At 37.3% G+C, this 72,089-nt stretch overlaps 1 protein-coding gene across 1 annotated transcript; it reads right to left on the minus strand.

Moving 5' to 3' along the window:
- Positions 1–9,972: 9,972 nt before the first annotated feature.
- GABRA6 (gamma-aminobutyric acid type A receptor subunit alpha6) lies at positions 9,973–26,919 on the minus strand. Its single transcript, XM_055429877.2, has 9 exons — positions 26,882–26,919; positions 26,566–26,684; positions 25,918–25,985; positions 23,535–23,755; positions 23,367–23,449; positions 22,919–23,062; positions 22,029–22,181; positions 20,285–20,544; positions 9,973–10,248 (listed from the first exon to the last, which is right to left on the minus strand). The coding sequence occupies exons 1-9, from the start codon at positions 26,917–26,919 to the stop codon at positions 9,973–9,975; spliced, it is 1,362 nt and encodes a 453-aa protein (XP_055285852.1).
- Between the last annotated feature and the right edge of the window lie 45,170 nt (positions 26,920–72,089).

Consider the following 72,089-nt stretch of genomic DNA (forward strand, 5'->3'; position numbering starts at 1 on the left):
AATTTTGTTCAGGATTTTTGCATCTATGGTCATCAGTGATATTGGCCTGTAGTTCTCTTTTTTTGTGGCATCTTTACCAGGTTTGGGGATTAGAGTGATGGTGGCCTCATAGAATGAGTTTGGAAGTTTCCCTTCCTCAGCTATTTTCTGGAAGAGTTTGGGTAGAATAGGTGTTTGCTCCTCTCTAAATTTTTGGTAGAATTCAGCTGTGAAGCCATCTGGACCTGGGCTTTTGTTTGCTGGAAGATTTCTGATTACAGTTTCAATTTCCATGCTTGTGATGGGTCTGTTAAGATTTTCTATTTCTTCCTGGTTCAGTTTTAGAAAGTTGTACTTTTCTAAGAATTTGTCCATTTCTTCCAAGTTGTCCATTTTATTGGCATATAATTGCTGATAGTAGTCTCTTATGATCCTTTGTATTTCTGTGTTGTCTGTTGTGATCTCTCCATTTTCATTTCTAATTTTATTGATTTGGTTTTTCTCCCTTTGTTTCTTGATGAGTTTGGCTAGTGGTTTGTCAATTTTATTTACCCTCTCAAAGAACCAGCTTTTGGCTTTGTTGATTTTTGCTATGGTCTCTTTTGTTTCTTTTGCTTTTATTTCTGCCCTAATTTTTACGATTTCTTTCCTTCTACTGATCCTGGGGTTCTTCATTTCATCCTTTTCTAGTTGCTTTAGGTATAGAGTTAGATTATTAAGTTGACTTTTTTCTTGTTTCTTGAGGTATGCCTGTATTGCTATGAACCTTCCCCTTAGCACCACTTTTACAGTGTCCCAGAGGTTTGGGATTGTTGTGCTTTCATTTTCACACGTTTCTATGCATATTTTGATTTCTTTTTTTGATTTCTTCTGTGATTTGTTGGTTATTCACCAGCGTGTTGTTCAGCCTCCATATGTTGGAATTTTTAATAGTTTTTCTCCCATAATTGAGATCTAATCTTACTGCATTGTGGTCAGAAAATATGCTTGGAATGATTTCAATTTTTTTGAATTTACCAAGGCTAGATTTATGGCCCAGGATGTGATCTATCCTGGAGAAGGTTCCATGTGCACTTGAGAAGAAAGTGAAATTCATTGTTTTGGGGTGAAATGTTTATAGATATCTATGAGGTCTAACTGGTGTATGAGGTCTAACTGTTGTATTGTGTCATTTAATGTTTGTGTTTCCTTGTTAATTTTCTGTTTAGTTGATCTATCCATAGGTGTGAGTGGGGTATTAAAGCCTCCGACTATTATTGTGTTATTGTTAATTTCCCCTTTCATACTTGTTAGCATTTTCTTACATATTGCGGTGCTCCTATGTTGGGTACATATATATTTATAATTGTTATATCTTCTTCTTGGATTGATCCTTTGATCATTAGTAGTGTCCTTCTTTGTCTCTTTTCACAGCCTTTGTCTTAAAGTCTATTTTATCTGATATGAGTATTGCTACTCCTGCTTTCTTTTGGGATCTATTTGCATGGAATATCTTTTTCCAGCCCTTCACTTTCAATCTGTATGTGTCCCTCGTTTTGAGGTGGGTCCCTTGTAAACAACATATATGTGGGTCTTGTTTTTGTATCCATTCAGCCAGCCTTTGTCTTTTGGTTGGGGCGTTCAACCCATTTATGTTTAACGTAATTATTCATAAGTATGATCCCATTGTCATTTCGTTTATTGTTTTGTGTTTGAGTTTATACACTCTTTCTGTGTTTCCTGTATAGAGAAAGTCCTTTAGCATTTGTTGGAGAGCTGGTTTGGTGATGCTGAATTCTCTCAGCTTTTGCTTGTCTGTAAAGCTTTTGATTTCTCCTTCATATTTGAATGAGATCCTTGCTGGGTACAGTAATCTGGGCTGTATGCTATTTTCTTTCATCACTTTAAGTATGCCCTGCCATTCCCTCCTGGCCTGAAGAGTTTCTATTGAAAGGTCGGCTGTTATCCTTATGGGGATCCCCTTGTGTGTTATTTGTTGCTTTTCCCTTGCTGCTTTTAATATTTGCTCTTTGTGTTTGATCTTTGTTAATTTGATTAATATGTGTCTTGGAGTATTTCACCTTGGGTTTATCCTGTTTGGGACTCTCTGGGATTCTTGGACTTGGGTGATTATTTCCTTCCCCATTTTAGGGAAAATTTCAACTATTATCTCCTCAAGTATTTTCTCATGGTCTTTCTTCTTGTCTTCTTCTTCTGGGACTCATATGATTCAGATGTTGGGGCATTTAACATTGTCCTTCCCTGGTGGCTCAGAGGTTAAAGCATCTGCCTCCAATGCGGGAGACCCGGGTTCGATCCCTGGGTCAGGAAGATCCCCTGGAGAAGGAAATGGTAACCCACTCCAGGATTCTTGCCTGGAGAATCCCATGGACGGAGAAGCCTGGTAGGCTACAGTCCACTGGGTCGCAAAGAGTCGGACACGACTGAGCGACTGAACGGAACGGAACGGAGAGGTCTCTGAGATTTCCTCATTTCTTTTAATTTTTTTTTCTTTTTTCCTCCCTGTTTCATTTATTTCTATCTTCTAACTCACTTATTCTATCTTCTGCCTCTGTTATTCTACTGTTGTTTCCCTCCAGAGTGTTTTTTATCTTATCTATTGCATTATTCATTGTATATTGACTCCTTTTTATTTCTTCTAGATCCTTATTAAACCTTTCTTGCATCTTCTCAATCCTTTTCTCCAGGTTATTTATCTGTAACTCCAATTTGTTTTCAAGATTTTGGATCATTTTCACTATCATTGTGTGGAGTTCTTTATCAGGTAGGTTCCCTATCTCTTCCTCTTTTGTTTTGGTTGGTGGGCATTTGTCCTATTCCTTTATTTGCTGGGTATTTCTCTGCCTCTTCATCTTGCTTATATTGCTTTGTTTGGGGTGGCCTTTCCGTCTTCTGGCAGTTTGTGGAGTTCTCTTTATTGTGGAGTTTCCTCACTGTGGGTGAGGTTGGACGGGTAGCTTGTCAAGGTTCTCTGGTTAGGGAAGCTTGTGTCGGTGTTTTGGTGGTTGGAGCTGGATTTCTTCTCTCTGGAGTGCAATGAAGTGTCCAGTAATGAGTTATGAGGTGTCGGTGGGTTTGGAGTCACTTTGGGCAGCCTGTATATTGAAGCTCAGGTTTATTTTCCTGTGTTGCTGGAGAATTTGCGTGGTATGTCTTGCTCTGGAACTTGTTGACCCTTGGCTGGTGCTTGGTTTCAGTGTAGGTATGGAGGCATTTGATGAGCTCCTATTGAGTAATGTTCCCTGGAGTCAGGAGTTCTCTGGTGTTCTCAGGATTTGGACTTAAGCCTCCTGCCTCTGGTTTTCAGTCTTATTCTTGAAGTAGCCTCAAGACTTCTCCATCTGTCACTTCCAAGGTGGTTCCCTCTGTTTTAGCTTCTTCTGCTTGCTGGTCTCTTCAGTGTCTAATTTCCGCCCTGACACTAGGGAGCGGTGGTGGACACCTGGGGTAGATTCATGTCAATGTATGGCAAAACCAATACAATAATGTAAAGTAATTAGCCTCCAATTAAAATTAAAAATTTTTTTAAATAAATAAATATGCCAGTCACTGTTCTGAGCAATTTACAGATAAAAATTCATTTGATTTTAACATGGAACTGAGTTTTTATCAGTAAGGGTTTCTAATATGTCTCCTTGTTCCTATATGGTTCCGCCACCAGTTCATTGTGGCTTTTGTAATTCAATCATTAAAGAAGAATTTTCAAGAGCTTACACTGGACACCAAAATAATTTACATCTCAGACTCTGTTTGTGTGTAAGCTATTGTCTCTTAATTGCAAATCCACCCTTCTGTACTTGTGAACACTGGCATTAAACTGCGCAAATTTCATTTCTCCTTTTAAGGTGCTTCCCACTGAATTCTGAGAATAGGAGGCACTATAGGGAGATGTGAAGACAAAAGGAAAAGTAAGAAGTGTCTTTCTTATTCCATCCAAGTCTCTTGTATAAGGAGTGTCCTCATGTTGGCCCTCTACTTTGGCAGACCTCAACTCGGTTCTTACTGCATTCTGAGGAACAGCTTCATCATGCCCCGGGCATTGACCCCTTCTTAGAGGTCTGAGCCCCAGCCCTTGGGAATATTCCCCTAAGATGTCACCATGCAAATTGCAGCCTCACTTTCCCTGTTAATATCCTCACTTTTTCCTGTGATAGACATAGCAAGTGTAAGACTTTGACTTACATTGTAATTCTGAAGGCAGTATAATTAAAATATTTACCTACTCATGGTGACATCTGAGTGGACTTGAACAACTCTGAGAATCTTAGAACTCCAAGGCTCTCTAAGAGTTCTCAGTAGTGGAAGCAATCTGTCTGCCTGGATGTAAAAAAAACTGTCCTGCTCTGGGATTAAGACCCTTCAGTAATTCTGTGAGATAAAGAACTCCAGATCAACCATCTGGGATGCCAAAGACAGAAAAGGATAGTATCAATAAATAAAAAAGAAGTTATTTATATCAACTCCAGTAATGAATAACTAATTACAGAAATGGGGACTCCAGGAGTTGTATATAGCTTAACCCTTGCCTGGTATTATTTGGAGAGAGATAGATATATCTCTGTCTATCTGTGAATACCACATATACATTTAGATATATTAATATTTGTATATATTATGTACTTTCTTTTGACCTCCTCTATCCTATCCTCTTACTATTTTGTATAAAGGTGGTTTCACCATAGATAGATTTACAATTGAGTCTTTAGGAAACAGAATATTCAGATAGGACTGCAACTGTAATAGAAGATTAAATATCATCATAAATGGATGCTGTGATTGTTACTTAGAAATGAACATGATGGATGTTTGGATTTTGCGTATCTCCTTTTTGGACAAATGAAGAGAGCACTTTTTGTTTGTATAAAGAGTCATTGAATCTTATTGTGAAATTTTATGAATATGTACAGAAGTGTGTATATGGTACCAAATAACCACAGGAGTGAATTGTTTCAGTTATTAAGCACTTTTCTGTCAGTTCAAAATCTAACTTTCTATACTCTAAAATCACTGCAGATGCTGATTGCAGCCATGAAGTTAAAAGACACTTACTCCTTGGAAGGAAAATTATGACTAACCTAGATAGCATATTAAAAAGCAGAGACATTACTTTGCCAACAAAGGTCCATCTAGTCAAGGCTATGGTTTTTCCCGTGGTCATGTATGGATGTGAGAGTTGGACAGTGAAGAAAGCTGAACGTCGAAGAATTGATGCTTTTGAACTGTGGTGCTGGAGAAGACTCTTGAGAGTCCCTTGGACTGCAAGGAGATCCAGCCAGTCCATCCTAAAGGAGATCAATCCTGGGTGTTCATTGGAAGGACTGATGCTAAAGCTGAAACTGCAATACTTTGGCCACCTCATGCGAAGAGTTGACTCACTGGAAAAGACTCTGATGCTGGGAGGGATTGGGGTCGGGAGGAGAAGGGGACGACAGAGAATGAGATGGCTGGATGGCATCACCGACTCGATGGACATGAGTTTGAGTGAACTCCAGGAGTTGGTGATGGACAGAGAGGCCTGGCGTGCTGTGATTCATGGGGTCGCAAAGAGTCGGACATGACTGAGCGACTGAACTGAACTGATACTCTAAAAAGTTTGTGATGCTTCAGCTAAGCTGCTTAGTTTTCATTTTTCCTCTGCCAATAGGATTTCTATCAGCTTCTTTCAATAGGAGGAACTCAAGAGAGACTAGAAACCAGATGAAATGGGAAAGGAATAGTCTCCCTGTTACAGTCTTACTTTGCCTTTTAATGTCACCCTTCACCTTGAGACAGCAGTTGATTCCAGTCTCCAGTTTGGGTTCTCCGAGAACAAGGTCCGTTTTGCTCTCCCAAAGGTAGCAGCTTCAGTCTCTCCTCCGTGTGACTCTGCTCTCAAATGTGTAAGTGTCCTCTCACAAGCTCCTGAGATGCTATTAATAGCAGCAAGTAAGAAGGCCTCAGAGGTCTGAGACCTCGTTCTGAGCAACCTCTTCCCTGATTACCCATGATAATCACATAGTTGGGTGGTGACCTGTTCTTAGAGGTCTGATTCCCAGGTTTGGGGTTCTCTTCTTTGAGCTGCTGAACCCTACCATCCCCATTCAGGGGATGTCCTCTGTACAGATGATTTAGTCCAGCTCTTAAAGGCCTCTTGTGTAAGTTTTTACGTTCTCTTAACACTATCTTGTTAAGTTGTGATATGAGATGTGAGAGTTGAATGTGAGATATGGATGTGAGAGTTGGAGTATAAAGAAAGCTGATCGCTGAAGAATTGATGCTTTTGAACTGTGGTGCTGGAGAAGACTCTTGAGAGTCCCTTGGACTGCAAGGAGATCCAACCAGTCCATCCTAAAGGAGATCAATCCTGGGTGTTCATTGGTAAGGCTGATGTTGAAGCTGAAACTCCAATACTTTGGTCACCTGATGCGAAGAGCTGACTCATTTAAAAAGACCCTGATGCTGGGAAAGATTGAGGGCAGGAGGAGAAGGGGACGACAGAGGATGAGATGGTTGGATGGCATCACTGACTCAATGGAAATGAGTTTGTGTAAACTCCAGGAGTTGGTGATGGACAGGGAGGCCTGGCGTGCTGTGGTTCACAGGGTCGCAGAGTCAGTCACGACTGAGCTACTGAACTGAACTAACACTGTCTTCCTCCCTTTGGTGTCTGACTCCTTTAGTTACTATCTCTGTTACTTTAACAGCTTTTTCTGTATTAAATTCTCTCTATTGACATATCTTGTCTGATTTTTATTTTATGCAGTCTTAATTTGATCTCTAAGAATTGTATGAACCAGGATAAGTCATCTTCCCATTCAAATACTCAATCCCTTGTCTGTTTAACTATGGGGTGGGATTGTGGTTATAGAAGGAGGAGTATAAATAATACCTGGTCTTTCACAACTTTTTTTCTGAGAAATGCCAGTCAAGCATTTCCTTCTTGCAAAATAATACTTATGGCCATGTGGACTTGGGAAATGTTAACTACTCTAGAAAACTATGAGAGAATCACAATGTACATAAGCATAATCAAAGCTCTGAGAAGCCCAGCAGAAAAGAAAGCTATTTTGCTTTGATTCAACATCTCCCTCAAATTCTTTAACTCAGGAAACTTTTCTCTTTTCTGTTAACCTCTCTTACCGCTCTACGATATAGACTGAGAAATTCTTAGCAGTTCAAAAGTTTTGCACATTTTTTTTTCAAGATAGTTTCATTGAGGAGACATCTAATGCCTATAATATATAATAGTTTTAATGGGTTTTATTTATCTTTTTCAGCTCTAAGCATAGATGTTGACTGATAGTAATGTGCTTTGCAGTGAAATGTATAGTAAATGCTGAGGCAGGGCAGGAAGCATGTTAGAACACCAGGAAAATTATTTCAGGAAATGGAAGACAAAGTGAAAGAATTTTGTAGAGGATTATAGGACAGACTCACATATGGTTAAGAGAACAAGCTATGGATTCAACTGCTCAGGTATGACTCTCAGCTCTAGAACATGAGTACCACTTGATTCTGAACAAAATCATTCATCTTCACTGTCCCTGGGTTTCTTATCTTTAAATGGAGCTAACAGTAGTATATATTTCACAGGTTTGTAAAGAAATTAAGTATAACATAATATATAATGTGATTAACACCAACTTGCACTTAATTATTTCATGTATTCTCAAAAACAGGAAAAGGCCTTGTATAATGACTTAATTTAGATAATAAAAAATTAGTAATGAAGTGAATATTAGTTGCTCAAAATGGAAGGAAATTCAGAGGATGTCGATTCCATCCCCCTCATCCTAGAGAACTACATCTCCCAGAGTCTAAGAGATTTGGTCATAAAGCTAATTAATAGGGAAGTTAGATGGAGATTAGTTTCCTCACCCTTCAGTTCAGTTCAGTTCAGTCGCTCAGTCGTGTCTGACTCTTTGCGACCCCATGAATCACAGCACGCCAGGCCTCTCTGTCCATCACCAAGTCCCGGAGTTCACTCAAACTCATGTCCATTGAGTCAGTGATGCCATCCAGCCATCTCACTCTCTGTCGTCCCCTTCTCCTCCCACCCCCAATCTTTCCCAGCATCAGAGTCTATTTCAGTGAGTCAACTCTTCACATGAGGTGGCCAAAGTATTGGAGTTTCAGCCTTAGCATCAGTCCTTCCAATGAACACGCAGGATTGATCTTTAGAATGGACTGGTTGGATCTCCTTGCAGTCCAAGGGACTCTCAAGAGTCTTCTCCAGCACCACAGTTCAAAAGCATCAATTCTTCGGCGCTCAGCATTCTTCACTGTCCAACTCTCACATCCATACATGACCACGGGAAAAACCATAGCCTTGACTAGAAGGACCTTTGTTGGCAAAGTAATGTCTCTGCTTTTTAATATGCTATCTAGGTTGGTCATAACTTTCCTTCCAAGGAGTAAGCGTCTTTTAATTTCATGGCTGCAATCAGCATCTGCAGTGATTTTGGAGCCCAAAAAAATAAAGTCTGACACTGCTTCCACTGTTTCCCCATCTATTTCCCGTGAAGTGATGGGATCAGATGCCATGATCTTTGTTTTCTGAATGTTGAGCTTCAAGCCAACATTTTCACTCTCCTCTTTCACTTTCATCAAGAGGCTTTTGAGTTCCTCTTCACTTTCTGCCATAAGGGTGGTGTCATCTGCATATCTGAGGTTATTGATATTTCTCCTGGCAATCTGGATTTCAGCTTGTGCTTGTTCCAGCCCAGCGTTCCTCATGATGTACTCTGCATATAAGTTAAATAAGCAGGGTGACAATATACAACCTTGACACACTCCTTTTCCTATTTGGAACGAGTCTGTTGTTCCATGTCCAGTTCTAACTGTAGCTTCCTGACCTGCATACAAGTTTCTCAAAAGGCAGGTCAGGTGGTCTGGTATTCCCATCTCTTTCAGAATTTTCCACAGTTTATTGTGATCTCTTAGCAAATTTTAATTATACTATACAATGTTATCAACTATAGTCACCATTCATGCCCTATTTATCTTATAGCAGAAAGCATGTTGAGTGAGCAGAAAGGAGATGAAGGATTGGCTACTCAAATACAAACTCACATTATTTTTTTAGAACTGGATGACCAAGTCTGCTACTCATATTTTCTACCTCTCAGAATCCCGAGGGACACTAACACTGAGGAGGTAACCACTTCATTTCCCCATACTTGAGGAAACTCTTCTGAGCTTTATTAAACAGATCCAGAAAACTATGTTTATTATTGTTTTGTTTAGTGGTACACTTAGAAAGATAAAGAATATGAGATGTACGAACAGTCAGTCACAATATACAAGCCTTCTACCACTTCATGGAATTATGATGAACAAATTATTTTAATAGAAGAGCTTAATGAGATAAAGCAACACTGTACTTCAGTCCAACTGAAGCTAAATACAATGCATATATAGTTTATGATCTATGTATAATTCATGTGTATAAAAACAACATACTTTATTGACGTAAAATAGCACAGCAAGGTTTAAAACGAACGGCTAAGCTCAATGCAGGCTTTACAATGCCCTGAAAGCCATTTTACTAGCATAAAGGCCTCCAACATGCTGGTATTAATCTACTGATAAATATTTAGACTATTTATATTTTGTTCTCTTCAGAACTAAGCCAAAATAAATGTATTTTAAGGCAACCTTTAGAAGTGTCAGCATTTCATCTTTTATCTGCTTTGTGACAAATGTTATTCACAGTGACAATTAAAATATTGAACAATGAAGGACAAAGATTGGCAAATTCATCCTGAATCCATTGTATCCTTTTATAAAATTTTCTCTAATGTACAGAAAAGTCATATTCTTTAGCAACCTTCACCTTCCAATTGTGAACAGTAACATTATTGCTTTTCTGCCCATACAGGTTTACTCAAAGTTATATGTTAGAGATTTCAATTTTGATTTCATGTTCAGAAAAGCACCTATACAAGTCTCATTGCTATTTTTAAAAATTCAGAAAATGAGAAATTACAGAATACAGGTTATTATGGCTGCAAGCTATTCCACACTGTTGCTCACTTCCATTGTATCTTTGGAAAGATAAACTATCCAATATACAAGGTTGAATCCTGCAAATGCAACTGGGAAGAGAATCCGAGAATACTGGTCTATTTTACTGGTACTTCCAAAGCTTAGAGAGAGGGGTGGGGGGGTTACAGGTGTTGACTGTAAGATGGGAGTTCTTGTGAGGACTTTGCTGTCCTCAGGGGATGGAACTATTGGCAATGTCAGAGATGTGATTCTTTTCTTCAGATGGTACTTGGAATCAGGATGCTGTAGAGGAAAATATACATATATATTCTGCTTAGGTAAAGGAACAGACATTACTCATTCATTTTATCATCATTGACAGATGTTTGCTGACACTAATTATATAAGTTGAGCTTCCCTGTGACTCAGATGGTAAAGAGTCTGCCTGCAATGTGGGAGACCGGGGTTCAATCCCTGGGTCAGGAAGATCCCCTGGAGAAGGAAATGGCAACCCACTCCAGTACTCTTGCCTGGAAAATCCCATGGACGGAGGAACCTGGACAGCTACAGTCCATGGGGTCACAAAGAGTCAGACACAACTGAGCAACTTCACGTTCTTTCTTTTTCTTTCTATCATATAAGTTAAAGTACCAGCAAATTTTTATTCATTTTTTAAGTAGACCATTTTTAAAGTCTTTATTGAATTTGTTACACTATTGCTTCTGTTTTATGTTTAGATTTTATGGCCATGAGGCATGTGGGATCTTAGTTTCCTGATTAGAGATTGAACCTGTACCCCCCTGCACCTGCAATTAATTGGAAGGCAGAGTCCCAAACACTGGATCACCAGGGCAGTGTCATCAAATTCTTAATAATATTTGATAGTGCTACTTTTCCAAGAAGGTGGTAAAACAAATTCTAAAAACATTGATTTACTAACAGCCACTGATAGCTCAGTTGGTAAAGAACCTGCCTGCAATTCAGGAGACCCTGGTTGGATTCCTGGGTCAGGAAGTTCCCCTGGAGAAGGGATAGGCTATCCACTCCAGTATTCTTGCCTGGAGAATTCCATGGACTATATAGTTCATGAGGTCTCAAAGAGTCATACATGACTGAGCAAATTTCACTTAATATCCTATAATTTAATACATTAGCAATTGATGCCAAGCATGATCCATGTCCCAGGAACTGTGTTGAATATTGTACTATTAGGAAGAAATAAGCCAGATTATAAGGGTCTATCTACCCACTACCCCAGTTATGCATAAACCTATATGGCAATATGTATAGGCAATAAGAGGGAATGTCACGATGACAGGGAATTTCATTTTGGAATATGTGGGCAATTAGTTAATACCATAAAATAACAGCTCATTTAAATGATAGCATTCTAGGCACATTCCCAGCCTACAGCCTAATCATCACACGTTCATAAATCTGAACCAACTGAGGTATGAACAATAGCAAAAAATTTTAAAGTGCTCATGTACATTGAAAGCCAGGCACAAAGTAGAAATACCCTTACTATTCTTCCCTTGAAATATGACTGCCTCTTGGCCCAGAGTTCTGTATTGTGAGCTTTCTGCTTCCTATTCAGAACTTCTCTACTGTCTCCTTCCATCTTAAGTTACCAAAAATGATACATTTACTAACCTCAGAATTATTGTATGTTCTTTTCTATCATTAGCTTTTCTGTTCCACTGAAATCAGAGGACAACCAATTCTAGTCTTGAAAGGGATATTCAGTGCATTAAGTAACAGATGAGAAGCTGAGATCTAGATGTGGGAACTGCTTCACCCACGCTTTCACAGCCAGTAATAAACCACCCTGGTTAATCTCAGTGCTTGCTTTATTCCAGCATCTTCTCTTCTTTACTCTATAGTATTGATCCTGCTTCAGAGACTCTAATTCTGTTTACTTTAGACACCTTTCAGAATGGTGGAGACTAGGGAGGCTTCTTCTGATCATTACTTTTTCTTGTCTACAGCCTGTAATAATCACTCTCCTTGTGGCTGGGTTGTCCTTGCTGAGTCCCTGCCTTCACGTGCACGCTGTACATTATCCCTGCTCTTGTAAAACTGCCTTGTTTCCTCTCTGGCAGCAAAATCACCACTTTGCTGCCTGGCAGGGTGTGTTATTCACGTGGACAGACTCCCATGGCTTTAGACAGCAGCCCCATGGCAACAGCGTGAGGCGGCCGCCTCCCCGGAGCTGGTGGAACCACAGGACAGGAATGGCCCGCCGATGCAGTGACGCTTGGACTCTGGGAAAACAACAACCCTAAGAACTTCTCTCTCTACTCCTGAATTTTGCTTTTGATTTGTCGTGGATTTTGCTGAACATCTAAATAGTAATAGTCATCATAGAGAATTCCAGCCCACTGTGCTTTTGAGGGCCATAGTAAACCCTGTTTCTTTGCCAAAAGCAAGAATAAATCACTATAAAGTCTGATTTGACTTGACCATGGCGAATTTGAAGCAAAGAATATCTTTACCTGTTATCTGTTGACCAGATATTGGGCTAGGCACTGTGGACAGAAATAAATAAATCAAAGGTGTTGGAGGTAGAAGAGCGTTTCAAGTAGAAGATTGCCCAGTCTACTTATCTTAAATAGGAAATAAGTGACATTTTCTGCTCAAAATATGTGACAACCTACTTTGATTCTTTGCTTTATAAACCATTGTCACTCTCCTTTCATAAATTCTATTCATCCTCAAAGTCAATTTTAAGCTTCACTTTCTTACTGGAGCCTCCTTTCATTTCTCATGCCCTCATTGATCATCCTTTCTTTTCAGTGCCTACATCTGTAATATACAATTTTCAATCTAGATATTGATATAAGGGTATAATATCTGGCATTGTACACAGCTGTCTTGTGTGTTAGTCTGTTTTACAAATAAATTGTTAAACAACTGAAAAAACTGTGACAACTGAGGACAACTGTGCCTAGGGTCACCAATAGTGTGTGGATAGGGCCAGTGTAGTGGTATTTCAGTCTCAATATGTGCTGCCTGTCTTAGAAGATAAACATAACATTGTCAGCCAAAGCTTTCTATCATGTTTCCCAAATTCTAATTTGAATTTTCAACTATTATATGTGTTATCAAAATGTTCACCTGAAAGAAAAATGTGACACTGTTTAATCCTTTAAAGAGTTCTCCTCCTTCCAGATATACAGAACATTAAAATATTTTACTCTAATAAATTTTCTAAGTATCTTAATGGAGAATAAAGAGGGCAAGGCTTTAGAGAAGATCTTCTTTCTAAAGCTGTCTTGATTTTAAATAGCATGCATTGTCTGCCTGTCACCTATGTTTCTTTCATTTTAAGGGAGAAAGAGGGCAGACGTGAACAAGTTCATTGAGATGGAAAAGTGTAAATTATAATCTAGCATAAAAATATAATGTATTATTTATCTCCCTCTCTCTTTTGGAGATGTGGAGAGAAGTTATTTGTCAATCTCTTGGCATGTCACAGTGTCACAAATGACTTAATGAGAATTGCCAAATAGCCCTTGTTCAGAGTTAAGCAAGATCATTCAAGACCTAATGCATGAAAAATTTATGCATAATAGCATTAGTTTGGAATTAAACATCTCCTATGATAGGATCCTTCTTTTCCTCATCTGCTTCCCTAGGCAGTCTCTGTGGAGGGTTGCTTGGGAGTTAGAGGGCAACAGAGTCAGAAAGCCCTAGTCTGCAGTTCCACATTCACTACTTATCTGCATGGCAAAGGAGTCATAGATTCCTTTGCTAGAAACCTCCCTAAGCTTAAAGGGTCATAGATTTTCCCTAAGCTTAAAGTTTCCATCTTTAAAGTTAGAGACAATAATTATTTCATCTGTAAGGATTTTTTCCCTTCCTGTAAGAACTTGAGAAAGAAAATGTCTCTTCATTATATGCTTCCTGCCTACTTAGCTGTTACAACTCTCCTTGCTATCATATCTTCCCTGTAAACATTACTTCTGTTGTGCTTTATCCCCCGTCCTGACTTGAAATCTCCTTAATGCAGAAATTTCTCTTAATGATAGAGGGCATATTATTTTCATGTATAAGTACTCCAAACTGCCTAGCCAGTGCATGGAACACAGTGAATGCTTCATAAGCATATGTTAAATCAATAAATGAATGAAAATCTAAACATTTTCTGACTTTTCAGGCAAAGAGAAGGGAACATAATACTTCATGATTATTTTATATTTTAGCATATTGTTTATATTACATTATATTATACGCATTATATGCTTCCCAGGGGGCACTGGCGGTAAAGAACTTTCCTGCAAATGTAGGAGACATAGGAGACATGGGTTTGATCCCTGCGTCAGGAAGATCCCCTGGAGGAGGGCATAGCAACTCACTCCAATATTCTTGCCTGAGAATCCCCATGGACAGAGGATCCTGGTGGGCTACAGTCCAAAGGGTCACAAAGAGTTGGACACAACTGAAGCAACTTAGCACATAGGCACGCACATAGGTACCACATCTAAACACTTACCATTTACAAGCACTACCCGACACTCTGCCTGCATTATTTTGCTTATTTCTAGAAACAATCTCTAATGTAATAATATTTTGTTTTAGAGATGAGCTAATGAAGGTATAAGCAGGAAGCTCACACAAGTGATAAGTGGTAGCACCTAAATTCAATCTCTCTTAGAAGCCTAAGAGCAGCGGTCCCCAAGCTCTGGGTCACAGAGAGCTTGGGGACCCCTGTCAGATGAGAAGAGAAGCAGCAATAGATTAGAAATAAAGTGCACATTGAATGTAATGTGCTTGAATCTTCCCCAAACCATCCCCCATTCCCGGTTCATGGAAAAATTATCTTCCATGAAATCGTTTCCTTGGGACCACTGCTGAGAGCATAATCTTAATAAATACTGTTTTTCCTTCCCATCAGCTTTAGGGTTTAGGGCACGGTTGTTTCTCAGTCACAATGTTACTGACATATTGATACTTCTTAGTTGTGGGGACTGTCCTGTACATTATGGGGTGTTGAGTAGCATCCTTGTCCTCTACCCATAAGATACCTGTAGCACCCACATCCTCAAAGTTTTGACAACCAAAAATGTTCTGTATCATGACATATGTCCTCTGGGGACACCCACCATTGAGAATCACTGGTTTAGAATTACACTGTCTCATTATACAGCAATGGTTGGGGGGTTTCTGTGCTAAGTCACTTCAGTCGTGTCCAACTCTTTGTGACCCTATGAACTGTAGCTTGCCAGCCTTCTCTGTCCATGGGGATCTCCAGACAAGAACACTGGGGTGGGTTTTTGTGCCCTCCTCCAGGGGATCTTCCTGATTCAGGGATTGAACCCACATCTCTTATGTCTCCTGCATTGGCAGGCAGGTTTTTTACCACTAGTGCCACCTGGGAGGTTTCTAGCAGGCAACAAATACAAGGTTCTCAAGGAAATGCCAGAGAGCTGAATAACCCACACGCTGGATAATCAGTTCCTTGATAATTAGAAATCGGCAGTAAAGAGACTGGACATCTAAAATTTAGAAGGATCACAATGAGTTTCTAAAATGAAAAGAAAGCCACTTTTGCAAGCCATTCAAGCTACAGGTTTGCATCAGATTCTGCCTGCCCTATTGTAAGCTCAGCAGCTTCAGTTGATGGTAAAATAGGCTTTTGTCAGAGTACAGATGAGGGCTCAGCTTGGGGCTGTCACTGTTTTGAGTGGAACACCTGTGGTTTTGAATTTTTCCAGGGCTCCCCTGCTGCTCAGTGCCATCCTGCTTTTGGTATTTTTAGAGCATTGCTTTGTTTTAGGGAACGCCATATTGCAAAGGTACTTGGAGTCAAACTGGACATTGTGACAGTCAGTTATTTGATATAGGGATAAGGCATTTGGGAAGTACTAAGAGCAAGTTCAATACAATATTCAGTGAGTCTAATATATTAAAGAGGAGGGAGCAATGGGTTACCTCCGCGGGGAGATATTCCAACCAGGGCTGTGTTACTCTAGGGCAAACAAAGCATCTGCTTTTAACCGGGGCACCAAAAGCAAGAGAACGTATTTTTGAAAACATTTAATATTTGACAATTTTTAAAATAATAGTATTAATAATTATGGAGAAAACAAACTCTGTCAAATGTCCTTACACTTATAGCTGGTAGAACTGGGAGCAGAGACAATTCCAAAATATCTACGGAGAAGCAGCTTATTGGTAGCAATCTGGTAGGTCAGTGGTGCTAGAGACATGTCTGAAAACCAACTGAAATGTTTGGAGGGTCCTGATGGGGTTTTGATGGAAGGTATAGGAAAAGAGCTAATTGCCTACACTTCTCATCTGACCCACCACACCCTCTCTATAAGTTATATGATGATGGTGCTACCATGGGGAAGGGGCATCATGGTCTTTCTGGTGCTCAGAGTCTCTGCTGGTCTTAATTCAGCTGCTAATTCTTTGGAGTAATGATAGTACTCAAAGAAATCTCAGCAATATTAGGAACAGGGGAGGTAAATCTATGCTTCATATTTCTCTACACAGGTGAAGGGCAACATGGTTATGGCCCAGCAGATGTTTCAACCTTGAAAAGAGTACAGAAAGGACAATATGTCTTACTTCCCTCTCTGTGCCCAAGTTGCTCATAACTGACTTAGTGTCTCTAGATCAGGGCCAGGCTCATCTTTCTGTTCTCAACATAGGCACCACTTCCTCCAGAATCACCCCCTCCAGACTGAGCGAATATTCTTGCATGGTCCTTCTTCAGCCTACTATACATCTGTAACCACAACCTTTATCATAGTGCATTGTCATGGCTCTTTGATTTCCCTCTCTTCCTGCTTGATGGGTAGATCCATGACAGAAGAGACTCTATCGATGTTGCTTACTAATGAATTCTCAATGTTCTTCAAAGGATCTGCATATAAAGGCACTTAACAAATGCTTATGGTATGAATAATTTAAACACATAGGTACTCAATAAATTGGTGTCAGGTGACAAGAAAAATAAACCATGTAATCAGTATAAACACAGTTATTCTCTCAACTAATTAAATTCTGGTCAGCTTTATAGATAATTTGTGAAAAACATCATACCTGCCATGAAAAAGAGAAGTCATGTGTTAAGTAGTGGGGCAGAGGATTCATTCTTAAGAACTTGGTGGTGAGGACTTAGATGTTTAAAATAAAAAGAATACTAGGAAACATTCCAAAAGAGATCAGAATCTAAATTCAGTCTTATCTACAAAATAAATACACCCTAGACAAATAAGTTCTGAAACATAAATACAGGAGTACTTGATAATGCCTAAATAGCATACCATATAAAAACAATATGGAAAGATACCATATACGTGGGAAAGAATCACTGGACAATTTCTTCTCAAAAATCTAAAAATATAAAGTCTCCACTTTCAAATGTCTTAAAAACAGAAAGATTATTAATCTGTAGAACACTTCTGAAGATTTAGATTTAGTCTTTTCAGGTATGAGTACTAGATTTTAAATGTCTGAATTTATTTATCATTATTATAAATTTCAAGGTCAAATTCAAAGTGATAAAGTTTTCACATCCATTCTAACCAGTTTCCTGTGAAAAGCAATGTGCACTTTAAAACACACTATTTAGAATCACATGAAATATCCAAGCACTTAATGTCATTTCAACTTTGCCATATTGGTTTGCTATTTCAATGTTCAACCTACCCAAATAATGTTATTTTGATTACAACTGAATAGGCATTTTTAAATGTCATGGTATTTGAAAGAAAAAATGACCTTGTAATCATAATATACCACTGTGCTGTATAAATTCCAAATATGTAATTTATGTTTTTTCCTCTATATTATAAAAGGCAATTGCCAAGTTTTGACACAAATAAATAAAATGTACATGTTCTATGCAATCATCTGTATTTATTTCTTGATACTTACAAGGTTTATATTGTTAGGTTTGGTTACTTTTGGTTTTTATTTTTATACTTGGACTTAGCCTTTCAGAAACAAAAGTCTCCTTTTCATTGCCTTGAAATATTTTAAGTGGAGCCAGGTTTAGAAATATAATTTTTCATAGGGAAAAAAAGTCAACTTGCAAGGAAAAAAGTACGTTGAGGTGATTTGAATCCAATTTTTTTATACAAGTTCCCAAAGGACAATCTAATTATATGTTACTATTTTAGAACTATTGGAAGATAGTCTATATGAAGACCTGAGATCTTAAATTCCATCTTATTAATAAATTATACCTTTAAAATAATAAACTTAGGAATGGTAACTCTCTGCTTTCTCCAAGGATTTGAAATCATCCTTCTCAGTAATTCATATTTTTAAAAAATTGAAGTAAGGAAGTTGGTCTTTCCTTTTGTCTCAATATCAGATCAATGACTATATTCAAAATCACTTTTCTTACCCTTTTTCTCATGAATGTCCCCTCTTATTTTTACTGTACTTGTCTAATAAGACACTGTTAAATGGTATTTTTATAAATACTAGTTCTTCTTCCTTTCTAGATATATGTTAATATATGACCTTTGGGCAATATAATAGTTATGTGTCTATATAAGTACAGACAGGTTGTAGCATAATCACATGTTTTTACAAACAAAATAATTCTCAAAAATACTTGGAATTTATCTTTTGTGAAAAATATAATTTTTCACTCATTTGAACTAGGTCTTCAGACTAACATATTTTTGTTATAAATTTTTATGTTTGTGACCTTTGAAAACACATGTGTGGGGATGTGTGCATGCTCAGTCATGTCCAACTCTTTGCAACTTCATGGACTCTGTCCACAAGATTTCCTAAGGAAGAATACTGGAGTGGGGTGCTACTTCCTCCTCCAGGGGATCTTCCCAGCCCAGGGATCAAACCCACATCTCTGTTGTCTCCTGCATTTGCAGGTGGTTTCTTTACCACTAGCGCCACCCAAACATCATTAAATGAAAGAAAGAATTTTGGAAATCACCTTACCTACATTCAGAAAACGTTTCTTTTACCCAGTAGTATGTACTCTTTCATAGTTCAGTCTCTAAGAAAGTGCTGGGGAGGTTAGGGCGTCAGCATCTCTATAGATGTGAATATTAGGATTTCCGGAATCAATTCTTAGTTTTTCTAAGTGATTAATGTTTCCCTTCTCTGAGGCTCTGTTTTTTATTTTCAAGTGTAATTTGACTGGATTACTAGATGGCAGATTTCTTTTTTTAATGAGGTCTAATTTAAGGAAAAAAAATCTTTAAATGATGAATTGCCATTTATCATGGACTGGTCTTATCCTTTGGAGAAAATGCAAATTCTCAAACAAGTGTCTTAGTTTATCAAAGAGAAAAATGTCAATAAAAATGATCTTTTAAAGCCAATAAATAGCTCAGTATTTGGAAAATAAAATACATAGAGTGTTATAAATTTTATCATAAAATTTAAGCACGGATTAACTGGTTTTGTGATTTGGAAACATTTGTGAGAATTGATCAATTATAAAGAAATTGCCAATTCAAATTGTCTACATTACTTGATTTTGCAGAGCAAAATTTTCCTTTTTTCAAGAGTTATAGTTTGGAGTTTGTATTGAAGTAAAAATTTATACTTGTCAATCAATTCTGCAATCCTTTTTTAAGAAGTACATGCAACTAAATTGTGAGAGTTTATTCATATACATAATTGAAATTTGAGGGCATATTTATGACCCTTGAATAATTAATGTTATCATTTATTTTTTATTAAAAACTCTTTGGGGACCAGCATTTAGTCACCACAAATCTAAACTTAATTTTATAGGTATTTTTCACTGATTAAGTCTTTGGAAAAATTAATATACATAAACTATGCATATTATATACATAAAACATGAATGTGAACATGAGAATGTTTTCATGTGAATCAAAAACTTGGCTTATGACTCAGGATTCACAGAATCTAATATACACATCTTGCCCTTCTGGATTAAAGCAACAAGTGGATTTCTAACAAAAATTGTTCATAGGAGTTCCTGTTTGTTTCCTTCAGACTCTGGAGCCTCATTAGGAATGTTTTTTTTCCTTTCTTTTTTAACTTTATTCTCCCTGGTCGGTATTTGGGAACCCGTTCAAAATAAAAAAAGAAAAGAAACATCTAAAGGCTGAGAATTTTCTCGTCTCCTCAGAGAACTTGGAATCTGCCAGTACTAGTGAGGATGATGAAAGAGGAATACCAAAAGTTTAGAGCAAAGATAAATGACAGATTGTTGCTTGACTTTTTCCTGTGAAGTTGGAGAAGTTGGCCTTGGAACCAAAGTTACATAACTTTATTACTAATATTACTTTTGGGCTATCTAGTTGTTTGCAATAACTGTTCAGGCTGCCTTTTCCTATACAGTGTGGGTAACGTTAGAAAAGTAAACAATTACCAAAACAATCTCAGCTTCCAGGGGTTCAGTCGCTTTTGCTATTGTCACTGGGGTTGAGGCTGCAATCTGTGCCTTCCTTTTGGCCTTTTGTGTCTGAAGATTGGTAAAGTAGTTGACAGCAGCAAACTCAATAAGAGCAGAGAAGACGAAAGCAAAGCAAACAGCTATGAACCAATCCATGGCAGTTGCATAAGACACTTTTGGCAGGGAGTGCCGGGCACTGATGCTTAAAGTGGTCATGGTTAAAACAGTGGTGATTCCTAAAATGAAACAGAATAAGAAATGCAGTATTAGCATTTGCAATCGAATAACAGGCTCAATAGGAACTTGTTGGAGAAGATTTCAGTTGCAAGTGTAATTTTTGTTATTTTATTATTTTTAATTCTTCACAATTATTATCATAGGCATTCATATTTTTGTATCCTTCAATACCTTGCATACATTGTAGCTGCTCAAAAAGTTATTTTTTGAAGTGATTTAGTTTAACAATAATAATATAATAATAATAAATAGTACATGAGTAATACAATCATGAACTTCTGATCATATTTAATGCTGATATATTTCATCATATTAATAAGTATTTGTTTAGATGATAAATATAAAATTAGATTTCACAATATTTTAATTTCTAGATTTGTTTTAAGGTAAAATATTTAATCACAAGAAAATAATTTCTTCACTCATCTTGCAGCAGTTTTCTGTCTTGGACGATTTATATAATCCAAAGATGGTTAGCATCATTATATATATATATATTCTTTTATAATTTGCAGAAAGAGATCTGTTTTAGTATGGTAAATTAAAAAGTCAAAATTCATCTGAGATTTCAATTAAACTCAGGTCTTCCCTGCTGCTGCTGCTGCTAAGTCACTTCAGTCGTGTCCGACTCTGTGTGACCCCATAGACGGTAGCCCACCAGGCTCCCCCGTCCCTGGGATTCTCCAGGCAAGAACACTGGAGTGGGTTGCCATTTCCTTCTCCAATGCAGGAGAGTGAAAAGTGAAAATGAAGTCGCTCAGCCGTGTCCGACCCTTAGCAACCCCACGGACTGCAGCCTACCAGGCTCCTCCATCCGTGGGATTTTCCAGGCAATAGTACTGGAGTGGCTTGCCATTGCCTTCTCCACAGGTCTTCCCTACGAACTACTAAACTTATAATCATGAAAGCTGAGAAAAAAAATTGGGTTTTGTTACAGAAGATATTTTTGTTACAGCTCTTTTTCTTATTTAATTTTGTTCCATCACACTGTTAGTGTTTCCATACAGCATTAATGTAACTAAATATTTAGGCTGAACAATAGGAAATTGGTGATATTTAACTATTTTTAGACCTAAAAAATGACAAATTTTTTATGATCCTACCTAATAAAAGGGAGATATATTTTGTCTGTATTCATGGGTTCAATATAACTTTTATTTTCATTGAATTACATGTCATTTTAAATTTTCTACTTTTTCTAGTTATGAAAAAGCAAATTGAGATAAGAAATTCTCCAAAATAGGGCACGTGAAAGTCATAGGAAACCAGCCAGAATTCTTGCTGAGACAAATCTTTTGTTGATTCACCACACAAACTGTGATAAGATGAAGTTTACTTTATGTGAAACATGTGTCTGAATGAGATAGGAGTTTATTTCCTTTGCAGATTAAAAAAGTTCACTGGTGTGAATATTCCCCTTAAAATACACAAGCAATGTGAGCTGGAGGATGATGGAAAGTAGAGCCCAAAGAGTGAAACATACCAAAGACAGTTCTGGCTGGAACAGACTCCTTATTAATCCAGAAAGACACCTGGGAAAGAATGACTGTCATAATGCAAGGAGTATAGATCTGTATCATGAAGTAGCCCATCTTCCTTTGCAAGTGGAAATAAACAGTCATTATTATGTATTCACCTGTTGGAAGACAGGTATGTCAGTATTATTGCTGTTGACAACGTGCAAGAAGAGTGCAGTTAGAAATAAATCTTACAAATCCTTAAATTAATATGTGTAGGAGGAAAACAAGCAAAGACATTTTTCAATGTATGACAAAGTCGATCAGCAGATGATAAATGCATCAGCTCATTGTTTTCTGTGGAGTTCTTTGTGTCACATACATACAAAACTACTCATTCCAAGGCTATACAAATCTTTATATACGCACATTGTTGCAAAACCCATCTTAAAGCTACTCATCACTTTAAAAGAGACATAGGTGTATAGAACAGTCTTTGGGACTCTGTGGGACAGGGTGAAGGTGGGATGATTTGGGAGCATGGCATTGTAGCATGTATATTATCATATGTGAAATGAATCACCAGTCCAGGTTCGACGCATGATACAGGATGCTTGGGGCTGGGGCACGGGGAATGACCTAGAGGGAGGATATGGGGAAGAGGGAGGGGGGAGGGGGTTTCAAGAAAGGGAACACATGTACACCCAGGGCAGATTCGTGTCAATGTATGGCAAAACCAACCAATATATTAATGTAAGGTAATTTGCCTCCAATAAAAATAAATAAATAAATAAAATAAAAAAACTGCAAGTTTAGCTGAGGATGGCTAATGCAGAGGAAAAACAAATACATATTTTGAAAAGGTGCACTGGAGTCACCTTGTAGGATTCCATTCACACGTTGGTTAAATTCTTACCTGTGTTAGATTTAATTGTTTCACTAGATACTGTTTGTCCAATCAGATCATACTGAAGGAGGCTTGAGGATTCTTCTGGGACTTCCACTGAGTAAAGTGGTCCTTTTTTCCATGTATATATGATTTCACTTTTGGGGTAAGCATCTGAATTTTTTAAACAAATTGCAGTAAATCTGGCTAGTTGTGTGGGTTTTTTTTTCTTTCAAAGCAAATCTTTTCAATTATGAAAAGAAAATACAAGCATACATTAAAAAAATATTTTTATTTAATCCTGGCGACCAAAACCTCTATGTATAAGACTGACAGACATGATTAAGTAAGTTAATTCTAGGAATTATACAGAGAATATCAGAGTAGTAATTCTCTTTTGCTTTCCAGCCTGACTAAAACCAAATAATTATGTATTTTGAATACATTATTTAACTCTCAGAAGCATTTTGTCACTTACAACTGCCAAATTTTAGCGGACAAGCATGCCCATCCATAGGGAAGTTAACCAGTTTCATAGGACAGTCAGCATTGATGGTAAGCCTAAGGAATATTGAAATAAATGGTTCTGAGTTAGTATGAGGGACAAATCCTTTGAGCAGAGGACAAAGAATTGGGGAAGCCTCACCTCATGGTGTATAGAATGGTTCCATTCTGCATTATTCTGAAGAGTTTATTAGGCGTTGTCATGTTGTGAGCAATTGATTTTTTGCCATTCCTGAAGAAAGTGTCAGGTGTCCAGATTTTACTGACCATCAGGTTATTCAAACTCAAAATCTCAGTTGGCCCTCCAAACTTCAACCTCTCATCTGTCCAAGTCTGGCGGAAAAAAACGTCCATCGTGTACTCCTAAGAGAAAGTAAGATATTCAAGCATGCTGGGTAGATGGTTTATTAAGAATAGTTTATTCTCTAGCTTACATACCCAATACTAAAATTTAAGAAATAAAGCAACTTTTTATGACAATAGCCTATCAGGAGAACTATAACCAGTGAATTATTATTTTTCACACTGTAAGACTGTAATATTATTATAGACAATAGTGTTGATATTGTATAAACCTCCCTTCTCTACCTTCACCTTCAACATTCTTCCTTTTTTCTATCAGTAATCCATGTCTCTATCTACTGACTTCCTGATTTCTTCTTGTTTAATTTAGAATAAAAATATAAGATTTAATCTAGGTTTTGTGTTGGCCTTCCTACCATCAATTAGTATAATCATTCCTCTTAGCAACTTGTTTACCTTCAAAAATATATCTGAGCAACACAGTGCTACTTAGCACAGTTCCAAGTATAGAGAAACTTTACTTGATAAGCATATTTTGTCTGCACATCATAATTATTTTATGTAGTTCTTAGAGAACATAAAAGCAAATATTACCATGATTACTCAAACAGAGCCTCATTTAAGTATGCATAATCAAAATTATGTTTTAATTTGTGGCTTTTATGAAATAACATTAAGAACTTAAGTATTATGATAAAGGCCTTTGCAAAAGTCAATGATAAATAGCAACTTATAATTATGTCAAAATATTGCCAAGAATTGCTTTGTATCCTTTATATGTTCCTTTATGAGACCTATTACTGCAAGTGGTGATTATATTTTAAAAATATAATTTGATATACAATATATCCATATAATGGTGATCCAGGCTATAACAAGCCTCTCTTGTATAAATACACTTAAAAAAGAGACACACGCATAAAATAAAGTTCTAAGTGTCCCCAGATTTCAATGCTACAGTAGAATGTAGTTGTGATTATTTATTCTTGGTGTGGTGGTGGTTTAGTTGCTAAGTCGTGTCCGACTCTTGCAACCCCATGGACTGTAGCCCCCCAGGCTTCTCTGTCCATGGGATTTTCCAGGCAAGAAGACTGGAGTGGATTGCCGTTTCTTTCTCCAGGAGATCCTCCTGACCCAGGGATTGAACCCAGGTCTCCCGCATTGCAGGGAGATTCTTTACCGACTGAGCTATGAGGGAAGCCCATTATTCTTGGTGTGAGTCATACTCAGATGAAAAAGTTGATAGTTAAATTATTGAGGATTCTGAAGAAATGCTAACTCCTTTCTCTCAACTCTTAAGACATTTATCTCCTAAAGTGCTCCTTAGTCTCTGCCCTCTTCCTTGTTATTTTTTTCATACTCTTTTCTCCTTTCCTTTCTCTTCCCCTTTTAACTCCTTTCCCCCTTTTTACATTTCTCTTCCTTTCTTTTCTGCTTATATTCTCAGCTCAAAAAGCAGAAAATGAAAGTCTTTAATAATTGTTAATCTAGAATTACCTCCCCCTAGTACATTTAATGCAACACTTTAAAGAGTTATGTTTTCCTTCAGTTTTAGTATTTATATTTTATTTTTAGGGGGACATACTACCTGAAAAACATGAAAGAATATCATGATACACTTTGTTCTAAAAAACTGGTTCAGTTTTTCATTGCCACTTACTATAAATACCCTCTTACGAATCCTACAGCCATCTGTACCTGGAACAGAGTTCCCAGAACACCTACTGGTCCATTTGCAAACATAAAAGGTGGAATGCATTAGTCTTTCCAAAGGACTCCCTTTACTGTTTTAATAACATGTACTGAGAATGGTGCACTGCCAAAGCAGCCACGTTTTATGTTTAATAGGTCTTCTCAATATACTCTTACATGGCATTCCATCTTTGCTATTTTTTTTACTCCTCCATAAATTTCCTAAAACTTCATAAAGATGGGGGAGAATCTTCTCTTTTTAAGGAGGAATCGGCGCTTGATATGTGAACAGAAGAGAGGATATCATCTTAAAAGTCTCCTCAGATTCATGTTCAAGCAGAGCCTTTAGTGAAATGTGAAGGAGATTTGGCCAGTAATCTGCTCTAATGGCCATTCCTTCCCAGCATGAGTGCATGTATTGCTTTTAGATCTGGAGCCAAGTTTGGTAACAATGTCCATTATCATTCATTCTGGGACTCAGTCCTTTCCTCCTTTAGGCTCACTCCTTTTCTCACTCTGAGCTCACTCACCATCTCCACGTCTGACACGGGCCCAAAACTTGTCACGTAAATGTCTGTTTTGACTTCAGTGACAGCACCTGAAATTAGCCCAAAGAGACATTTATCATCAATGATGTTAAGGGGATTGAACGGAACAACTGTTTCACAAAGTCCCTTCTCTCAGCCAGAATCTACAACCCATCCTAAAATAATTCCAGTAGCAAGGGTCCTTTGGTTTTTCAACTCTTAAAAACTCCGATTAATTGCATTATTTTCAATTTATTCCGGCCAAATTGCAAAGTTTAAGGAATGAAAGAAAACTGGGTTAGTATTCTGACAACTACAGTAATAATTAATGTTTAGTGATAGCTTTAATGGAACAAATGCTTAAAACCGTGTTTTATATGAAGAATCTCATTTACATTCACACACCCTATGAGACAAGCACTGTTTGTATACCCCACCACTGTTGAGAAAGTGGAGGCTTAGAGAGTTCAAGTGACTCATATGTAAGGTCAGAATTGAGGGAGCAACAGAGACTGGATGGCCCCTTGCCCCAACCCCAGTGCCCTGCAACTTCCCACTCTGCCATCCTGAGGCCTCTGGGCCTTGGACTGGCACTAAGGGGGAAGAAGGGCATATATGTCACTGTAGTCTAGAAAGGACTCTGCCTCTTACCTCCAAATCCCGGTCGCAGCCGATTGTCGTAGCCTTCAAGCAAGTTGTCCAGGATCCGACTGATGTTTTTGGAATAGAAGTTTCCTTCATCTTCAAGTTTCCCTAGGGCATTTTCTACCCTGTGAGTAGACAGTCAGTGATCCTCCCTCCCAGCCTCAGAGAAAATAAGCTGTTCATTCCAGCCTCACCTACCCCACCATATAGATGAGCCATGCCATCCAGGCTGCTTCTATGATTTGGTATAGAAGTCACCCAGTGGATGTATGCTTGCCCTTTCCTTGGAGCTAAAAGGAAAAGTCAGAAAACAAAGTCTTACCAGAGAACAATGTACAGACAGGGCAGAGGCGACACCATCCTGCAGTGCACTGAGATGCCCAGCTCGCCCTCCTCCTGCCTTCTCCTCCTCCCAGCCAGTTCCCCTTTTCCAGTTAACTAGAGCGCTCTCCGGGACCACTCATAGCCCTGCTTGTTTGTGTCCAGCCAGTAATCCAGTAGATGAAGATGAAAATGTTGCCAGCTAAATGTGGAGGGTTCCCCTTGATCTCTTCACTCTCCGTTCTGTCCTTTCATGTGGAACAAGGTGGTTTGGGGTCTTAGAGTATGTCCCAGTGGACATTTATCCTCCTCTGACTGACTCAGTTGGGGAATGAGAGTCTGGAGGGACAATGCATGGTCAGAGAGCAGTGACAATAATCAAATAAGGCATTAGGGGAGATTAGAAGGGAGAAATTCACTGCTAGTTTTGGCATGGACTTAGCAGGGCCCTGTGAGGAAATCTGGACAGCAGTGGCATCTTGCTGATTGAGATTATGTTCCAATGGGCTCAGCATTTATTATTTCTATGGTTCACAGAAGGATTTCTACATAGCTCTCACTGCTTAAAAAGTCTAACAATATTGAGGTCTTCTTGGATGCACTTTCTGATTTCACCAGCTTTATTACATCAGCTACCCCTTTCCTCTCTATTTAAATATTGGTTCTCATTCTTCTTTGAAAAAGCACTTAGAATACATCAAAACAACTCCTGACCATCGTGCTGTTGGATTAGTGTTCTGGTTTTTTTTTTTTTTTTTTGCAAGTACTTTGAGGATCCTTCTTGTGAAAAGTATGGCATCTCGAGCTAAGTTATAAAGTTGAATTAAGAGACAATATCTGGAAAGAGCTTACTAAGATTTCCATGTAGAAACGCTATAAGAATAAAGTATCCATAAACATGGTCAATGATGATGTTGCTGGCACTATTAGGCTTATCACAGGTCAAAAGTGGAATGTTTGAAACCAAGGAAGAGCATTCTCCCCCTAGTCTGATAAGTGGGAGTAATGTTGGAGTAATAGAAGTCTCTTTAAGCCTTATAATTTTAATCTTTAAATAAAAATAATAAAGTATTGTGAATGTATATATATATATATGTTTTTTTTTTTAATTCAGGAACATAAGAGCCAGAAGCAAGTGTCTTCCTCACTATCCTCCTGCCAGATCCACCCACCATCTACCTATTTCACAGTCTGTATTTTCAGCATCTAAATTCTACCAAGTGATGGTAACTTGAAGCTATATAGCACAGTTGTAAGAGTTATTTCTGAAGACATGACATAAATAACTTGAGAAACATTTCAAGAAATTAGCTATAAACAAAACAACAATGATAACAGTAGAAACAGGAAAAGTTCAAAATTTCTTAGGATTTTTTTTTTAATTACTGAATCTGTTCCATGGAATTTTCTAGTTACTCATCAAAAACCTGAATTCCCTCCAGCATTCCTGGCAAGTGGGATTCAGCATCTGATTTCTCACTTTGCTTTACTTGTGTTGGGTTGAAATCTGCACCCTGGTCCTAATTCTCACCTTTGAAGCTACACAAAATAATATTATTTCAGAGCAAAACTACATGGCAGTCACATAAACAAAGATGTCTATCATGTCTTCTCTAATTTAAGCTAAGACTCCAAAAATAATTTTTTGTTCATTACAGAACCTGGTTTTCTTATTTCTTCTTATTCTTTTCACTTTATTTTAAACATAATACAACTAATCACCATAGCGTTTTCAATTCCACTGATTGCACTAAATCCTAAGTATCTGAGCTATTAAATAATCCTCTGATCATTTTTACTACAACGTATTATTTTTACTCATCACAGGACTCTACATTTATCCCTGCAACTTTGCATCATTTTTACCCATCATTTTGTTTACTATCCATCTCTGATTTACTATCATCCTCAAGCTTAGTGATGTGTCTAGACTGATTTTTTTTTCATGTGTTAAAAAGATGATTGGTGAGATGTTACATTTATATACGTATTCTTTTTGAATAGGCATGTTTTCCTCCTTAAAAGTATTTATTGAAAAAAGAAATAGTCATTATATTTGTCTCTAAAGAGAAGATTAACATATTTTTTTCTATTTTCTGATGAGTTTTAATCAGTAGTTTAATGAAGGAAAAGAAATATGTTCTCTACTCTAAATAGGAAAAAAAGAAATCCTAAATCTGGAAGGATAATAAGGGTACGTAATATTGGTCATCTCACTTTGCAGATTTCACCTTTAAATGAATATGCTAGACCTAAGGGACTCAAATTCTATAATTCTGTTTATCTGATTTATGTTGGTAACTACATAAGGAAGTCACCTCTTCACATATCCTTGTCAGAATTGGCAGACAAGCTCTAATAACAACATTGTTGATTTGATTACAGTTATTATTTTCCTATGGAACTAGCCATAAGGGCATTCAAAAACATTACTCTTTGAGAAATTATTTTGAGAAATCCTTGGTCATTTATGTAGCATTCTGTCTGTGCAAACAAAGCATTTAGCAATTCCCCCTATTTAGAGAATTACCTTCTTCTGGGAAATTAGAGAACATTTGTCTCACACCCGTCTACTTCACAGCTGTTTTTCCTAAATATGTTTTTAAATCACCTTGGATGACCACTGCCTTGCTTTGCTGTTCCTCTCCACTAGAAAGCCTAGAACTACCATCCTCTCCAATAATACTGTTATTAATACGCTGCACTTTGCAAAAGGACAATGTGAAAAAAATCTATCTCCCTTCTTTGTCCTAAACTTTGAACTCCTGGCACCCCAGGTTTGTGTGTATGAAATTAATCAAAAACTCAGAGATTATTGGAGGAGGTTATTCCACAGAAAAAGCAAACTTGGCAACAGATGTTAAATAGTACTTTCCATGATAAAAAAGAACCAATACATATATTTATGCATTTATACATAAGTAAATAGAAAACACAATCAAAATCTTTAAGATCAGTATGGAATTGTCTCTTGAACAACATATTATTGCATTTTCTCACTGCAAATCTCCACTGGGCTTAATATATATATATATATATATATATATATATATATATATATATATATATTAGAATTGAGCCTCAGAAACCCAGTAGCTCTTTTTTTGTCAAATAATAAACTTCAACAAAGTAACTTTATTATTTGAGCATTAATGTTCTTACCTTCGAGGAACTTGAACCAAAGGATTTCAGTATTTGTAAAACTACTTCCCAGCTAATACTAGAGGACCTGAAACATTTTCCCTGTTTGTTTTAGAAACTATTATGGAAAGTCAGTCAGTCAGTCAATAAATGCAATTTAAGACTGTAAGTGGAAATTGTGTTTAGTCGCTCAGTCATAGCCAACTCTTTGTGACCCCATAGACTGTAGCCCATCAGGCTCCTCTGTCCATGGGGATTCTCCAGGGAAGAATACGGCAGTGGGTTGCCATGCTTTCCTTCAGGGGATCTTTCCAACCCAGGGATCGAACCTAGGTCTCCCACATTGCAGGTGGACTTCTTTTTTTTTAACTGTCTGAGCCACCAGGGAAACCCCAGAAAACAGGAATGGGTAGCCTATCCCTGGGCTTCCCTGGTGGCTCAGATGTTAAAGAATCCACCTACATGGCAGGAGACCTGGCTTCCATCCCTTGGTTGGGAAGATCTCCTGAAGGAGGGCATGGCAACTCATTCCAGTTTTTCTAAATCAAAAGCAAGAAGGGACAAACTAATGCTGGTGGGCAGAATCCAATGAAATATAAGTTTCAGTTCTATTAGAAGACCAACTTCTGTCACATTTATCCAAAGATGGAATGGACTACCATAGAAGAAATAAAAATTTTCTTTTTTTATTAGTGAAAGTGTTCAAGTATGACCTGAACTCCATGAATGGGTTTATGAATGTTTGTTTCATGAGGAAATTACATGGTCCCTAAGAACACCTAAGAACATTTAGCAGAATCTTGAGATTATCTGGGTACATCCTAAATAAGAACTGTTTGATAGAGACTTTGAATGGATATTTGCATTCAAAGAATCAGGTATGGAGTTTTTCTGGAATGAAGTGAGGAGGAGAATGTTTAACGAGGATCTTGGTGGTAAATGTACTTTGGAGGAACATTGGAAGAGAAGAATGGAGAGGCGCTACTAAGTTGTACTAAAGGAGGAAGATAATTAGTAGATTATAAAATAATAGTTAATATCTATTGAACACATACTAGATGGCAACTATATACATTGATATTATCTCTAATTTATCATCATTGCATAATAGAATAAAATGAGGCTCACAAAGTATGTATATTAGGTATATACCTACCTAATGTTCCAAAACTAGTATCTCTAACTCAAAAGTATACACTCTTGTACACTGTGCTTATATAAGACAGATCTGACATAATTTTCTGTTTTTTTTTTTAATTGAAATATGTTTGATTTACAATGTTATGTTGGTTTCTGGTACATAAGAAAGTGATTCAGTTATACACCCACAAACACATATATTCTTCTTATTTTCCATTATAGTTTATTAAAAGATATTGAATATAGCTCTCTGAACTATACAGTATGACCTTGTTGTTTTTCTGTTTTATTTATTTTAGCTTGTATCTGCTAGTCCCAAACTCCTAATTTTTCTTTTCCCCCTTTCCTCTTTGGTAATCTTAAATTTGAATTTTATGTCTGTGAGTCTGTTTCTCTTTTGTAAATAAGTTCATTTGTATCATCTTTTAGATTCCACGTACAAACGATATGGCTTCCCAGGTGGGTGCTAGTGGTAAAGAACCTGCATGCTAATGCAGGAGACATGAGACATGGGTTTGACCCCTGGGCTGGGAAAATCCCCTGGAGCAGGAAATGGCAACCCACTCCAGGATTCTTGCCTGGGAAATCCCATGGACAGAGGAGCATTGCGGGCTATAGTTCATGGGATCACAAAGAATTGGAGATGCCTGAAGTGACTTCACACACACACACATACGTATATGATATTTGTCTTTCTCTGTCTGACTTCACTTAGTGTAATAATCTCTAAGTCTATCCATGTTACTGCAAATGGCAGTATTTCATTCTTTTTTATCAATATTCCAGTGTGTGTGTGTGTGTGTGTGTGTGTGAGCTGCTCAGTCTATGGGACCCTATGGGCTGTAACCCACCAGGTTTCTCTGTCCATGGGATTCTCCAGGCATGAATATTGGAATGGATTACCATGCCCCCGCCAAAGGATCTTCCCGACCCAGGGATCGAACCCAGGTCTCCTGCATTGCAGGAGACTCTTTACCATCTGAGCCACAAAGGAAGCATACACACACACACACACACACACACACACACACACACACACATTTTCTTTATTCATCTGTGGTTGATGAATTCTTAAGGTTGTTTCCTTGGGTGTTGTAAACTGTGCTGCTATGAACATAGGGGTACATGTGTATTTTTGAATTAGAATTTTTTTTGGATATATTCCCAGGAATTTAATTGCTGGATCATATATTAACCATAATTTTAGTTTTTTAAGAATCTTCCATACCATCTTCCATAGTGGCTGTAGCAATTTCCATCCCCCTGAACAGTGTAAGAAGGATCCATTTTCTCCACATCCTCTCCAGAATTTTTATTTGTAGACTTTTTAATGATGGCCATTCTGACTAGTGTGAGTTGATACCTCATTGTAGTTTTGATTTGCATTTCTCTAATAATTAGCCATGTTGAGCGTCTTTTATGTGTCTATAAGCCTTGTATTTTGATATCATTTTCTAAAGTTAGGACTCAGACTCTCTGGACCAACAATATTTTTTTTTGACATTTTTGTTATGGTATAAGTGACCTCTCAGTGGACATTGTAGGAAATCCCCATGCAGTCCTTCTTGGGAATTCAGTGCAATAAGGATAATATTGCTCTGGGAAACAAAGGACAGTAAAGGGCAGTTTTCTGTACTGCAGCTTTAAATTGTTCTGGCTTGGATAGGAATAGAATGTTGAACATATTACAGGGCATTTTGATGCCCCTAGAAGGATAGGCAGGAAATACTGATTTCAAACCTCAAGACACAAATATAGAGAGACCAAAATGTCATACCTAAAAGAACATGGGATATGAATTCATGATTTCTGCCTGTCTAACCAGTACCAGTTCAGTTTAACCTTTTTTTATTACGTTTGTCATATGTTGAGAATATAGGAATTTTTAAAAATGCTTGCCCTCAGGAAGTTCACCTGGTAGAGATTCATAATCAGTGTAATTGGGCAGACAAGATGCTGAATGCAAAATATATGATTTACGGACTGTGCTTCTGGAAACACAGAATCAGGAGGCATCTGTATTGAGAAGGAGGGATCAGTAATTATTTCATGACATTTTTACTGAATTTCAGCAGTTGAACGAAATTAGCAGATTAGAAATGGACTTCCCTGGCTGCACGGTGAGCTCAGAGGCATGGTAACTGACATTGTTTATAAACAACAAATAGCTCTGAGAAATAGGAATATAGGAAACAAGGAAGAATGTAATGGATGAAAACACTAGAAGAGAAAACTGAGTCCAATAGAGAAAGATGTCCATTGTCCTCACTGAAGGACTTGAGAAAAGGCAAGGGCATCTCAACTGTACCACAATGGGGTTGTCTAAACAATTTATAAGAGCACTTTTCCCTGGGAATTGCCCTGATAGTTCATAGAGTGGAGCCTTATTCATCATGCTTGTACTATTGGACCCCAAATCAAACCTCCCTTGAGGAATTAGGTAACTTGTGTTCATTAGCAGGCAAGTTACCTTGCCAAATTATTTATCATCTCTAGGCATCATCTTCATCACCTATAAAATGGTATTACAGAATGTCCATGAGAATTAAGTGAAAAGTATATGAAGGTGTTTATCATGGGGAATTGTCCACAGTAAATGAGAAAAAACTTCCATCAACAGTACTACCACCCTCATCACCATATTCACTGCTGTCATCATTGGCTTTGGTCAAATTACGTCTTCTATTTCCATTATTTAGAAATGGAGTCAAAAATTACCCCCATATCTGAGAGAGCAGCTACCTAAATTTCTGATGGCCTCTTTGATTTCATTCCTTAGTTATCTAGGTGTCTTTCTGCCCTTGAGTTCCTCCTGAAAGCATTGTATCCTTCTTATAAAGTCATCTTTTTGGCATCAGGTAACAAGGTTACTGTCACTAGCTCCTAAAAGGAACCTTTTAACTCAGGAGACTGTATACCAAACTTGACAGTAAAATTTCAGATTGTGATTGACACAGTATGGCATTTTGATGGACTGCACAACCCACTAGGAAGTAAATGTAGACGATGTATTAAACAGATTCTCAAGTGTACTTCCCAGACCTTCTGGAAAGGAATGTACTAATTGGCAGTTACTTACTGATCTTGCTGTTTCATAAATCTCTCACACCTCCATGGAGTAGAATAAGCATTTTAGTACATGCATGAACTCTTTCAGGCCACTAGGGGACTGCTGAGCATCGTCTTCTGGCAGGGCTACCCAGGGCCTAGAATCTGTTTGCCTATTTATCAGATGGTTGGAGTATGGGAACGACAGGACAGAATTTTGGGTTTAAGCCCAGTGATGTGCTCTGGGGAAACATTATAGAAGAGCAAGCAGAATGGAAGTCTATTAGCATGGATTCTGTTGGACTTGGATAAGGTAGAAATTCCATACTTACCGCCTCCTAAAGGGATATTCTCAAAGCAAGTGGTAAAATAAATATTTGAAAGTGCCATGGAAAGGTCAGGCCTGGATGGGAACGATTATGTCCTTCACGTTGTTATATTAAATGACTTAATGTTTCTTAAAATAAAATGTAGATGATTTCCATTTATATTTGAATGATTTAATCTGAGAGAGGAAAAAAATAAGTGATGAGGGTGGGGGACTCTTCAGAGAAGCAGCTAAGAGGTGTTTAACGCACAGTTTTGAGCTAATGACTCATCAGTGACTGATGATATTGCACCAAAAAAAAAAAAAAAAGGTAAAGGCTCTCTAACAAGCTTTGACCATCAGAGAAACAGAAGGGTTATTTTTACATAAACTTTTACCAGGATTTGAAGAGAGCGTGGTAGGAGTTGAGTATCTGATATGTCAGAATTAAAAGAGCTTCATAACTCTGTGAACATCGCGTGACTTTATTGTAATCATTGCTGCCTCTTTTATTATTATAGCACTGCATCAGTAAGGGATGCAATAGATGTAACAATAGAAAACCCAGCCTGTATTGATATAAAAATATGTGGCTTATTTTTTTCTTACAGCAGAAAAAGAATGGAGGTACGAAGCCCCTGGTTTTGGCAGCAAAGTAATGCCAGTGCTGATGCTGATTTTCGTGTCACCCTAGCGATATGGTTACTTCTGTTTCAGTCATCATATCTCCATCCAACAGAAGTAAAGGACTGAGTGTTAGGGCCACCTCCAGCTAAAGAGAGAGTTGAGAAAGTTGTAAAAAATCCCTGGCTACAGGTAAATGTTCAGATGAATCCTACAAAAAGTTTGTTCCAAGGAATGAATTAATTCCAACAGCAAGGGATATTCTTGTATAGTTTTGTCATCCTTTATAAGGTAGGTGGCCAAGGAAGATGAATGAATGTTAAATTGCCTTCTAAGAGGCCTGTCACTGGCAGGGAACCCCCATAGGTAGATTAATTACAACAAGATTGCCACTGGTGCATTCAGCTTCCAGACCAGGCACAATCTGCACAAATACATGCAGACACTTGTGATAGGCTCCAAAAGAAATATTGGGTTGGCCAAAAACTTTGTTTGGTTTTCTATACCATCTTATGGAAAATTGCAAATGAATTTTTGGCCAACTAATATTTTTCTTATTATGTTTCTTAATAGTTTAAGATATTCTGCTAAATTCCATTATCATCTAATATGATTAATCCAGCCACTATCCAAGGGCTAATAGAGACCTGACATTCAATTAAAGCAGCTGGCCCATCAAAGGTCTAAATAGTTAAACCACCATAATTTAGCTCCTCCTAGAATTACACTTCCTGGTTGCATTGCTGTATTACAAACAGATTTGTTTATGTTTCCTACAGGAAATAATCAAAATAAATTATACCTATTATATCAATTAGTATCCATTATTTTAAGTCCCATCTGGGACATCTCTTATAAAACTAAGTGACAGGAAGATCTTTGTCTTGATGAGAAATTGACATATTCATTCTTTCACAGACTATGGAATGGATCATGTTCCTCCTTTTGACCTTGCTTCCTGGAAACTCAAAGACAAAACAGAATTATAATTGACTTTTTGTGTGCTCATCCTCCCTTCTTCCTGTATCTGTTTTTCTGTTTCTATTCTATACTTTTCTTTTTTCTTGTGAGACTCCTCAAAGCTTTCAGGGAAGAAGATAGGATATAAATAAATATCAGTCAATGAAACAATTATTGATGATTTTCACTTAGTCATTTGGATCAACTTTATTCACTGGATCAAGTATCCATTGATTACTTCATTTGGACTAGTGTTTGAGCTAAAACCTAAGATAAAATGGAATAATACAGAATAGAGAAAGTATTAATTATCAGAGGAAAGTCGATTCAGTTGATTCTAGCAAAACTAGAAATCAGACACTAAATTGGAGATAATATATTTTACAGGAAAGAGGCAGTTACTGGGAAGCTCTGGCCAATTTATACTTTGAAACTACGTTAGCAAAATGCTACATATATTCTTATTTTTCTAATTTTATTGCAATACAGTTGAGTTGCAATACTGTGTGAATTTCCACTGTATAGCAAAATGATTTAGTTGTATATACATATCTTCTTTTTCATATTCTTTTCCATTATGGTTTACCATAAGATACTGAATATGGTAACCCGTGCAACAGGACACTGTTCATCTCTCCTATGTATAATAGTTTGCATCTGCTAATCCCAGCCTGCCAATACCTCTCTCCCCTACACTTCCCCTTTGGCAACCATAAGTCTGTTTGCTGTATCTGACTATTTCTTTTTTATAGATAAGTTCATTTCTGTCATATTTTAGATTCCACATATAAGTGATATGGTACTTGTCTCTCTTTCTGACTTATTTCACTTCATATAACAATCTTTATGTCTATCCATGTTGCTACAAATGGCATTATCTCATTCTCTTTTATGGATAAGTAGTATTCCTTTGTGTATACATACTACATCTTCTTTATCCATTGATGTATTGATAGACATTTAGGTGACTTCCATGTCTTAGCTATTATAAATAGTGCTGCTGTGAACAAAGAGATGCATATATCTTTTTGAATTCTGTTGTAATTTTGTCTGGATATATGCCCAGGAGTGAGGTTGTTGGATAGCTTCTTACTTTTAAGATAAGAAGGAAATAGTGTTCATATATTATTTATGTGGTAAAAACATTATACCTTTTAACTGCACTTTGTAAGAGAAATTTTACTTTCACACTAAAATTAAGAAGAACATACAAAGATTCGACACATATCCCCAACTCCCACACATCCACAGCCTTCTCCATTATCAGCTTTTCCTACCTAGGCTTCTCAATCTAGGCTTCAGCAATACATGACCCAAGGACTTTCAGATGAAGAAGATGGGTTTAGAAATGGTAGCAGAACCAGAGATCAAATTGCCGACATCCTTTGGATCATAGAAAAAGCAAGGGAATTCTGGAAAAATGTCTACTTCTGATTCATTGACAAAGCTAAAACCTTTGACGGTGTGGATCACAACAAGCTGTGGAAAATTCTTAAAGAGATGGAAAGACCAGACCACCTTACATGTCTCCTGAGAAACCTGTATGTAGGTCAAGAAGCAACAATGAGAACCAGACATGGAACAATGGACTGGTTCAAAATTAGGGAAGGAGTATGTCAAGGCTGTATATTGTCACCCTGCTTATTTAACTTGTATGCAGAGTACATCATGTGAAATACCGGGCTGCATTAATCATAGAATGGAATCAAGATTGCCGGGAGAAATATCAGTAACCTCCAACATGCAGATGGTACCACTCTAATGGCAGAAAGAGAAGAGGAACTAAAGAGTCCCTTGACGAGAGTGAAAGAGGAAAGTGAAAAAGTTGGCTTAAAATTCAACATTCAAAAGACTAAGATATTGAGCAACATCACTTTATGTCAAATACAGAAAAATGGAAACATGACAGACTTTATTTTCTTGTTCTCCAAAATCACTGCAGATGGTGACTGCAGCCATGAAATTGAAAGATGCTTGCTCTTTGGAAGGAAAGCTATGACAAAACTAGACAGCATATTAAATAGCAGAGACATCACTTTTGCTGACAAAGATCTGTTAGTCAAAGCTATGGTTTTTCCAGTAGTTATATATGGACGGGAGAGTTGGACCATAAAGAAGGCTGAGCCCCAAAGAATTGATGCTTTCAAATTGTGGTGCTGAAGAAGACTCTTGAAAGTCTCTTGGATAGCAAGGAGACCAGACCAGTCAAGATCAAAGGAAATCAACCCTGAATATTCACTGGAAGGACTGATGCTGAAGCTCCAATACTATGGCCACCTGATGCAAAGAGCTGACTCATTGGAAAAGACCCTGACACTGGGAAAGATGGAGAGAAAGAGGAGAAGGGGGTGACAAAGGATGAGATAGTTGGATTGGCATTGCTGACTCCATAGATATAAGTTTGAGCACACTCCAGGAGGTAGTAATGGACAGGGAAGCTTGACATGCTGAAGTCCGTGGGTTCGCAAAGAGTCAGACACGATTTAGTAACTGAACGTCAACAACGAACTACCTACCAGTGAGGTCCTTTGTTACAACTGAAGAACCTGCATGAACACATCACTGTCACTCAAAGATCACAGTTTTCATGGGGTTCCCTCATGGTTTTGTACATTCTCTGAGTTTGGAAAATAGAGAATGACATGTATTTGCATTATAATATCATACAGAGAATTTCATTGCCCTAAAAACCTCTGTGCTCCACATATTCAATCCTCCTCAGCACAACTCCTGGAAATTACTGATATTTTTATTCTCTACATAGTTTTCCCTTTTCCAGAATGTCTTATATTTGGAATCATATAGTATATAACTTTTCAGATTGCCTCCTGTAACTTTAAAATCGCTATGTATTTGGCAATTAAATGTTCATTTTTAAATGATGGGTGTATCTAAGAAGCCATAGCAAGGAAAATTAGAAAATATTTGTAACAGAATAAAAATGAAAAGATAATTTATCAGAATTTGTTGCATGCAGCTGAAGGTGCTCTAAATGCAACTAAATACAATGTGGAATCCTGAATAAGGTATGAAAACAAATAATGGACACTGGCATAAACTTTTGTGAAATTTGGACAAAATCTATATTTTAGTTAATAATATTGTATTCCACGCTTATTTCCTGTTGCTTTTTTTTTGAGCATAGTTTTTCCATATATTCTCAGAATTGAATTTGAAGTTTCCAGCCTCATTCAAGTTTTTTTTAAATCACTAAGATAATAAGCTTTCTAGACTTTTAGTAGTAATACTAGTTGTGAGAATAAATGGAACAACATCAAGTTTCGAGTGAATATAAATTAGAAATCTACCATTCTATTCATCCTTAGTCAAACAAGTGGAATCAAAATATCATAAGTGTTTTAGCTAGGCAAAAAATCACAAGTTTTCTAAAAATATACAGATTATATTATACATACTATGCATATATATATGTATACAAAAGTTTTTCTACTGCACTTGATAAAGGCTTGAGAAAGAACAATAGCAAAAAAGAAATGCAGAAATTGGAAAACATTAATTAATGAAATGGGAAGACTGAATATGAAATAGAAAAAGTGAAATGAACTAGGTAAAAGAAAAAGATCATCATATAGTCCAGTTGTTTTTAAACATGGTTGCTCATTAGAATCACATGTGGAACATTGGAGATAAAAATAATAACTGGGAATTTATATTTTTCAAAACATTCCAAGAAAATTCTAATGTGCATCTGAATTTTTAAACGTGATTACAGATTTTTCTATTAAATGGTGGTTTTAGTGACATAGAATTCTGTTATTTTCTTTTGACCAATCAGGATATAATGGTATTAAACATAATAATTACATAATCACAATAGTAAAAGATCTTTATCAGTTTTTACAATCAATAGCCAGACAAAAAAATTAAAGATAACTACAATTGCAGGGCTTCCCTTCTGACTCAGCTGGGAAAGAATCTGCCTGCAATGCAGGAGACCTGGGTTCAATCCCTGGGTTGAGAAGAATCCCCTGGAGAAGGAAAAGGCTACCCATTCCAGTATTCTGGCCTAGAGAATTCCAAGAAGTCCATAGGGTCACAAAGAGTTGGACACGACTGAGCGACTTTCACTCAAAATTGCAAGCCTTAATGAAACATGATTAACGTAACAAAATGAAATAATGACATACAATTTGAAGTGTTAACTAGAGAGATGTGGAAAGTGGAAGTACCTCATGCGTGCGTTTTCATCTGCCCAACCAGTCTGTGTTTTTTCATTGGTGCATTTAAGTCATTTACATTTACGATAATTATCAATATATACGATCCCATTACCATTTTCTTGTTTGTTTATGTAGGTCTTTTCCTTTTCTTGCTTCTTGCCTAGAGAAGTTGCCTTAGCATTTGTTGTAAAGGTAGTTTGGTGATGCTGAATTCTCTTAACTTGTCTGGAAAGATTTGGATTTCTCCATCAGATGTGAATGACAGTCTTGCTGGGTAGAATATTCTTGGTTGCAGTTTCTTCCCTCTCATCTGTAATATATCATGCCACTTTAAATGTATCATGTCATCCCTTAGGGCTTATAGAGTTGCTGTTGAAAAATCAGCTGATAACCTTATGGGAGTTCCCTTGTATATTATTTGTCATTTTTCCCTTGTTGCTTTTAATATTTTATCTTTGTCTTTAATTTTTGTCACTTTAATTACTGTGCATCTCAGTGTATTCCTCCTTGGATTTATCCTACCTGGGATTCTGTGCTTTCTGGAGTTTGTTGATTATTTCCTTTCCCATGTCAGGAAATTTTTCAGCTATTATTTCTTCAAATATTTTCTCAGGTCCTTTCTCTCTCTTCTCCTTCTGGGACATCTATAATGTGAATGTTGGTGCATTTAATGTTGACCCAGGGTCTCTTAGGCTGTCTTCACTATTTTTTTCATTCTTTTTCTTATATTCTGTTTTGTGGCAGTGATTTCCACCATTCTGTCTTCCAGATCTGTTCTTCTGTGTTAGTTATTCTGCTATGGATTCCTTCCAGTGTATTGTTCATCTCTGTTTGTTTGTTCTTTAGTTCTCCTAGGTCTTTGGTAAACATTTCTTGCATCTTCTCCATTCTCTTTCTGAGATCCTGGATCATCTTCACTATAATTATCCTGAATTATTTTTTTTTCTGGAAAGTTGCCTATCTATACTCCATTTAGTTATCTTTTGCCCATTATTTTATCAGGTTGTTTTCTTATTTTTGTTTTTAAAGGTCTGCATATATTTTGGATTACAGTCTTTCTTCTATCATATGCATACGTGGCAACTATTTTCTCCCAGCTTGTGGCTTATCTTATTCTCTTCACATTTTCTTTTGCAGAGCAGAAATTTTCAGTTTGAATGAAGTCTACCTTACTACTTATTTCTTGCATGGATTGTGTCTTAGGGTTGTTGATGCCTCAAAGAGGCATCACATACTTTTATAATGGCATACTGGCTATTCTGTATCTTCTGCTTTCCCATATAAAATTTAGAATCCATTTGTCAGTGTCCATAAAACAAGTTGGTGGTATTTTTATAAGGATTGTATTGACTCTATAGATTATTAGGAAGAACTGACATCTGAAGCTCCATCTCCTCCATGATAGCTCAATGGTAAAGAATCTGCCTGCCAAGCAGGAGACACGGGTTTGACCTCTGAGCCAGGAAGATCCCTTGGAGAAAGAAGTGGCAACTCACTTCAGTATTCTTGCCTAGGTAATCCTATAGACAGAGAAGTCTCAGGGGCTACAGGATCCATGGGGTCACAAAGAGTTGGAAAATGACTTAGAGACAATAGTTATTTTATTTTGAAGAGTTTTTCAAATACAGAAATGTAAACTGTTTTCTAAAGTTGTTTTACTACTACACCAATTCATCAGCCCTAATGCATGAAAATTCTTGTCTCTTTTGCACCAGTCTTGATATTGTCAGACTTTTTTTCTGCTTGATTTGATACATTTGACATATCTCATTGTGTTGTTTTAACTTTCATATTTTTACTACTAAGATTAAAAAAAATCATATCTTTTTTGATTTCTTCCTAGTTGAATCACTTATTTACAATCTTTATTTTATTACTTAGTTGTTTATCCTTTATATCAATTTGTAAATTAATAAAACTATAAAAGTTAATATTAATATAAATAAAAATATCTTAATGCTACATGTTCAATTGGGAGAATTGCATTTTCCCAATAAATTATTTTGTTTCCAGTATATCTTGTCACACACAGTTTAAAATTTTAATGTTGTCAACTTTGTTTTTCCTTAATAACAAATAATTTCAGAATTTATCTAATAAATTATTTACTCCTATAAATAAAAATTTCTAGTACATTTCTTATAATTTTGAATTATTTTTCCATTAAAATCCTTAATTATCTGGAATATATTTTTGTGAGTGTGTAGTATTAAAGATCTTTTTTCTTGTCATAATTATAATGCAATTATTCTAGTACCAAGTATAAGATGGCTTATATTTTCTTCACTGATTTATAATATCCCCTCTATTATATAACAATTTCCCACTTTTGCCTGGGGATATATTTGGGCTCTCAGTTCTTTTCATTGACTTGCTTATATGCACACCATTGTTTTCCATTTCTTTTCTTTAATACTGTTTGTTATGGATGTCATGGTATGCCTCTTCCTGCAAATCTTTTAAGAATGAAGCACATATTTCTTTACCTGCTAGCAGTGCTAGAATCCTTTTCCAAATTCCTTCAGCTAAGAAGTTTTGTTGCTAAGCACAAATATTGGAGCAGCCAACATTCAATAGCATGGATACAAATATCTAGTCCCCTCCCCAGAACTTGGGACAAATAGAGAGGGACCTCAGCTTCAGAGCTCCCATGGGGCTTGCTGGGGCCATTGTTGAGCCTGCATATTCTCCAGTCCAACCCTCCCACTCCACACGTGTAATGAACTGCCTGCCTGCTAACCTCTGGTTCAGAATCTGCTTTCTAGGGGAGGCAGCCAGTGACTCAATGCAGATTAACTAACAGCCTGCCAGTTTGTGACGACTTACACAAACTTTTCCACATACATGAATTTTGGTATCGTATATTTCTAAGTGGAAAGCTATCTATTCTTGAGATCTGTAGGTATAGCATAATAAGGAATTAGGGTATATATGTAATTTCAGAAATACCACTAAAGAGTATTTTGAAAGATTACAAAAATATATTTACTACAGTTTTTGGAAAATTCTGACAAGCATTTAGATCTACTAGTACTAGACTTTACATGAATATCACAGATCAAATAAAAAGGCTTAGCACTGTCATTCATGAAACTCTTTCCTCAGCTTTTGATTACTTTTTTAAGTACTGTGTCAATATTTCTTTTGAACTTCATGTATTTGAAATGCTGTGGTTAAAAATATTCCTTTCTATATTCAGTTATTTATTCAGCAAATAGTGGAAAGTTATACGTAAAATATTGAAGTAGTTTTTAAGGAAGAAAAGACAATAAAAGTAAGAGGCTGCATCTGTCTCAAGGAAGAACATAAGTATGAAATGACCATATTGCAAACAGGCTATTACCAGAGAAATGCAGAAGACAGAAGACAGTGGAAATTTAGATTTGGAGACTGTACGAAGGCTCAGTTTTATCTCACTTATCACTGGATTATCTATTTTTATTTCATTTTTAAGCATCTCTTCTAGACCATACATTCCTTACTTACTTGGGAAACATTTTTGAAATCTTTATGTTTCATTTCTTCCTCTTCATTTTACCTTTATATTTCCCCCTGTAAAGCAGGAAGCAAATTCTGTGCTCAAATACTACAGGTCAGAAAGTAACTAACACACTTTAGTTTCTAGCTTTTGTTTCCAAAATTTCTGATGGTGGTAGGCTTAAACAAGGTGGTTTTAATAATCGTGAAAAAAGAGATTTCGCTCAGACTACAAGTAGATCTCCCCATGGTACAGGCGTAGAGAAACATGGAAATGTATGTAGACTGGGAAAGAGCAAGGGAGCTGTGCCATGCTTCTCCCAGGCCTCTACCACCTGGGAGGCAAGGCACCAAGATTGAAATGATGGCCTGGTCAATTATACAAATGAGACTACAAGCAGATGTCTGTTCCCCAGGAAGAGCTCAGAAGCCATGGAGAACCACTAGATCTTGCAGGACCTGCAGGCAGGGACAGTGAAATTCCATTGTCAATTCTGTGAACTGATTCTGGAGAACAGATGTCCTGTCCCCAGTCCATGTCTTGGCACCAAACTAGACCCTATTGCTATAGCATCAGGAAGAAGGAATTTTTGTATTTTGTTGGCCAGATTTGTCAACAGAGATTTATGTTTGCAACAAAGGTATAATATTCTGTTTTTCTGTTTATTATTTGTCGTTTGTTCACATCCTGCTTCTTTCACTGTTTCATAATCCTTTCTCAGGACTCTCTTGGGGGTCAAAATGAGAAAAGGGTTTATGAAGAAAATAGAAGCGGAAACAGAGAAATAAAAGCAGTAAACTAATTTTCATCTCAAAAGCATTTTTTTGGCCTCAGTCTTTAGCTGCAAAATGATATTTCATCTGTAATGGTGGTAGGGGTATTGGTAATTATTCACATACTTGTTGCCAGCTTTTGTAAGTCTTTTCCACTGAGGCATATCCCTCAGAGATTTCTGAATTTATAATCCAAGGAATAGGTCTATTTGATAGATATCACTTGGTCATCCACTTGACCTTGCATTTCATACTCCAAGTTGTAATTTAAATGTCAATTTCACAGTTACCTATTTCCAACTTTCTTATCCAAATAAATAGTTTTGATTCTTCACGTATATATTCTCATAGAACATAGTATGTCTATTGCTCACATCATAATAATAGCTAAATATTTTATATAATTCTTTGTTTAATCATATCTTTCCCTGATGAATCAGTGGTAAAGAATACACCCGCCAGTGCAGAAAATGTAGGTTCAATCCCTGGGTCAGGAAAAAGAGAATGGCAACCCACTCCACTATTCTTGCCAGGGAATTTCCATGGACAGACAGCCTGGTGGGCTACAGTCCATGGGTTTGCAAAGAGTCGGACACAACTTAGCAACAAAACAAAATTAATTAAAGATTGGGTCAATGGTAATAGATTAAAATTTTTCTGACCAGTTCATTTTCAATTATGTTTCACTGTTAAATCACCAAGATTTTTCAGTAAAGGCTTATTGATATATAATTTAATTTAAAATTCACCTCAAAGTCATACAATTCACTAGTTTTTAGTATATTCACATTGTTGTGAATGATGGAAGGTGGCAAAGAGCAGCTCCACACTTACAGTCTTGCACTTCAGCAGCTTCTCTAGGAAATATGGCTGTTACTAATAACTCAAAAACTTTCCCATTTGAGTCTTATTAGGCAATATGAGGCCTAAATAAAACTGCAGTGGTTTCACACTGCACTGAGAAATAAATGTAAACTTCTTTCTGTGACCTATGAAATCATCTCTAAAAGACATGGCCCCTCTCCCCCTTTCTCTCTGATTTGATAGCCTAATAATAGCCCTCCCATCCTTCTCCAGACAGAGTTTCTGTCTAGTCTAGAGCTATCCTGTAATTTCCTGTTCTGTAGAGTTTAGGATTCCACACTTGATCTTTCTCTGTTGAGAGTGTGATATCCTGGAAGATGTTAAAAGCTGTAATAGGAAGTATTTATTAAATTATTTAGGTGCTCTCTTTTACTTGTTTTATGCAGTTTGGGTATAGCTGTAAAACAAGATAATTTATTTTTGTCCTGGTCAAGAGTTAAGAACGTTACTCAACCTTCACCATTCAGCTTCTTTCTTCTGGAATTTTGTACTTTGAACTTGTGCAATGATGGAAGGGTTCACACTTATTTAGTGCAAGGGATGGGATTCTGAAATAAATATTGACTAGCTTTCACAATGCCTTACTTGTATACTTTCAGAGACTTGGTTGTTCAGTAACATATTTGTTAGGACTTCCATAACAGTATCACAGATTCAGTTCAGTTCAGTCGCTCAGTCGTGTCCGACTCTTTGTGACCCCATGAATCACAGCACGCCAGGCCTCCCTGTCCATCACCAACTCCCGGAGTTCACTCAAACTCATGTCCATCGAGTCGGTGATGCCATCCAGCCATCTCATTCTCTGTCGTCCCATTCTCTTCCTGCCCCCAATCCCTCCCAGCATCAGAGTCTTTTCCAGCAAGTCAACTCGTCGCATGAGGTGGGAAAAGTATTGGAATTTAAGCTTCAGCATAAGTCCTTCCAGTGAACACCCAGGATTGATCTTTACAATGGACTAGTTGGATCTCCTTGCAGACCAAGGGACTCTAAAGAGTCTTCTCCAGCACCACAGTTCAAAAGCATCAATTCTTCGGCGATCAGCTTTCTTCACAGTCCAACTCTCACATCCATACAAGACCAGTGGAAAAACCATAGCCTTGACTAGACGAACCTTTGTTGGCAAAGTAATGTCTCTGCTTTTTAATATACTATCTAGGTTGGTCATAATTTTCCTTCCAAGGAGTAAGCGTCTTTTAATTTCATGGCTGCAATCAGCATTCGCAGTGATTTGGAGCCCAAAAAAATAAAGTTCTGACTCTGTTTCCACTGTTTCCCATTCTATTTCCCATGAAGTGATGGGACCAGATGCCATGATCTTTGTTTTCTGAATGTTGAGCTTCAGGCCAACCTTTTCACTCTCCTCTTTCACTTTCATCAAGAGGCTTTTGAGTTCCTCTTCACTTTCTGCCATAAGGGTGGTGTCATCTGCATATCTGAGGTTATTGATATTTCTCCCAGCAATCTGGATTCCAGCTTGTGCTTCTTCCAGCCCAGCGTTCCTCATGATGTACTCTGCATATAGGTTAAATAAGCAGGGTGAAGATATACAACCTTGACGTACTCCTTTTCCTATTTGTAACCAGTCTGTTGTTCCATGTACAGTTCTAACTGTTGCTTCCTGACCTGCATACAGGTTTCTCAAGAGGCAGGTCAGGTGGTCTGGGATTCCCATCTCTTTCAGAATGTTCCACAGTTTATTGTGATCCACACAGTCAAAGGCTTTGGCATAGTCAATGAAGCAGAAATAGATGTTTTTCTGGAACTCTCTTGCTTTCTCCATGATCCAGCGGATGTTGGCAATTTGATCTCTGGTGCCTCTGCCTTTTCTAAAACCTTCTTGAACATCTGGAAGTTCATGGTTCACATATTGCTGAAGCCTGGCTTGGAGAATTTTGAGCATGACTTTACTAGCATGTGAGATGAGTGCAATTATGTGGTAGTTTGAGCATTCTTTGGCATTGCCTTTCTTTGGGATTGGAATGAAGACTGATCTTTTCCAGTCCTGGGGCCAATGCTGAGTTTAGCCAATTTGCTGGCATATTGAGTGCAGCACTTTCACAGCGTCATCTTTCAAGATTTTAAATAGCTCAACTGGAATTCCATCACCTCCACTAGCTTTGTTCATAGTGATGCTTTCTAAGGCTCACTTGACTTCACATTCCAAGATGTCTGGCTCTAGGTGAGTGATCACACCATCGTGATTATCTTGGTCGTGAAGATTCTTTTTGTACAGTTCTTCTGTGTATTCTTGCCACCTCTTCTTAATATCTTCTGCTTCTGTTAGGTCCATACCATTTCTGTCCTTTATCAAGCCCATCTTTGCATGAAATGTTCCCTTGGTATCTCTAATTTTCTTAAGAGATGTCTTGTTTTTCCTATTCTGTTGTTTTCCTCTATTTCTTTGCATTGATTGCTGAGGAAGGCTTTCTTATCTCTCCTTGCTATTCTTTGGAACTCTGCATTCAGATGCTTATATCTTCCCTTTTCTCCTTTGCTTTTCGTTTCTCTTCTTTTCACAGCTATTTGTAAGGCCTCCTCAGACAGCCATTTTGCTGTTCTGCGTTTCTTTTCCATGGGGACAGTCTGGTCCCTGTCTGCTGTACAATGTCACGAACCTCCATCCATAGTTCATCAGGCACTCTATCAGATCGAGTCCCTTAAATCTATTTCTCACTTCCACTGTATAATCGTAAGGGGTTTGATTTAGGTCATATCTGAAAAAAGCAATATTGCATAGGAACCTGGAATGTTAGGTCCATGAATTAAGGCAAATTGGAAGTGGTCAAACAGGAGATGACAAAAGTGAACATAGACATTCTAGGAATCTAGAACTAAAATGGACTGGAATTGGTGAATTTAACTCAGATGACCATTATATCTACTACTGTGAGCAGGAATCTCTTAGAAGAAATGGAGTAGCCATCATGGTCAACAAAAGAGTCCGAAATGCAGTACTTGGATAAAATCTTTAAAATGACAGAATGATTTCCGTTCGTTTCCAAGGCAAACCATTCAATATTACAGTAATCCAGGCCTTTGCCCCAACCAGTAACGCTGAAGAAGCCGAAGTTGAACGGTTCTATGAAGACCTACAAGACCTTTTAGAACTAACACCCAAAAAAGATGTCCTTTTCGTTATAGGGGACTGGAATGCAAAAGTTGGAAGTCAAGAAACACCTGGAGTAACAGGCAAACTTGGCCTTCGAGCACGGAATGAAGCAGGGCAAAGGCTAATAGAGTTTTGTCAAGAGAACGCACTGGTCATAGCAAACACCCTCTTCCAACACACAAGAAAAGACTCTACACATGGACATTACCAGATGGTCAACACCGAAATCAGATTGATTATATTCTTTGCAGCCAAAGATGGAGAAGCTGTATACAGTTAGCTAAAGCAAGACCAGGAGCTGACTGCGGCTCAGATCATGAACTCCTTATTGCCAAGTTCAGACTTCAATTGAAGAAAGTAGGGAAAACCACTAGACCATTCAGATATGACCTAAATCAAATCCGTTATGATTATACAGTGGAAGTACCACAGATTAGGGAATTTAAACAATAGAAATATATTTTCACATAGTTCTGAAGGTTGGAAGTCCAAGATCAAGGGTTGGTTTCTTTTTAGGCTTGTGGATGGCTCTCTGTGTTCATCCGGTCTTGCCTTTTTGCATTCCTATGTCCTAAACTCCTCTTATAAAGACATTAGTCATATTGAATTAGGGTCCACCCATAAGACCTCTCTTTACTTTAATTACCTCTTTAAAGATTCTGTCTTCAAATACAGTTCATATTCTGAGGTACTGAGGAATTTGGACTTCAACATGTGTATTTAGGGGGGCACCATACAGTCCATAATCCCTTTGATTCTATGACTAAACTGTAACTTCCAAATGCCCATATATATTTTGTTTTGCTCAGTCTAAATCAACCTCTATTGCTTGCTGTCAAAGAACCCAAATGACTATACTGGACCACAGTTCATACATATATATTTTTTCACATAAACATATATTTCAGATATGAATCTCATAAACCATCATGCTATTTAATGTCCTATTCAGATAATATAAAAATACATGTCCATTTAGTTGTGTTAAAGAGACTCTATGAGTCATGTCTGACTATAGACAGCTTTGCTACATTTATTTAGGGCCAAACAATTTATTTAGAATTTTGTATTCATAGCTTTTTTTCCTGGAACTAGGACTTTTTTACATCTCCAAGGGAAAAAGAAAGTCATTTTGGGGACAGAGGGGAAATAGCAGTCACATTGTATTAAGCTTACCTTGATAGTATATTAAAAAGCAGAGACATTACTTTGCCAACAAAGGTCCGTCTAGTCAAGGCTATGGTTTTTCCCGTGGTCATGTATGGATGTGAGAGTTGGACTGTGAAGAAAGCTGATCGCCGAAGAGTTGATGCTTTTGAACTGTGGTGTTGGAGAAGACTCTTGAGAGTCCCTTGGACTGCAAGGAGATCTAACCAGTCCATTCTAAAGGAGATCAATCCTGGGTGTTTGTTGGAGGGATTGATGCTAAAGCTGAAACTGCAATACTTTGGCCACCTCAAGCAATGAGTTGACTCACTGGAAAAGACTCTGATGCTGGGAAAGGTTGAGGGCGGGAGGAGAAGGGGATGACAGAGAATGAGATGGCTGGATGGCATCACCGACTCTGTGGACATGAGTTTTGAGTGAACTCCGAGAATTGGTGATGGACAGGGAGGCCTGGCGTGCTGTGATTCATGAAGTCGTGGAGAGTTGGACACGACTGAGCGACTGAAATGAACTGAACTGAACTGAACCTAAGACCAGATTCTTAAGTTTGTGTATAGTTTACATATCAGACATCCTTTAGTTATTAAAAATCTGAGTTATCTAGTAAAATAAAGATTTTAGTCATTATTTCAATCTTTATTAAAGGATCACTGTTTATGTCTTTATTTATTTAATCTCAAAGAATAACCAAACACTGTATCATACTCATTATGTGAAGCAACCAGTTTCACAGTGAGACACCTGGTATACTCCACACAAGGATTCTGATAAATTTTAAAAACTCATTATATTTATGTAAAACTCAAAATAATATATGCAATTAATATATAAACAGAAACTTCTTCATATACTAAGTTTTTACATAGTTTCTGAAAATCTGTTTCTTTAAATGTAATTGCTTTACAATACTGGTTTGATTTCTGCCATACATTAACATGAATTAGCCATAGGTATACATATGTCCTCTCCCTCTTGAACCTCCCTTTCACTTCCCACCATTTCCCCACCTCTCCAGGTTGTTTCAGAGCCCCAGTTTGAGTTCCCTGAGCCATACAGCAAATTCCCATTGCATATCTATTTTACATATGGTAGTGTGTATGTTTCCATGTTACTCTCTCCATTCTTCTCGCCCTCTCCTTCCTCACCCCTGCCCCTGTCCATAAATCCGTTCTCTGTCTGTGTCTCCATTGCTGCCCCTGTAAATAGGTTCATCAGTACCATCTTTCTAGATTCCATATATATGCATTAATATATGATATTTTTTTTCTCTTGCTGACTTACTTCACTCTGTATAACAGGTTCTAGGTTTATCCACCTCATAAGAACTAACTCAAATGCATTCCTTTTTATAGCTGAGTAGTATTCCATTGTATATATGTACCCTAGCTTCTTTATCCATTCATCTGTTAATGGATAAGACATCTTGGTTGCTTCCATGTCCCAGCTTTATAAATAGCCCTGCAATGAACATTGAGGTACATATGTATTTTTCAGTTTTGGTTTCCTCAGAGTATATGCCTAGAAATGGCATTGTTGAGTAAAATGGTGGGTTTATTCCTAATTTTTTAAGGAATCTCCATACTGTCTTCCATAGAGGGTGTATCAATATACATTACTGACAGCAGTGCAAGATGGTTCCTTTTTCTCCACACCCTTTCCAGTTGAACATTTATTTCTTTCTTGATGTTATTGTTGCTCAGTCTCTAAGTCAAGTCTGACCCTTTGCAACACTCCAATTAATTATCCTAATGTCACCTGAAAGTAAATTGTTCAAAACTGGATGTTATTCTACTCTTGCCTTAAAATTACTGCTGCTAATGTTTTTACATTTATTCATTTTCACTGTTATAACATATACTCAGTTTTCCAAGCTAAGGACATTGAAATCACTTGATTTTTGTTAAAATTTGAGCCTTATTCAATTCATCATCAAGATTCATTCCCCTGGAGCTGACACTTTACTCTCAGTCTATGAAGATTCAGTGGAGATGATTACATGATTCAATTCTGGGGCATCCCACTGTACTTTCCAGTTCAGTTCAGTTCAGTTGCTCAGTCATGTCTGACTCTTTGCGACCCCATGAATCACAGCACACCAGGCCTCCCTGTCCATCACCAACTCCCAGAGTCTACTCAAACTCATGTGCATCGAGTCAGTGATGCCATCCAGCCATTTCATCCTCTGTCATCCCCTTCTCCTCCTGCCCCCAATCCCTCCCAGCATCAGGGTCTTTTCTAATGAGTCAACTCTTCGCATGAGGTGGCCAAAGTATTAGAGTTTCAGCTTTAGCATCAGTGCTTCCAATGAAGACCCAGGACTGATCTCCTTTAGGATGGACTGGTTGTACCTCCTTGCAGTCCAAGGGACTCTCAAGAGTCTTCTCCAACACCACAGTACTTTTAAGAAGCAGTAAATGATGACACCAGTTGGGCTACTAAAACTCAATCTTGGGAAAGTTTTTGAGTTATTAGGAAGGGGTAGCCATATTTCCCAGAGAACCTGCTGAGCCAGAAGTTTATAAGTGTAGAGTTGCTCTTTGCCACCTTCAAGCATAAGGTATAAATCTCCATGAGAACAAATGTAACCAGAGCAAATCACTGACTGATTCTAGAGAGAGACAGATATTTAATGACATATATGAACTTTAGTTCATATATGAAAATAGCAGGTATCTCTGAACTTTTCAGTTCCCTGAGCAAATAAATTCTCCTTTGCTTTAGTCTGAGTTGGGTTCTGTCAATTATAGTAAAAAGAAGCCAGAGTATTACACCAGTGAATAAATGAAGAGCTATTATTTTAGTATTTTGGAAATTATTTTCCAAATAGACTAACACTTATGGGCTTCCTTGATTTAATAATCTCTGCTCAGTTCCCCTATGGAATGTTTAATTACTGTTACAACTACTATTCTTTTTATACTATGACCCAGGTTACAGAAGAATATCAGTATTTGGGATTTGGTGGTTCTTTCATGGTATAAAATAATTAAGATCTATGTATATGTGTGTGTGATACATGAGCCCACTGAAGCTGTAACAAAATATGCTGCTTTTACTCTTGTAATTGTGATCAAACAACTCCTGCTTCTTCTAAGGCTAATCTTAATACATAAATACAAAATCCACCACCATTGTACCTAGTCAAGGTTTTTGCTTCTTCAATCATCCCTTCATCCTCCACTACGTGATCAGTTCTACTCTCTCTACTGAATCACTTCACCAACGTAAAATATGCTGTAATATCCTGCACTTTAAATATGTGGCCCTTTCCCTATCTCCTTGTTCATCTCTCTTTCCATACCATGGTATCTCTTTTGGGAAAAATCTTTCCATTTGCTTTTTCTACTTCTTCACATCTTATCTTTCTACCCTAATCAAATTTTTGTTTCTACTACTACTCAGAAACTGCTTTTGTTTGGATCAACTATGGCTCTCAATACTCCTAAATTTAATTTCTGAACCTGTCTTAGTTCCTTAGTATTTAACCCAGTTGAAAACTTTTCTTTACTAGGAACACACATCTCAGATTAGGATAGTCAACACTGACCCCTCAATATTTCACCAAGCACCCCTTTGCTCTCAGCTGTGCTTTCTCAGATTCTTTCTCAGTTCAGTTCAGTCACTCAGTCGTGTCCGACTCCTTGTGACCCCATGAATCACAGCACGCCAGGCCTCCCTGTCCATCACCAACTCCCGGAGTTCACTCAAACTCATGTCCAACGAGTCGGTGATGCCATCCAGCCATCTCATTCTCTGTCGTCCCCTTCTCCTCCCACCCCCAATCCTTCCCAGCATCAGTGTCTTTTCCAATGAGTCAGTTCTTCGCATCAGGTGGTCAAAGTATTGGAATTTCAGCTTCAGCACTAGTCCCACCAATGAACACCCAGGACTGATCTCCTTTTGGATGGACTGGTTGGATCTCCTTACAGTCCAAGGGACTCTCAAGTGTCTTCTCCAACACCACGGTTCAAAAGCATCAATTCTTCAGTGCTCAGCTTTCTTTATAGTCCAACTCTCACATCCATACATGACTACTGGAAAAACCATAGCCTTGACTAGACAGACCTTTGTTGACAAATAATGTTCACTTAATTATGCAGGTCAAAGATTCAAGAGTTATTCTCTATTTTTCCTCCCCTTTCATACTCAATTAATCAGCAAGTTCTCTTAGCTTCTCCTTCAAAATATATCCTGAATCTAATCTGATCTCATCAACTCTTCTGCTGCTGCTTTGGTTTGAGTCAGCATCTTTTGCATGTATAATGCCCACAACCCTCCTTGCCACATATCTGGCTTTGTTTCTTGTTGCATACCTCCTCCGTTATATTCCCAACATGATAGTTCTATTTATCATTCCTTGTGTGGCAAATATAGTAATCCCAATTTTACAAATACATCTAGTATTTACTGAGGTAAAGTAATTTGTCCAAACTCATATCATTTCACACTTCTGAAAGTTAGGTTTTCCTTTGACCCGCCTGCCTAAAATTTGGGCTCTTAATCTTTTACCTGTGCATATTGTTTGTCCCTCCATAAAGAATATATATGCCATTCCTTCCTTTGTTATTGTTCAGTCACTCAATCTGTCCAAGAAGACTTGGACCCCATGAACTGTAGCCCACCAGGCTCCTTTGTCCTTGGGATTTCCCAGGCAAGGATACTGGAGTCATTTGCCATTTCCTTCTCTGGGGGATCTTCCTGGACCAGAGATTAAACCTGCGTCTTTGGCATTGTCAGGCAGAATTCTTTAGCCCTAAACCACCAGGGAAGCACCTTCCTTCCTTTGCAGATTAGTAAACTGAGGCTCAAAATTAGGAAATGACTTGCCTAAGATCCCACAGTTAACTGTCAACTGTGCTCAGGTTATCATCATCCGATATCTTAAAATGCAGGAAAATTTTATTCTTTAAAGGGTTATATTTTAACATGGAATAGATTTTTCGTATTGTTATTTATTTTAAATAACTCTTCATGGTCACAAACTGTGCTGAAAGCAAAGAAACTCAGCGCTGTGTTGCTTGAAGAACAAATAAAGGAATCTTTTTTAAGTTGGTTCCAATCAACCAATAAGTTATTTCTTCTTACCATAACAATATAAACTAAGGCTATAAAAGTAGCTTTATTATTGAAAGAACTGCCACAAAAATTTTGCTTTTGTGAGTTTAATACTTTACAGTCCATAAATGCTTTCTTCCACTGAAATGATTTAACACCAAATTGCAATGCAATGTAACTATTGCAATGCACTGTAGTACAGCAGATAGGAGTTTCATGAACTAAGTGAATAAAAACTACTAGACAAATAACCACACTCTTCCTCTCTTGTATTATATGGGATTATTCTTAAGAGGAATATTTATCCTTTTTCTTTTTATTATGTTTTCAAATGAGAGGTTTTAGTGGATAATATTCTAATTTTCCAAGATTATAACCATAAAACTTTGTAAAAATGGAAACTAATGATAATAAAATATGAATTAATCCCAGCTTTATTTGTAAAATTAGGAATTTATTTCAGCAAGGGGGAATACATTCATAATTAAAATTTTCTATAGCAACCGAAAAATTGTTCTTTTATAATAACAGCTTTAAGGGAGAATAAAACAGTAAGTAAACTTATATGGTCTATTAAGATAAGACTTTAAAAGAATAAAGTAATAAATCATAATTTATTATTATTGCCAAAATAATAAATAGTAATAAAACTTTAAAAGAACCTTGACAGAGAAAAATATTAAACAATGGTTACATTTGATTAAAAATCTTCTAAATCAAGATTATTCTTTTGTATCTATGCAAAATAAAGATAAGTAAATAATAATTTTGTTTATATAAATTAATAAAAGTAATTAAACATATTCTTGTCATAAAAATTGATGAGAGAAAAACAAATGAGAAAGTGATATTTTGCTATATGATATATGTATATTTAAATATTAAAAATAATTATAAAATTTATTAAAACAACAAATTCTGTCACTGTTTGCTGATTAGTTGGATTTTGGCTATTAATTTCATCTTTTTTTTGTAAGTTTATTTTGCTCTCTACTAACAAGAAAATAGGAAAAGGAGGATAAGAGTAAAAATTGTGATAAAGGTTTTAAAAATCATGCCAAAACTCTTTTAATTAGAAAAATTAAATGTGAATTCTTCCAGTTTCTCATCAGATAATCAATTTGTGGATATGATATCTAGATGTGAGAAAAGGAACTTCCTCAAACCATTTAGCTGTTCTATATTCCTTGGAAAATGTTCACACTGCTAGAAATAAGATTCAGTTCTTTGATATAAATATTTTGTACAACTGAAGTTCAAACTTTATTGTTTCTAACATCTGTAGTTAAGCAGTAAAACAGAACAGAAACACATTTCCATTTTTGGTGTGAATTTGTGTTCTATATGGTATAAAATAATTCAATCTAGGCCAGATGAAAACTGCTTGTCCCCTATCCAACTGTAGTGAATTATGGAGTCCTTACCGATTCAGATCTTTTTATTTTTAATGAACATGTTTTCTTTCATTATACCAGAATTATGAAAATCGTTTTGCTCCCCTTTTTTCATTAAAGGTGTCTGTTGCATCTCCCTGGCTCACCACATGCTTCATCCCAATTACATTTCTCATGCTCCTTCAATGTTGGTATTGACAATAGCGCTGCAAGGGTTTGTCTGGGACAACAGATTTTCAGATGCAAAGAGTAACTTTTTTTTTTTTTACTATATTTTTACAACCCATGGCTCTTAAGGCTTTGAAATCTGAAGAAATACAATGGCAAATTCTAAATTCTTTACTTTGTACTCTGTGGTGCTTACTCCCATGGAATTTTGCTCTTTTAATTATACTCCATGATGTAAACAAGTATTAGCTTGCTGTCTAATAAAAAGACAAATGAATTCCCCAGGCCAAAGGCTATAATGCTAACAAGAAATATAAATTAAATCAGGGTGTTTAAAGTTGATGACTTCAAATTCTGAAAGCAGAGATTCAGACTGTGTAGAACTTAATTCCAACCACATCATTGATACTAATATAACAGAGAAGAGGTAGAAATGGTAGCCTGTGAACAGCTCTTTCACTTGTCTTCAGGCTACATGTTATATGTTCTAGAAAGCAGATGAATAAAATATTGCATTTTGCTTCTATACCTACTAGAGGTACATACTCCCTTACAAATTCAGAGCTTCACTTGTGAGAACTCATTGTCAAGCCATCCCTCTGGCAGATAGAATGCATTTTTTTCTCTGTTTTATTTGCAAAATGTATTATAACATGGTGTTCCTTCAGAGTTTTGTGATAAGTATTGCCAGCATCCATGTACTTTAAATTGCAGTCAAACACAACTATTTCTCAAACCCTTGTAACATTTTTCTCAGGGTTATTGAGTACTCTTCTCACTGATCCTAACATCAAGTACAACATCCTTTCTTGGTAGCAATTAAACTGTTTGTACCTATAACATTGAAAAGGCTTTTAGGGATTGGTTACAATGAGGCAATTCAGGTATATCAGGCTGAAGTATTCTGGCATAGAGTTACTCATTCTGTTTGGATGGAAATCAAATTGGAAGAAAAGAGGCACTTTGGATCTGGCAGAGAGGTGAGTGATACTTTGGAAATATCTACAAATACCATTTTTCTTTCAAGTTCGCAGTACTTTGGGGAATGATTCTTGCCAATATCTCAAGGAAGCTGCTTGCCTCAGAAGAGAGCCCTAGGAAAGGAAAGTTGTGTGAATGGGAGAGAGTGTACAAGGATGAGAAGCAGGCATTTCTGCAATCTTTTACTTGATTTAGCCTCAGTCTACTTCTGAATGTGTTTTGGCTAGAAAACTTCCTGTCTTTGCACTTCAGAAGAGACATGGGTTTTTAAAAGACTAGATTTTTACATGAGAAAAACTTAAGTTCACCAACATAATTTCATCAAGAGACGTGTCTTCATAGAGGGTCTGAAAACCACTCGTATACTTGCCAGTCTTGCCAGGAAGTGAAGACACGGGATATTTCAGCACCTTCTGTGTCCTTTCCGTATTGACAGCGTGAGAATCTTAGAGCTCTTCCAGTTCCTGAAAATGTCATCTTCACAGATCTGTTCAGCCTCACATGTGTCACCTGACTTTGGTTTGATCCAAGGATGTTTCAGGGAAAATTCTTTGATGCTGGACATATGTTCAAAGGATAGAATGCCAAAGTGAGTAAGTGGAGGTCACTAACATTATTGACTTAACACCTACATAAAATTTTAGGAGGGCTTTTCTTCATAGCCATCATTCCATTTTCACACCTCAGATCCCAACTCTGGCTTGTCAGTGATTATTGTTTGAAAGCAAAATGGCAATTTGAAATTTCAGAAAAGAGAATTTCTTTTCTCCAAGTTTTCTGAAAGAGAAGACAAAGGAGGAATTTATGGCTATGCAGTTCCTTAGGCTGTAGGTTTCACCACCCAGTTCTAGACAGGTGGTGTTTATATTATTAATTTCCATATAATCTCTTGCAAAACACTACTTTACATTCATTCCATTATATTGACTTTGCTTTTTGGTGCCTTTGAAGATACAAACAGAAATATTCAACAATGATTGTATGTTTCCTATGTGTCTTTGACGATGATGCCCTTTAGTCCTAGTTGATTATTACTATAATAAAGAAAAAAATGAATTTCATAAATGTTTCATTTCTTGGGTAAAATTGTTCATGAAGGTAAGCTATAAACCAAAATGAAATGTTGGTATGTTAAAATATTGATTTCTATATGAGAATCAAGACAACAATACTCAGCAGTATACTGTTTATGGTATACTTCAAAGAAGTTATTGAATCAATATAAAAACCCACATAAAACTTATGAATTTAATTAAATGTGTAAGTTGCTTATTCTGTACACTGGAAATATTTGACTAATGGTTTGAATTTTGTAGTTGTATTCATAGAAAAAGATGAAAGCTTATTTTTTCAATAATATGTATTCAGACTTTAGTTCAAGCATTGAATTATAAGTTGGCATTGCTTAATTTACTTATAGAAATGGTTAAAAACTTTATGAGTAACAATCAAAGTGAAAAAATATAAATTGAAGGTTTTACTGCCAGAAAAATGGAAAAATTTAGGTATCAAAGCACAAAAAGCAAAGAAAAGTCAATAGACCAGCATATATATAGCACAAAGTTATTGTTCTCTATTTAGTCTCAACTCAAGTTATTATGACTATAGTCTCCATACATTTTAACTACGAAATAACATCCATCAATCTTTTTATTACTCTGTTCCATCTAAATAATATTGTCAGTTCAGTTCAGTTCATTCACTCAGTCATGTCCGACTCTTTGCAATTCCATGGACTGCAGCATACCAGGCCTTCCTCTCCATCACCAACTCGCAAAGCTTCCTCAAACTAATGTCCATTGAGTTGGTGATGCCATCCAACCATCTCATCCTCTGTCTTCCCCTTCTCCTCCCGCCCTCAATCTTTCCCAGCATCAGGGTCTTTTCCAATGAATCAGTTCTTCACATCAGGTGGCCAAAGTACTGGAGCTTCAGCTTCAGCATTAGTCTTTCCAGTGAATATTCAGGACTGATTTCCTTTAGGATTGACTGGTGTGATATCCTTGCAGTCCAAGCGACTCTCAAGAGGCTTCTCCAACACCACAGTTCAAAAGCATCAATTCTTCGGTGCTCAGCTTTCTTTATGGTCCAACTCTCACATCCATACTGACTACTGGAAAAACCATAGCTTTGACTAGTACCTTTGTCAGCAAAGGAATGTCTCTGCTTTTTAAAATGCTGTCTATGTTGGTCATAGCTTTTCTTCCAAGGAGCAAACATCTTTTAATTTCATGGCTGCAGTCCCCATTGCAGTGATTTTGGAGCCCAAGAAAATAAAGTCTGTCATTGTTTCCATTGTTTCTTTATCTATTTGCCATGAAGTGATTGGACCAGATGCATGTTTTCTGAATGTTGAGTTTAAGGCAGCTTTTTCATTCTCCTTTTTTACTTTCATCAAGAGGCTCTTTAGTTCTTCTTCATTTTCTGCCATAAGGGTGGTGTCATCTGCATATCTGAGGTTATTGATATTTCTCCGAGCAATCTTGATTCCAGCTTGTGCTTCATCCAGTTCGGCATTTGGCATGATGCACTCTGCATAGAGGTTAAATAAACAGGGTGACAATATACAGCCTTGACATACTCCTTTGCCAGTTTGGAACCAGTCTGTTGTTCCATGGCCAGTTCTAACTGTTGCTTCTTGACCTGCATACAGATTTCTTAGGAGACAGGTAACATGGTCTGGTACTCCCATCTCTTGAAGAATCTTCCTCTTTGTCGTGATCCACACAGTCAAAGGCTTTGGCATAGTCAATAAAGCAGAAGTAGATGTTTTTCTGGATCTATTTTACTTTTTCTATGATCCAGCGGATGTTGGCACTTTGATCTCTGGTTCCTCTGCCTTTTCTAAATCCAGCTTGAACATCTGGAAGTTCTCGGTTCATGTATTATTGAAGCCTCGCTTGGACAATTTCAAGCATTACTTTGCTAGCGTGTGAGATGAGTGCAATTGTGCAGTAGTTTGAACATTCTTTGACATTGCCTTACTTTGTGATTGGGATGAAGACTGGCCTTTTCCAGTCCCATAGCCATTTCTCAGTTTTCCAAATTTGCTGGCATATTGAGTCCAAAATTCAGACTTAAACTGAAGAAAGTAGGGAAAACCACTAGCTCATTCAGGTATGACCTAAATAAAATCCCTTATGCTTATACAGTGGAAGTGACAAATAGATACAAGTGATTAGGTCTGATAGAGTGCCTGAAGAACTACGGATGGAGGTTCATGACATTGTACAGGAGGCAGTGATCAAGACAATGCTCAAGAAAAAGAAATGCAAAAAGGCAAACGGTTGGCTTAGAAGGCCTTACAAATAGTTGAGAAAAGAAGAGAAGTGAAAGGCAAAGGAGAAAAGGAAAGATATACACATCTGAATGCAGAGTTCCAAAGAACGGCAAGGAGAGGTAAGAAAGTCTTCCTCAGTGATCAGTGCAAAGAAATAGAGGAAAACAACAGAATTCAAAAGACTAGAGATCTCTTCAAGAAAATTAGAGATATCAAGGGAACATTTCATGCAAAGACGGGCACAATAAAGGACAGAATGGTCTGGACCTAACAGAAGCAGAGGATATTAAGAAGAGGTGGCAAGAATACACAGAAATATAGAAAAAACATCTTAATGATCCAGATAATCATGATGGTATGACCACTCACCTCGAGCCTGACATCCTGGAGTGCAAAGTCAAGTGGGCCTTAGGAAACATCACTACAAACAAATACTATAGCCATTTTTAACATATTCATATAACCAAAAAATAAAACATAGCAAAAATGATGAACATGGAACTTAGTATATGTTAACAAAAATTTTAATTTGCTTATAGAGACCAAGTAGAAATCAAACATTTTCAGTTGAAATAGATAACTGTGATAAGGAAATTATTACACTGGAATAACTTGAGAAACCATAGCTATAAATCTGCTTTTACATACTTTCTGAGACTTCCATGCATTAGCATTGTCACCATATTATACTTAGAAAAAGGGTAAATAAATATTACTGCAAATAGGAATAAATGTATGTCAAATCTGACAAAGAGCAGAAAGCATTATTTTATTTCAGTCATCTTTAGAAGATACTTTCTACATAAAAAATGAAACTTTGAAATTTCTTTTTCTTTAACAAAGATCACTTAACAAGTAACTAAACATCAGTATTAAGAAAGCATTATACTATAGATTTTATACTAAAATTAGTACAGAACAAATTTTGCAGCAGGTACCAATCACATCTTTTTTTTTTTTCCTATCACCTGCCAAAATGTTGCCGATCTTTCCGTCTTTAAATATTGAATTTTCCCTTAAGGGTGTTAGAGCTGTTGACAGGGTAAGTAATCTTAGAAAATAAGTTGGTAAAGAATTCCTAATGGATAAAAAACAACATTTATTTTATTGATTTCACTTTACTCTCTAATGAGATGTTATTATAAACAGTAGACAGGAAATGAAAATTAATCAGTGGTAATTTTTTTTGGCATTTTCATTAGATCAGTTTTATCACTATAGCAAACAAATCCAACAATCATGCGTGATAATGCCCATGCATAGCTTTTAATATTTTTCTGTGAAGTTCCTGATAACAGGATTTTGAGTATGACCTAAATATATCCTACTAAATATGTAACTGTACATGACATAAACATGTTTATTTTGGTTTCTAATTCTTTACTGCCCTCTACTTTAAAACTTACTGTTTGTCCAACATTATCACATTAAACTCACAATAATTCCATCATGATTGTTTTTTTGCCCATGATGAAACTGAGGTTTAGATGTATTAATTAGTTACCCTGAAGTCACTGTATTTAATGAATGGAGATGGGATTTTTACCTCAGTCTTGCTGATTCCTGAGCCTAATTCCAGACAGCTAGACTGAAGAACAGGAGGAATGAAATAGGAAATGAGGGTAAGTCATTGCAAACGTGTTGTCCAGTTTGCCACCACTAATGTGCTTCTGATTTACCATCCTTATGAAAACCCTAAGAAGCCATAGGAAATATGTCCTGAAAACTGTCCAGTTGGAGATGAAAGGGGGAGTTATTTATCCATAGATTCCTATCCTACACTGGTCAGGAGTGTCCTGAAAGTCATTCATTCACGCACATCTCCAGGCTGCATATCTTGGAGGACCTAGTAAAAGCCCTAGAGCCAGCCACAGGAGTTAATAGATTCTATCTGGGTAAATAAACCAGTCAGAACCTGTTCTGAAATGGTCACAGAAGCAGTATCAAAATGAGAGGTGAAGCCAAAAGATTTTGAGAAGTTGTATCCAGGAGTTGGTGATGGACAAGGAGGCCTGGTGTGCTGTGATTCATCGGGTCGCAAAGAGTCAGACACGAATGAGCGACTGAACTGACTGATGGAGGTATTTAATACATTCTACTCCCACCTTCATTAGGGAAATTACTTTGAAATCCAATTGTTTCCAAGTAACTCTGGTGGCTCAGATGGTAAAGAACCTGGGTTCAGTCCCTAGATTGGGAAGATCTCCTGGAGAAGGGAATGGCAACCCACTCCAGTATTCTTGCCTGGAGAATTCCATGGATAGAGGAGCCTGGCGGACTATAGTCCTTGGAGTCACAAAGTTGGACACAACTGAGTGACCAACACTTTCACTTTTTTTCAACCTCATGATATTTATAAAAACCAAAATGTGTATAATTTTTATCTAAACTATAAAGCCTAGCCCAATGTCTTTGTTTGTTGTAAAAAACTTGGTTTGTTTAATTATGATTCTCTTGTTAAGCTGCATTTCATTTACTACGTTTAACTTGTTATTTCATTTGAAATCCATTTTGGTGCATAATTTTTTTTTCCTAAATTGCATTTCTCTTTACCAAAATAAGTATGGAATAATTCATCTTCTCATCTGTTGATCTGGAAATATTCTTTGATTTTTCTATCAATGGCTTAATCTACTTCATTAATCATGATAAGATCATGGTATCACATGCAGCATGGCATGAAGAATGCTGAACAAAGTTTCTGGAACAAAGTATGCAGTCAATGAATAGCCTTTTTTTTTTCTTCTTAACATACCATCTGCCTCTATCCCCATTAAGGTGTGCTGAGAATGATTTCAGTAGGAAAGAAGGATTACCTCAAGACTCCCTGGTTAAACTGGTATCACAATTCTTCTAGATAGTATGCTCCAAGCTTATGTTTCAGTCCTCTTTCTATCACCCTATATTCTGCATGTCTTAAATATAACCACCGGAAACCTACATAGAGTCTTTTAGTTTCAAATATTTGATTTTTGTATTTCTCATATGACAGGATTTTTGAAATTTCAATATTTGACAATAATTGCAAAGAGTTTTTAACTTATCCATTATTTTTCTACTGATTCAGAAACTACCTATACTCATTGTCTTAGCACACAGCTTAAACACCCATCAAATTAAAGAAGGCTTGATGTTGTAATGATTGTCATATTTGTATATTCAACATATAGGAATGAAGGAAAAAGGAGACATCTTCTGGAAAGAGGATAATAGTACAAGATATAGGAAGGATGACACATGCAGAGAGATGAATTCAACTGATATGTAGTCTCAAAGCAACAAACCAAACAGAAGTCTTCTTTGTTAAAGACATCCATCATGGCCAAAGTATGCACACAACACAGTGTCTATGATAGGCATACTCTATTCCTGGTTATATTTTGAACATGCTTCTAAGATAAAGCAAAATCTGATGTTCAGAACAATTCTGGTTATCCAGTGATTTGAACCATACCAGACCACCTGAACTGCCTCTTGAGAAATCTGTATGCAGGTCAGGAAGCAACAATTAGAACTGGACATGGAACAACAGACTGGTTCCAAATAGGAAAAGGAGTACGTCAAGGCTATGTATTGTTACCCTGCTTATTTAACTTATATGCAGTGTACATCATGAGAAATTCTGGACTGGATGAAGCACAAGCTAGAATCAAGATTGCCAGGAGAAATATCAATAACCTCAGATATGCACATGACACCACCCTTATGGCAGAAATAAGAAGAACTAAAAAACCTCTTGATGAAAGTGAAAGAGGAGAGTGAAAAGGTTGGCTTAAATCTCAACATTCAGAAAACTAAGATCATGGCATAAGGTCCTATCACTTCATGGCAAATAGATGGGGAAACAGTGACTGACTTTATTTTCTTGGACTCCAAAATCACTGCAGATGATGATTGCAGCCATGAAATTTAAAGACGCTTACTCCTTGGAAGGAAAGTTATGACCAACCTAGATAGCATATTTAAAAGCAGAGACATTACTTTGCCAACCAAGGTCTGTCTAGTCAAGGCTATGGTTTTTCCAGTAGTTATGTATGGATGTGAGAGTTGGACAGTGAACAAAATTGAGTGCCAAAGAATTGATGCTTTTGAACTGTAGTATTGGAGAAGACTCTTGAGAGTCCCTTGGACTGCAAGAAGATCCAACCAGTCCATGCTAAAGGAGATCAGTCCTGTGTGTTCATTGGAAGTTCTGATGTTAAAGCTGAAACTCAAATACTTTGGTCACCTCATGTGAAGAGTTGATTCATTTGAAAAGACCCTGATCCTGGGAGGGATTGGGGGCAGGAAGATAAGGGGATGGCAGAGGATGAGATGGTTGGATGGCATCACCGACTCGATGGACATAGGTTAGCGTAGACTCCGGGAGTTGGTGATAGACAGGGAGGCCTGGCGTGCTGCGATTCATGGGCTCACAAAGAGTCAGACACAACTGAGCAACTGAACTGAACTGAACTCCTTGGAAGGAAAGTTATGACCAACCTAGACAGCATAATAAAAAGAAGAGACATTACTTTGCCAACAAAGGTCCGTCTAGTCAAGCAATGGTTTTTCCTGTGGTCATGTATGGATGTGAGAGTTGGACTGTGAAGAAAGCTGAGCGCCGAAGAATTGATGCTTTTGAACTGTGGTGTGGGAGAAGCCTCTTGAGAGTCACTTGGACAGCAAGGAGATCCAACCAGTCCATCCTAAAGGAGATCAGTCCTGGGTGTTCATTGGAAGGACTGATGTTGAAGCTGAAACTCCAATATTTGGCCACCTGATGTGAAGAGCTGACTTATTTGAAAAGACCCTGATCCTGGGAAAGATTGAGGGCAGGAGAAGGGAATGACAGAGGATGAGATGGTTGGATGGCATCACCAACTCAATGGACATGAGTTTTGGTAAACTCTGGGAGTTGGTGATGGACAAGGAGGCCTAGCGTGCTGCAGTCCATGGGGTTACAGAGTCGGACACGACTGAGTGACTGAACTGAACTGAGCCATAGGAACAACCAACCCATGTTAACTGTAGAATCAGTTCTATGTAGAGTGGCGAGCACTGTTATTCAGGCAGTTAGCTCAGTCATCACACACATAACCTAGCTAAATGCATCAGGGAACCATATTTCACATGGTCCCAATGTTTTTCAAAGTTTTCAACTTCTCATATTCCATAAGGTCAAATTACCCCACATTTTCCATTTGTTTAGTGCATTAGCAATAGCTGTGATGATGGCATTTCTTAGATGTATGGGAATCCCCAAGAGAGCTATACTATAAAAGCAATTTTATTTTACATGACAATGTGGTATGTTGATTATTGCAAAGAGTTTTTAACTTATCTGCTGTCTCTATCAAAACTTCACATATTCAGTGGGTTTTTTTAACAACCAAACACTCATACAATTTTAAAATGGCATTATACCGTAATGATTGTCATATGTGCATACTTAATAGATGCATTGTTTCCTTTTTTCTGGTTTTACTGAGAAATAATTAACATGATATTTTATCGTTTTTAAGTCAGTGGCATATGTTCAGCCATCTTTTTTATTTAGAGGTTGACAAAAGGAGAATATTTTGAAACTAACCTGGAAACATTTAAATGTTGGATAATTGAGTAAGCAAAGCTATTTTCCTTGCTATACTATATACTATCAACTGACATTTAATAAATTAGAAAAATCCCTCTTGAATGTGTTATCCCATAAAACAGATACTGATTTGTCTAAGAATTCAAGCTTCCAGAGTGAAGATTTGAATTTTAGGTTAGTTTTAAGATTTTGGTTATATACCAACTGAAGTTAAGTGAAAGTTGCTCAGTCATGTCCAACTCTTTGCGGACCCCATAGACTATACAGTCCATGGAATTCTCTAGGCCAGAATACTGGAGTGGGTAGCCCTTCTCTTCTCCAGGATATCTTTCCAACCCAGGGATTGAACCCAGGTCTCCCGCATTGCAGGAGGATTCTTTACCAGCTGAGAGCCACAAGGAAAGCCCAAGAATACTGGAGTGGGTAGCCTATCCCTTCTCCAGCGGATCTTCCCGACCTGGGAATCAAACCAGGTCTCCTGCATTGCAGGTGGATTCCTTACCAACTGAGCTATCTGGGAAGCCTATGAAGAGATATTATAATTTTGGAGGCAGATTGTCATGATGATGACTTTTGTTTTGAGATAAAATACAAAAGCATCTTTCAAATAATGTCTCCCTCTGGTTATTGTTTCTAAAGAAAATAAAATTAATGCTTAAAACTATGAATTAATAATGAAAAAGAAAAAAAAATTAATGAAGAAATGGAGAAACAGTGACAAAATTGTAAGAATTTCATAATGCTGAAAGCAGAGAAGTGGATTTATAGAATAAATAGAAAGCGGTAAAATGATTTTAAGATGGTGAGAGCACCGTGTAAGCAGATAGAGAATGAAGAATGAAAAGAACCCACAGGTTGTATTTTTTCTCCACAGAAAGCACTATGATTAAATATAAACTAGACTTTGCACAAATTATTTTTATGTGCCAAATAATTTCTCTGATTGATTCTGCTTTTCAATGAGATTAAAAATTATATTTTTGTTTTAATTTATAGAAAGTTTAAAAATGTTTAGCCTGTTGTACATTATAAGTCTTTATGATGCTGTGACATCTCAATTCTAATTGGCTTCAACTATAAAAGAAATTTGGGGGCTTATGAAATCAGGGAGTCTAACAGTTGAGACTTGAAGCTTTATGTTAAGCTTTAATTACTCAGCCGTGTCCCACTCTTTGCAACCCCATGGACTGTAGACCACCAGATTCCTCTGTCCATGCAATTCTGGAGAGGTCAGCCATTCTCTTCTCCAAGGAATCTTCCCGACTCAGGGACCAAACTCATGTCTCCTGTGCTGCAAGATTCTTTACCGTCTGAGCCACCAGGGAAGCTATATGCATGGGTGCAAAAGTAGCTACTTATAATGGTTAATTTTATGTGTTAACTTCACTGAGCAATGCCCAGATACCTGGTAAAAAATTGACTGTGTCCATAAGAGTGTTTCTGGAAGAAATTAGAGGTTATTCAGTTGACTGAGTAAAGAAGATTGCCTTCACCAATAAAGGTGGGCATCATCTGATCCACTGATTTCTGAATAAAACAAAGAAATGGTGGAGAATGGGCCAATTTGCTCTCTGCTTGAGCTGGGACATCCAGCTTCTCCTGCTCTTATATGGACATGAGTGTTTCTGGTTCTCAGGGTTTTGAACTCAGACTGGGACTTACAACATTGGCTTCCCTGGTTCTTAGGCTTTCACATTTGGATTACAACTCGTTTTTGATAGGATTCTTGCTTGCAGAGGGCAGATCATGGGGCTTGGATATATATATATCTCCCACTGGTTCTATTACTCTGGAGAATCCTGACTGTGGTGGTTGGTGGTTTAGTTGCTAAGTCATATCCAACTCTTGTGACCCTATGGACTGTAGCCTGCCAGACTGCTCTGTCCATGGGATTCTCCAGGCAAGAATTTTGGAGTGGGTTGCCATTTTCTTCTCCAGGAGATCTTCCCAATCCAGGAATAGAACCTGGGTCTCCTGCATTGCAGGCAGATTCTTAACTGACTGATCTACGAGGACTGTTTTACTTATCTCTGACTTGGCTTCTTCTGGGTTGACTTTGTTATTAAGCAACCCACTCCAGTATTCTTGCCTGGAGAATCCCATGGACAGAGGAAACTTATGGGCTACAGTCCATGGGGTCGCAAGAGCTGGACACGACTGAGTGACTTTCACTACTCCCTCATGGTTGCAGAATGTCTGCAAGGTAGTGCTTAAACTCCATGCTCTTTTTTTAAGCAGGAAAGATAAAGTATCACTGATATCTACGCACTTCACATATTCACTTTATTTGGATATCTACTTTATATATCTATTCCTGAGCCCATTATGAGGGCCAAAGGGATGTAATTTTGTGATTAGATTAGGAATGGTCAGAAAAACCATGCCTAAAAACAAGGGTGTAGTTGTTTTCAATAAGCAACCCATGAGTAGGGAAGGGGTGGTGTTCCAGAGGAACAACAAGGCATGGTTACTTATATTGGTTTCCTGAAAGTGCTGTAACAGAGCACCGTGGGCTTGGTGGCTTCAGAGAAAACACACTTTTAGTGATTTTTTGGTTTTTGGTTTTTTTTTTTTTTACAATTCCTGACGCAAGGAGTTCAAAATCAGGTAGAAGGGGCCTCACTGCTTCTTTCCGCTCCTCTAAGGAGGAATCCCTTCCAGGCTTCATCTAGCTTTTCATGGCTCCAAGCATTCCTTAGCTTGTGGCTACTCTACTGTCTGCCTCTGTTGTCTCATTGTCTCTTTCTCTTTGTTTCTCTATAAACTCCATTTGCCTTTTTCTTGTAACAATATTGGAGTTTATTTAGATCCTAGCTGGAAATCTGGGTTAATCGTCTCATCTCAAAATCTTTAATTACATCTGCAAATATCCTTTTCCCAAATATAAACTTTGTATGTTCTAAAGACTAGGACTTGATGTCTTTGGGTAACTATTATTAGATTACAGTTACCAAATAATATGAAATTGGAGTTGAATGACCCTAAACAATAAATATCCACTATGTACATGGAAAAACAGACTGGTTCCAAATAGGAAAAGGTGTATGTCAAGGTTGTATATTGTCACCTTGCTTATTTAACTTATATGCAGAGTACATCATGAAGAACGCTGGGCTGGAAGAAGCACAAGCTGGAATCAAGATTGCTGGGAGAAATATTAATAACCTCAGATATGCAGATGACACCACCCTTATGGCAGAAAGTGAAGAGGAACTCAAAAGCCTCTTGATGAAAGTGAAAGAGGAGAGTGAAAAGGTTGGCTTGAAGCTCAACATTCAGAAAACAAAGATCATGGCATCTGGTCCCATCACTTCATGGGAAATAGATGGGGAAACAGTGGAAACAGTGTCAGACTTTATTTTTTGGGGCTCCAAAATCACTGCAGATGCTGATTGCAGCCATGAAATTAAAAGACGCTTGCTCCTTGGAAGGAAAGTTATGACCAACCTAGATAGCATATTAAAAAGCAGAGACATTACTTTGCCAACAAAGGTCCATCTAGTCAAGGCAATGGTTTTTCCCGTGGTCATGTATGGATGTGAGAGTTGGACTGTGAAGAAAGCTGATCGCCGAAGAATCGATGCTTTTGAACTGTGGTGTTGGAGAAGACTCTTGAGAGTCCCTTATACTGCAAGGAGATCCAACCAGTCCATTCTAAAGATCAATCCTGGATGTTCATTGGAGGGACTGATGCTAAAGCTGAAACTGCAATACTTTGGCCACCTCATGCGAGGAGTTGACTCAATGGAAAAGACTCTGATGCTGGGAAAGGTTGGGGGCAGGAGGAGAAGGGGACGACGGAGAATGCGATGGCTGGATGGCATCACTGACTCTGTGGACATGAGTTTGAGTGTACTCCGGGAGTTGGTGATGGACAGCGAGGCCTGGCGTGCTGTGATTCATGGGGTCGCGGAGAGTCGGACACAACTGAGCGACTGAACTGAACTGAACTGAACTGATGATCTCCATATTTGTAAATGGAGACAATATGATATGATGGATTAGTAGGAGGACCAGCTTTGGTCATTGGGTTGGAATCTTAGCTGTTCCCATTACAATCCTGTGTCCCGGGCAATTTACCTGATTCCCAGTCTCCTATACCTAAATGAGAGATAGTAAAAGAATCTACCTCATAGGGTTAAGTCAAGATTAAATAAAAATGATGTAAAAACTTAGTGTATTATATAATATATAGTACTGGATAAATATATATTAGTTATTAGTATTGATTTAACTTTTTAATACTTGCATAGCTGAATGAAACATCCCTGATCATTTTAATGCCATTCATTTCCTATTTTTGCTAAAATCGAAATAATGTAATACCATGCAAAGAGTGAACATCTGGGAGGTAGGAGATCTGACTTCCCACATTGATCTGAAACCAGAGACAAGATTGTCCTTTCTGGATAGCACTCTGTCTCCAAATGGAAATACATTTAGATCAGTGGTCAGCAAACCACAGCCTGTGGGCCAAATGCAGCTATATTCTTTTATTTAGGTTTTGACTGTGGCCCCTTCTGCTGCCCCACAACAGCAGTGTTGAGCCGTCCCCGGAAAGACTGTCTAGCCCACAGAGTCAAAAATACTTACTATCTGATTGTTTTCAGAAAAATACTGCTAATCTCTAGTTTAGATGCTTACTTAGGACTTTCTGCCTTAAGTTTCTGTAATTCCAAAAACCTCCATTTTCACTTCCTGAACCAAGTAAACCAACAGACGATGGGGTTAATTAATCTAGATCATGTGTGTGAATTATAGAGTCTCATAGATATAATATATTGATAGGTTAATACATTTCCAAATAAATTAGTTGGTACTTAATCATTTAATTGGAGGAGGAGGACAGAATCAGAACAAAAAAAGTTAATCCTTCTGAGTGACAGAAGCTTCTCAAATGGATAAAAACCCCAACATTGTCTTGTTTTCCATGATGATTTTAGCCTAATAAAGACTCATTTGAAGAAAAGATGTTTTACAATACTGTTGCTGCTGCTGCTGCTAAGTCGCTTCAAGTGCTATTTATTCGAAGTACATGAATAATTGCAACACTCTACCTTCTTTAGTTGCCTAGTGATGTCTATTTTAAGGAATTGATAAAGAAGAGTTATAATTATCATATCAAAATACCAGCTAAGTAAGACTGGCCTCTACTGGTATCTATTTTATAATAGGCTAGATTCTAGATTTCCACGAGTATTTGAGGTTCATGCAGTGAGAATACCTTTTCCTTATGATTATTATTCTTTAGCAACTGTTTGAAGAAACAAATTAAAATAAAATAAAAGCACCTTGCATCAAGTTTAGTAAGCGCTCCAAAAAAGATATTCTTTGCAGTTGAGAGGGAGTGGTCTGCATCTGGGATAGCTGATCCTTTCACTGGCTGTTGCAAGGCTCTGTTTACCCTGATGTGATAAAGAATAGAATTTTATATACGTGCCATGGTGTGAGGAAGACTGGGAAGTACTCTAGAATCTGAACTGGAAAGGGCAGGGTATAAAGTAATGGATGAACCTGTTCTGACATTTGGAGTTGTGGTGTCACTTAATCATCCACCCCTCCTCTCCTAAGATTTCTAACAAACTGATAAATAGATGCAATTAGGCAAATGAAACAGAGTTCTCCCTGTTGCTGTAAAAAGGATGTGGAGAATGTGGCAGCTAGAAATGTAGCAAATATTATCATGCATTTGAGAAACCTATTGCTACAGTTACATTCTTATCCGGATACCTATTTGCATGGAATGGAGGAAAGGAGGAGGTGAAGGAAAGAAATGTCCATTCAAATATTCTTCCCTAAGAATAGAAAGTCCCCTCCTCCCTCTAGAAACACAAATGGAAGAGAACAAGCATTGAACACATTTACATAGAATAGTAACAAAACTTTGACTGAAAGCCAAGAATCTGGGATACTATGTTGCTAATTTTAGCCTGTGCCTTAATTCTGAGCCACCAGGCATCTTCT

The sequence above is a fragment of the Moschus berezovskii genome, chromosome 8 (genome assembly GCF_049115385.1).
Source record: "Moschus berezovskii isolate FMDL1 chromosome 8, NW_MosBer_1.0, whole genome shotgun sequence".
NCBI classification, from domain to species: Eukaryota; Metazoa; Chordata; class Mammalia; order Artiodactyla; family Moschidae; genus Moschus; species Moschus berezovskii.

Excerpts from the sequence above, each read along its gene's own strand:
- GABRA6 (XM_055429877.2), bottom strand. The coding sequence starts at position 26,919 with ATGGTGTCGCCTCTGCCCTGTCTGTACATTGTTCTCTG. Across the intron at positions 23,756-25,917 it reads CCGTGTCAGACGTGGAGATG|GAGTACACGATGGACGTTTT; the intron begins GTGAGTGAGCTC and ends ACTTTCTCTTAG. Across the intron at positions 20,545-22,028 it reads TCCAGCCAGAACTGTCTTTG|GAATCACCACTGTTTTAACC; the intron begins GTATGTTTCACT and ends GTTTCATTTTAG.